Raw genomic sequence first — 72,089 nt, forward strand, 5'->3', positions numbered from 1 at the left:
GTTTTATAAACATATTTTTGAGTAGTACCCCACATTCTTACTTGAAGCAGGAAGAGCTGTATGCTATTTGGTATTCATATTTTATGTTAATTAGCTGTCCAGCTTTTTAGACAGATGTTTCTATTTTTTCAAGGTCCTTTTTTCCTATTTGCAGTATCTGTAGGTTGAGAGGTACACCCCTAAATGCCACTGCATTAGTGGTTCAGTGGTAGAATTCTTGCCTGCCAAATGGGACATCTGGGTTTGGTTCCTGGCCAGTGCTGCATGGAATTTTTCATTAACCCAGGCTGTGCTTGCAAATGGTCTATTGTGATCAGTATACTACTCTGGTAAACAAACTTATTAAATAAATAAATAAATATTTTTAGAAGATAGTAGAGTTAAAAAATGCAGACTTTCCTGTTTTTCTGTTTAGTAATTGTATTTATTTATTCTTATAATGTAAACTTCCTAAATTTACCATTTCATGTATACAATATCATATGGTTTTTAATTTGTAAGATCCTTAGCATACAAACATCTAAACAAAATAATAAATAAATAGATAAAATAATATAAGAAATAGTATAGTTATAGGGAGAAGATGAGACGTAGGACTTAAAATAAGTATTGTGGCTATAATTTGTTTTCAGTTTCTTACATGTCCAGAAATTAGGCTTATGAGGTATAGTTTGTGAGCCACTCATCATTTAATTTACATGCTAGAAAACCAACATAGGATACCACAAGGGGAACTTGGGCTTCATCTGGCACGATTTCCAAGTCTTCTGAGTAAGAAAGTGAAATGTTGTAGAACAGCATTTTACTGGACTTTATTAAAGCTAAATTACATTTAATGTCTCAGCCTTGGGTTATTTGTTTGCCTGGGATGCATTAATTATTTTTGTAGGTATGTATTGCTGTTCAAGTTGTCCAGCTGGGCTGTAGCCCATTTCTAGTGGAGACTCAGGAAGAGCTTTTTCAAAATAAAAAATAAAATATAAATCTGTATAAACATGCATAAACTGGCCAAGGTAATACGACTCAGACATTTGACAACATACTGGGATTAAGTCAAAAGGAGAAAAAAGCAAAACATATAACTATGAGGTAAATGATACTGAGAGAGTGTTTGTAAATTAACCTACAAGACTCAGAAAAGGTTTATGGCCTTGTATTCTGTTATACACATGTAGTGTAATTTATTTAAGAAAATACAAGAGAGTGTTTGATGTCTAACTCTACTATATACAACATAATTTAAGGAATAATCAAAATGTATACAAGAAGAAGAAGACCCATACAAAGACTCATCTACAATAAGTACCAGGTTAAAAGATAATGGTGCAAGAGGCACTGAAGGATTGGGAAATTAAATAAAAATGGCAGTTTGCTATGTAATGTAGGCAGAAAAATATTATAGTGTCATTAAGGGCTGCCTTTTTAAGAAACACACTTAGCAACTGTGATACAGTGTGTCTTTAATTTATTCTTAAATTAAGCTTTGTTCTTACCATCTATGTCACACAGACGCTTATTCTACATACTAACAACACAGTCTCAAAACAGAGCATGTGGTTTCTGGCTTGCTTTATGAGCTGGGTTCTAGTAGAATTTAAATTTCTAAACGGAGACTACTACTCCAAAAAGAAGTCTGGAAAAGATGACTTATGGCAGTGAATACAGCAGTTGGCAAAGTGGAGTAAGACAGAGTCACGTGTATGTGAAAATTACACCCTGATTAATTCCTCATATACTTCAAATGCTGAGCTAGAAGAGGGCAAAAGCAACAAATTGTTGCAAACATGTTCCATTTTAGATGTATAGTGTGGTCACCAAAACCACTATTTTCATAAAATAGTTCTGAGAAAAGTAGAGATAAATTTACTTCTTACTCTACTACAGAGGTACTTCAATATAATATAGGCAGATGAGCAACAGATTGTACTTTTTACAGTAAATTCTATGTGGCTTCATGTGCAAATCAAATGATGGGGTGTAATAAAGAGTCAGTCTGAGGTATTTTACACTAACATATTTTTCTGTAAGAAACCCACTGTTTATGTTAATAACAAGGTCAGGAGATTGTGGAAAAAGTAGCTACTTCAAGACCGGAATGATTTAGTCGTACCAGTATTAAGGAAGATATAACAATTTATGCACCACAGTCTTCAAGCTTAGTGAATCCTTCTTGGAAGAGCTTATTCTGTAGAAAACAAGGGGCTTTTCTCTTTAAAGAAGATCTGTATCATATGTATATTGTAAAATGCGTAATCTTGCACATTTAAACAGTAAGGAGTTAACAGAAAAACAACTAGGGTATCAAAACTGATTTCTGTTGGGGACTTACATGATAGTAATAGATTGAGTAGGTGATAATTATTTTATTTCCAATCTGACATTAGAAAGTAATTATGCAACCATAAGAGAGAATTATTATTTATTTTAAAAAAAAACTTAATTGAATTATCACTTGTGATATAAGCAAACTTACATTTATATAAAAGTAATCAAACAATATTAAGTTCACATTTACAAACATTATACATCACATAGATTATCCTATGCAACACAAGCAATCCAACATTATGGACATTGTTCAATTCCTATATTCTCTTAAACCTCACTCCTTCTCCAAAACATTTTTCTGGATGTATTCTTCCCACAATTTCTATTTTTCTATGTAATTTACTCATACTCTTTACCAAACACCCCACTTTGTGTTCTTTTATCTCTGTTACAATATTCACTACTTCTTTATGGTTGGTTTAAACTTTGAATTTTATTTTCCAGTAATTGTTTTTTTTTTTTTGACAGCCATCAGAGTTAAATTTAACAAGGCTTTACTGCATCTATGTAATTCAGATCCTGTATCTTAGCTCAAAAAAATAATACATTTCTTAATTACAGTCATTTCCTCACCCCAAATTCCTGACAGAGTACTCTGTTGGACATTTTTAAAATCTCTCAACTCATTACACTCTGAAAAGATATCCTCTCAGGTACCTCTCTCTTTACCATTACACCTTCAGTATTTGACATCTACCTGAGGAAAAATTCTTTGGACTCTGCTTGGAGTATAAAAGTACCTATGCAAATGCTTCCAGGCAAAAATCCTAAATCATCTACACTTTATTGCATATTTGGGAGCCAAGCATATTTCTTCCCGTTGTTTCTTTGTGGAATGCTTATCTAATCTCTCTTCCTAATCTTTTCTGACCTCCTCAGATTGATACCTATAGTTATCTTGCAGTATTTTATATGCTGTACTAATTATCCCTTTTAACAGCAGCTTCTGTTCTAGATCCAACTAAACCTCAACCAAAGCAGATCTTCCACTTAGGATTCTCCTATACCTTTCTCTTTGCCTATACTCTGATATCAATCTCTAACAGGGAAAGCAATCTCTAGCCTGCAATCCAGATGTCTTCTTGGCTTCTTTCCATTCTATTAACTTTCCCTCTCTAATTACTTGTTCCCAATTCCTTGGTTCCTTTGCCTGCTTCTTAGAGTAAATTCCAGACACCTCTTGCCTAATCTCTGTACCCTATTTTCAGTCATGCCTATCAGCAGAACCTCCTTTCTCCATTCCTGTGTTGGCTTAGTTCTTAGTATCCTTTCAGCTACTTTATGAATAGAATTTTCAGTATGACTGTTGTTATTCTCTTTAACGATCTGCATCCAAAACCCCACCCATACACCTTCTGTTACTTTAGTATTTTAATTTTCCTTATTTTAATTTTGTTGGGTTTCTAATACCATGACAGGAATGGACCCCATTCCTAAGTCAAAGTATGATTAAAGTTCATGAAATTAGTATTCTTTCAATGTTTGATGTCAGCCAGAAGTGCTCTTCACAGCACCCGCAATGTGCCCAGTAATGACTCCTTCTGCAATTCATACCGGGTTACATGTATTGGTAACATATCTGTATACGACTGTAGATTCTTTTAGTAAGATCCGTTGCTCCTATTTGAACTGTCTATATATCTTTCTTCCACACTGCTCTCATTTCTGCCTGCAAATCCTGATATTTTATGACTTTGTGTCTCTCTGTACACAAGATACTATAGTCACTGGGTGTGGCAATTCCAATGATCAATGCTGCTTTTGTCTTCTTTTCATGGACTACTACATCCGGTTTTCTAGCATCTGTCTTTTGAACTGTAGGTAATGGGTGATCCCATGTGATGTAGGATTCATCATTTTCTATGATGCTTTGTGGTTTATGCCTCCAGTGTTTTTCAGCCACTTTAATACCATAATGATTGCACAATCTCCAGTGCAACAGTCTTGCCACATTATTATGCCTTTCATTATACAGCCCTTCTGTCCTTAGCATGTCACAACCAACAACGAGATGCAACTGTTTCCAATTCTTTACAAAACCTACATTTGTCTGTTTCTCCCACATTCAATGGACTTGGTAAACCAATGTGTATGTAACCCACTATCTTGTACCGCCAATATTAACCTTTCATCTCTTGGTTTGAATTTGCCTGTCCTTAACCATTCCTGCTTTCATTCCTGATCAACATGAAGTTTGTCCAGAAGTTTTCTATGCTTGCAACTATATTTATGCATTTTCCACATTTCTTGCCTTCTCATCTGGTCCTTCACCTCATTTTCTTTATTTGTTTTTTGGCACATTTAGTTGCCTGATTTTTATCTACTTCTGGTTTGATTTCCATTCCTGCTTGACACCGATATGCTTCTGCTAGATTAAGCAGAGAAGTCATCTTAGATTTATTCTCCTCGTGTTTCAAAACTTTCACTACTTTTGGGTCTTATGAGGTCAGCAGATCTGAGTAGGGTCCCATGATTGCAGATCTATACATTTAATCAATTTCAAGGAGGCTCAACCCTCCTTGGGAACGGAGAATATATAATCTTGGTATGCACTGATTTTATAAATCATTTGGTGAGCATGAAGCATGAAGCATGCTTCTAGTTTTCCTATCTAATCTATCCAACACATTTTGGGGGCAGTCAATCACTCCAAAACTGTAAGTTAAGGACAGGAAGAGCAAATTGTTTTATAACTTGAATTTTGTTCCTAGATGTCAATGCTGTTTTCAGGATTAATTTAAGTCTTCTAAAATATTCCTAACTATTATTCACATTTCTTCATGTTGTATTGTTGATCCTTCATAATTTCCCAAATATTTATACAATCCCTCTTGCTCAAGTTCTTTTATATCACATTCTTGTCCTAAACTGACGTTTTCCTGCTTTAAAGGTTGCTTTTGCACATTTATCAAGACCAAATGACATTCTTATATCATCTGAAAAAGTTTTGACAACTTGCATTTGTACTTTCAATTCCTCATATGATGAGCTATAGCGTTTTAAATCATCAACAAAGAGAATATGAGAAGTCTTTACACTTTGTTGTTTCTAGGAGCCAAATTATAGCCATGGCCTAAACTGTTAAGTAGACAGTTTAATGGGTTAATGGCAAGGCAGAATAGCAGCAGTGACAGACAGTCACCCTGGAATATCTCCCTTTGAATTTTTATCCCTGGGATAATAATTTGTCCTTTATCGTGGTTTAATTGCAAAGTGGTCTGCCACTGTTTCATGGTCACTGTAATGTAGTCAGTCAGTGTAGAGTGTATCTAATACATTTTTAAGCACTATTTTATCCATGAATGTGGCATAGTATCAAATGCTTTTTTGTAGTCAGTCCATGCCATACTTTGATTCTTCCCCTTTTTACAGTTCTCCACTGTGACTTTAACAGCAAATGATCCTTTGTTCCATATGACTTTCTTGTATTGCCCTTTTGTTCTACTGCCACAATTGAGTTTTCTTCCTAATTGACAATAAACTCTGTCAGCACGGATTCCCATGTATAGTTTATATATTGTCAGAAGGCAAGTTATTGGTCTACAATTTTAAGGGTAGCTTGCAAGTTCACTCTTAAGTAGGAGCATTATTTTTCGTGTTGTTAGCCAGGTTGATGTCTGTTCAGGGTGTGCATATAAATAGTTCTTACTCATGGTTAAAACTTTGTGCAAAGATATTAATACTTTTAACCAAAAGTTAGGTACTGCATCTGGGCCTGGGGTTTTCCACTTAGAGGCTTTTCTTAACTTTGTTTCAATCTCTCTGGCTGTTACTTCATCCCATTTCATATCCTGTACCTTTGAACTTCTTATTCCTCCTTTTACTTCTTCTATCCATTTAGCATCCTTGATTGGGTCATCAATAAATTGCTTATTTTTGTACTTTTCCTTTATATTTATCTGAGTATCTTCTAAGTTTTTTTGCTTGTGCTGAGATTTTTAGTGTGTTATTTACGATAGTCCATCATATATCCTGGTCTGTTCTAATACTGCGCATTGCTTTTATCATGTCTATCTTTCTTAATATTTTTGTTGATCTGTTCCCGCTTCTATATTCTCCTAACAGTGACACTTGTTGTCTTAATTGGTTTATAGTTTTCTCTAATTCAATACATCCATGGTGGTGTTTGATTTCTCTCCTTCCTTTCCCTCACTACCCTGTGTTCTTGTGGTAAATCTTTATCAGTTGTTAATTTAGTTGCACAGTGATATATCCTGTTTACTTCTATTATATTGCATGGATCTCTATGGACAGTCTTAATTACTGTGTTCATTTGTTTTATCAAACTTCTGACTTTTTGGGTTTTATTGACCTTCTGCAGTCTATTTCTTTCATTGATCTTAATATGGCTATCTATGTTTATTAAGCCAAGCAACTCTTCTCTTAGCCCATTTTCTTCTAAACTGAGGGCGCATTTTTGTTTTCCATTTCCTGCGGGCATTCTATAGGAAGTTTTGTAGCATCTACCTGTGGCACATTCTCTTTAATTTCATCATGTGCCATCCGTTGCTCTATTATATGGGAACTCACTGGCCTATCACTCCTCAACATTTCTGCATCAGTTTCCAGAGTTTCCTTTTCCTTTCCTTGCTGTCCAGCTTCAAATGAACATTTATACTGGTTTCCTGTGGAAGGCTCCAAAATATCTTCATATGGCACCTGACCAGTTGCTTCCTGTTCCACTGGTTTCCCCTTAATTTGGATATCCATTGCTCTAGCCTGTTGTGGTGCTTTCTAAATTAGCTTTTCTACATTGAATCCTTCACTTTGCAGGTACTCCATAACCTCAGTTCCTATTTCTTTAACCTCTCCATTACTAATCTCATTTTCTGCTTCTCCTCTTCGTATTTTTTTTGTATTGTAACGTTTTCCATGTCTGGATTCATTTGCCTGTATTTCTCTTCAAATATCTTTGGTGCTGCTCTTTTTGTATTGGTTAGTTTTGCTTTCTCTTTTGCAGAAATATTACACCATATTAAATCTCTTTTTCTTTCCCATGTCCATATTTTTTCTCCAGATGTTTCCTGATCTTCCTGCTTCTCCTTACTTTGGGAACTCACTCCATCATGCTGTGATGTAACCTGTGTTAGACCTTCTACATCAAAATTTTCACTTCTCAGGCACTCCATAACTTCAACTTCTATTTTTTAACTTCTACTTTACTAATCTTTTTTACATTCCCTCTTTGTGATATTATTTTTTTATTGTGAAATTTTCCATATCTGCATGCCTTTGCCTGTATTTCTCCTATGTATAAATACATATCCTATATGACCTGTGTATAAAACTAAATGGACTAAATCATTTTAATCCTTGTATCTTGCTATCTGCATCCATATGCAACAGCTTCTAGTTTCTCAGTTTTTATGTTATCTTTTGTTTAGTCTCTTCCTAAACACACTTATCTGCCATATCTCCTAAATACATTTTTTATCATGCCCCCATAAACATGAGTATTGGTGAATCACTTCCTTTGTGAATACATAGTTTACAGCTATAGCCTTTGTTTTATCTTCATTCATTTTATATCCCAAAGGAAACAGAACTATCTTAGAATGTTCCCAAACACTGAGATATCCTTTTCTGGTTTCATCAGGAACAAAATAATATCATCTTAAAATAAAGCCAACTTTTCTTGAATACCATACCCCTTATTTCCTTGAATTTCTGAGTCCCTTTTTCTCTTTGACAATGTTTCTAAATATAATACAAATAACAAAATGGAAACAGGACACCCCTGCTGGTTCCTTGGTTTAGACACAACTTATCAAAGAGGAACTATCCCACTTTGATTTTTGCCTCCTATCCCTCATATATCCTGCTAATTAACCTTTTTAATCTATCAGAAAATGCAAATACTTCTATTACCCTACTCATAAAACACCATCTTACTCTGTTAAATGCTTTCTCTGCATCAAGACCCACCAACAGCAGCTGTATTTTCTTACATTCTGCTTCCCTCTAGGTCACCATTTTATGTTACTATCATCAAATATTTGCCTCCTCTCCAAAAACCCACATTGTTCTATCAAATTTTGCAATACCTTACCATTATTTCAGCCATTATAGAGATAAACACTTTATAACCATGGTTTAAAATTGAAATGGGCTTATATGAAGCTGGATCTGATGTGTCTTTGCCATTTTAAGTATTACAGCCACCACAGTTTTTTTCCAAGATGCTGGTGCTTCCCCTCATTTTAAAATATTGTTAAACAAAACCTTCCAGATCATTATAACTTTCTTCTCTCATAGCTTCCAAACTTCCATTGAATACCAACTATTTCTGGAGACTACCCTGCAAAATGATTATATTCACGGTTTTTATCTCATCTATCTCAACTGTTAATTTTTTTTTATAAATGTCTTTATTAAATTATCACATTATCACACGGATAATCTTACATTTATATAAATAAAAAACAAACAGCATTGACACCACTTCAGTAGCAAACAGTATACATCACAGACACTACTGAAACAACTGTAATTGCAAACATGCATCACTTAAAATCAATTAAGTCATTGTCAGTTAAGCATTATATGGCTCATTCAAATCCTGCCTCTTAAACCTTGTTCCTTCTCTGCATATTTTGTTCCCACAGTTCCCTTTTGTTCTATATAGGTTGCTCCATCCGTTTTCTAAAGATCCAAATTTCAGTTGTTTTTATCTCTGTGACTATATTCACTACTTCTAGAAAAGTTGGTCTACAGTTTGATTTCCATTTTCTAGTAATTGCTTTTTTGGCAGCCACCATAATTAGACTCAGCAAGGCTTTACTGTGTCTAGGCAATTCTGATTCTCTATTATAGCTCAAAAAAATCATCACCCCAGTTAATCCAATCCACTCACCCAGCATCTCTGACAGAGCAGTCTGCAGGGAATCCCTAAAGTCTGCCAGCTCATTACACTCCCAATAAATATGTTCCCAGTCACCTCTTTCTTGCCCTTCACACCTCCATTTGCTATCCATCTGAGGAAAAATTTTTTGGAGTCTACTTGGGGTATAAAAATGCCTATGTAAACACTTCCAGTCAAAGATCTGAAATTGTCTAGACTTTGTTGCATATTTGGGAGATATACATATATCCCCCCATTGTCTCTTTGTGAATCATGAAATATGCTTTACTAATTATTCCTTTTTAATGGCAGCTTCTATTCTAGATTCTATTAAAAACTCTACCAGTGCTGGTATTTATTTGCCTATACTCTGATATCAATCCTTGATTGGGAAGGCAATCTTTAACCTGCAGTCCAAATAAATTATTGGCCTCTTCCCATTCTATTACCTTTCCTTTTCTAGTTATTTGCTCCCAGTATCTTGGTTCCATTGCCAGTTTTCTCCAATAAATTCCAGCCCTCTCTTACCTATTATCTGTATCACTAACTACAGTCATCCCTATTGGCAGAATCTCTTTTCTCCATTCTTGTCTGGCTAGTTTAGTTCTTAGAATACTCCCTGCTATTTTATGAATATAACACTCTGTATAATTTCTGTTGTTCTCCTTAAGAGTCTGCATCCAAAATCCCATTATCTCCTTGTTTCTTGAGCTCCCCCCTGTATCATCATCATCATTCTTTTCCACTTTGAATTGTAGTTTTCTGCTTGTGCTATGTATAAGAGCCTTAACTGCGTTGCTCTAAAACAACCCCTCAAATGGGTAATCCTAGTCCGATTTGTTCTGTTGGAAGAATCTGCTTATCCTACTTGACTCTTGCTGTCTTCCCTTCCCAGATAGGATCCTTCAACTCATTTTTAATTGCTATCCACAGCTTCTCCTCTGGTTGATAATAATATGCCTGACCTGTGTGTATAAGACTAAAACATTTTAATTGCTTGTATCTTAGTAGCCATATCCATATAACGAAGCTTCCAGTTTTGCAAATTTTATGTTATTTTCTGTTTAGTCTCTTCTCACATATCCTTAGTTGCCATAATGGAATCATTTCTAATCCATACTCCTAAATACATTTTATCATGTCCCCATAAATATGGATATTGTTGGACCATCTCTTGTGTGGGTACATGATTTACCGTATTGCCTTTGTTTTAGCTTCATTCATTTTATATCCTGAGAAGATTTGAAACAATTTTAAAATGTTCCACAACACGGTGATGTCCCTTTCTGGTTTTGTCATGTATAAAATAATATCATCTGCAAACAGAGCCAACTTTTCCTGACTACCATACCAATTATATCCTTGAATTCTTGAGTCCCTTATTTTCTTTGCCAATGGTTTTAAATATAATGCAAACAACAAAGGAGAGGCAGGAAACCCTGTCTGATTCCTCTACTCAAGCAGAAGTTATCAGCGAGGACCCCACCTACTTTAATTTTCACCTCCGATCCGTCATATATACTTCTAATCAACCTTATAACTGTATCAGGGAAAGCAAATGCTTCCATTGCCCTGCTCATGAAGTCCATGTCTACTCTGTCCAATGCCTTCTCTGCATCGAGACCCACCAAAAACAGTGGTATTTTCTTATATTTTGCTTCCCTTTGGATCATCAATGTTCTGTTAATATTGTCAAATGTTTGCCTCTCCTCCACAAAACCACACTGATCCATATCTATCAATTCTGGTATCATGTTTGCCATGCTTTTAGCCATTATAGACATAAACACTTTATAATCATGGTTTAGTATTCAGATGGGCCTGTATGAAGCTGAATCTGATGGATCTTTACCCTCTTTAGGTATTACCATTAGCACTACCTTCTTCCAGGATGCTGGTACTTCTATTCCTCTTAAAATACTGTTAAACAAAACCTTCCAGATCTTTATCAGCTTTTTCCCTCCTAACTTTCAATTTTTCACAAGAATACCATGTATTCCTGGGGACTTTCCAGTAGACTGGTTATACATAGCCATTTTATCTCATCTCTTTCTATCCTGTTAGTAATTGAGCCTCATCTACCTCTAACCTTGGGATATTTAATTCTTCCATAAACATTTCCATTTGCATCTTTTCTTGATTTCTATAGTTCTCTGCTTTATACAAAAAATTCATAAAAATTTCAAAATATTTCTAATACTTCTACAGGATCTCTTGTTATCTTCCTTGTTATAGGCTCCCTAAGCTTGGTGACAGCCCTTTCCAATTTTTGTTGCCTGAGTCATTGTGCTAACAGTTTTTTGGTCTAGAATTATTATAAAAAAACAGTTGGTTAACAGCAATCTTTCTAAACTCGTGAATATTATCGAGATAATCCCTTATGTTTAGCATTCTGCAATTACTCCTTTTCTTGTTCTGAGAGATTCCACCTATTTTGCAATACTTCAACATTTGTCAGTCCCTCTAAATAATTCTTGCTACTTCTTAGCCATATCTCACTTTCCTTTATCGGATCTATATTATATAAGCGAACGCACAGAATTGCGAACGCTATATAATCAGCCAACAATCCACAAAAACCCAAAATGTTGAACACACGGATCAGCGATTTTTTTTCCAGGAAAAAAAATAAATCGTTGATCAGTACAAAAAATCCCAAATCAAAACATAAAATAAAGTGGGGGGCTTTGCCCCCCACATCCCCCCTACTTAAATAAACCGACTCCAAGATCGCACCACAGTGGAGGCAATGGCAAAGTCTCAAAAACGGCCCAGTGATTTTTTTCCCTCGGAAAAAAATCACTGTTCCATGCTTTTATTTTGCCATATTGCGTAATGACGTTCGACTAAACAGTGTTTGCAATTCATTGCGTTCGCTAAAATAATAGGACCCCCTTTATCTCCACCCTAGTTTTAAACTCCGCTTTAATTTTATCCCACTCCCTATCTACATTTTTAGAAGAAATTTCAATCTTCTCTAGTAGAGCCTGAATTAATTCCAAAACCCATTCATTAAGTTCCTCTCTTTTCAGCTGATAGGTGGGAAAGTGTCAGTGTCTCATTTTATTTCATTTCCTTTCATTTTTATTTTAGCATGATCTGAAATAGGTATTGGATGTGTTTCAAGTCCTTTAATTAAATGCACATGTTCATTTGAGATATAAATTTTATCTACCCTAGACAAGTGTTTGTATCTTGGAGAATAATAATTAAATTCACTGTGAACTCCTAGTACTGAAGTCACATCTTCCATGCCAAACATTTTTCATAAATGTCTTCATAAATCTACCCTCCTTTGTAATGTTTTCCCTTCTGGGCCCTCCAGACACATCTTCACTGTTGCAAACCAAATTCCAGTCCCCACCTATAAATAATATTCCTTGCTGACAGCCGAATATTTCTCCCAAAATTTTCTTAAGCTCTATTATAGCAGTGTTAGGTGGAATGTAAATGCATGCCAGTGTAATCCTCCTCCCTTGCCAGTAGCCCCTTAGTACTATAGTATCTTCCATTAGGGTACGTATCACTTCACCTAAAACTCATTTCACAGAGACCAAATCACCTAAAGTTCATTTCACCTAAAACTCATTTCACCTAAAACTTATTTTACTGACAAGTAGTACAATAAGGCAAGTCAAAGGTATATGTCCTTTTCCCCACTGTAGTGCGATCCTGGTGTTAGTATATATATAAGGGGGGTGTGGGGGCACAGCCCCCCACATATTTTGGTTTTATGTTGCCTAGTTTTGTTTTACATTATTTGGTAAAAGTCAGCTAGGTGGAGGCTACACCCCCCACACCACCCCTTAATATATATACTAACACCAGGATCGCACTACAGTGGGGAAAAGGAGACAAATACCTTTCAATTGCATTAGAGTACTACTTGTCAGTGAAATTAATTTTAGGTAAAATGAGTTTTAGGTGAAATGAACTTTAGGTAATTTGGTTTCAGTGAAATGAGTTTAGGTGAAATGAGTTTTACGTGAAGTGATACGTATCCCTTCTATTATTATCGATTTTTCCTCTTCTATCACTATTGGAGCTCCTCTTGCAATTAAAATAAGTACTTTTCTTTTCCTTTGCCCCAGATATTCTGCTGAATAACCACCCTGAAAATCTTTCTTTATCAAATTCACATTTTCATTTCTTTCCAGGTGTGTCTCCTGTGGCATAGATATTTGCACTTTACATTTTAATATAGTTGACTACTCTTGCTTTTTCATATTTATCTGTAAGACCATTCAGATTGAAAGACATTACAGAAAGCATCATTTTCTTATATAGGTATTAACACCTTTAATGTATAACTGTTTTTTTGTTAAATGTCTAGTTCCAACTTTTGTGTTACATGGATATACTGTTCAGCAGGTTGGTCTTTATACAGTTGTTTCTTGTCATATCCATTTGAGCATATGCCACATCTTACATAACTTTTTTTGAAAGCCCTCAAACAGAACAAACAAACCCCCCAACCCCCTCTTAAAACCTATTAACTTAATAATAACACACAAAACTGTGTACATCTTCAAATATTGAAGATTTTGCTTACTAATAAGAACAAATGTTCTAAGTTGATAGCCACACACACAGGCTAGAGTTAACCAAAAAGAAAGGTTAATCATACTAAGACGCATGATACAACCTGTACTAATAGTAAGTGCTATTTGATTTTTTCTATCTTTATAGTTCTCCCAGCTGAGAAAACACATGAATGCTTTCAGTAAACACTTTCTCCAAGCCATTTCTCTTTATCAAATTGTCTTCTAGTGACATGCAACCTAGACAGAAAAATGTTAAGGTACATTGTTTACCAGAAAAAAAGCTGTATAATATTCAATATTCTTTTTCATTTACATGCTTTGTAATTAGGGTTGCCAGCTGTCCGGTTTTTGACCGGACTGTCTGTTTTTTTGACAAATTGCCAGGTTACCAATTTCATTCAAAACCGGACACGTGAAGTCCAGGTTTTGTGCCACTGCCAAATTTGTTTTTACCGATGCAGTCTAGAAGAATTAATTTTACGTACACATAGAAGTGCATCAGTCTGCACTTCCTGCCCTCCCCCCTAACGGCTAACACTAATCCACTCCTGCATGGCAGTGAATGACTTTCCAGTGCCTGACAGACAGCCCATGAAAAATACACTGACGCTATACATAATAAAGCATAACCAAAATTGTCCCACATGCCTGCCCTCTGGAGCCTCCCCCTTTCTCACTCACAACAGCCAGTCTGCAGACTTAAGAAGAGGGAACTCTAGCTACAAATAGGGACACTTTAAATGTTGCTCTTACAAACTTAGAAAAATGATAGCTGGATCCAGAACAAAAGGACGCTTGCGTTTTTTTTGTGTGATCATCTCATCTGGTAGGTGCAGAAATGTTAATCTGAAAAAAAGAATTGCTTTTTTGAAAATCTATTGTCGCCAGTCTAGAAATATTGTAGAAAAGTGGATACTGTCACTGCTAAGCACTTAAAAGTTAAACTCTGCATGGGGGTGTATAGTTGCTTAACTGCTGGTTACATTAAACGTGTGACGTGACATTAGAGCAAAAGTTTATTTCATGTTTGTTTACTTCCTGTTTAGATATACGAGTTAACAATTGCTTCAGTATGCTTCATCAGATCAGTCATTGCTGGCTGCTGCAGATTTCCCCAAGCACATGTTCTTTGCTTGCTGCCTTTTCAGATGTCCAGATGTGCCTCTTTAATACAAGATTTTGCAGCACCGCCGGCCATAGAGTGCATTTCTGAGCTTCACCTACCCGGGCTACCCCCAAGGCTCATGCACTTGTAAAATCTGAGCTGCTTTATCATTTCCTATAACAGTAAGGTGTTTCAGCTTTAAAATAACAGGTTCATCCATCTTGTAGAGGGAACTTGGGAAATTTTATCTGTCCTAAACTCTCAACATATTTGCCATTTTCCATGTCTTTTCACGGGACACAGATACTTACTTCATATTAATTATTTGAACTACAAGAATGTACTGTAATTGTGGAAATTGTTTAGCATGGAAATTGATTATGTGCAATAGTCTGATTCCTGTTTGTTGAATGGGAGTATATTTAGAATACATTTTTTAACTTGTAAAATAGCAGGAGATACTTACTGTCTTTGGTGTAAATGTCCAAAAATATATATAGGGGAAACTAAAAGAGAGGTAAAGAGAGTTTTTGGATTTGGGTGATATAAGAAGTTGTATGGGTAATAGTCCAGTGGTCCATCACTTTATCTCACAAAAACAGCATGAATTAACTAACAGATGTCAAATTTATGGTATTTATGCAGAGTCCACAAAATTTGAGGGTAGATTTAAAGAGTTGGCTTCCATAAAAAGAGGTATATTTTAGTTTGTAATATCAGGCATGCATACCAAAAGGTTTAAATACTGACATTAATTGGATTTGGTTGCTTTTACATAATTTTTTTGAGATGGTATTATTGAATAATTGATCATTTATTTAAATGTTTTAGAAGATGATTGAATTTGTCCACCTGGAAGGCTTGCAATTGCAAGCCAATGCGCCAATGAGTTTTAATGTTTTATGAATAAATGAAGTAAACCGGTTGAAAGCAGGCATCCGGAACATCAGCTGATGTCACAGTGAGGTCACAAAATGGGCAGAGCATAGATGGGAGAGGGGGTGGAAATGGGTGGAGTTATGGGTGATGCGAGGGGTGTAACCTTAGTCCGGTTTTAGCCACAAAGAAAGATGGCAACCATATTTGTAATATACTTATTACTGGATAATACCTAGGGTCTTAACCCAGTCATTTCCCTATTGAAGCATGAGAAAAAGCACACTGATTTTTCTTTTATCAGAGTCTCCTAACCTGACCTTTCCTCTCTCCCCCACTTCTCCTCTATCCCCCTTTTTTATACTGCATTGTCTACATTTCTTAAAACTGAACAAAGAAAAAAAAGAAGGGAGAAAAAGAAAAAAGCACATGTTTATATTAGTATTCCCATTGCATTTCAAAAAAAATACTGAGAATTTTTTTCTTCAAGTCTAATTGGTTGTGTCTTATCTTTAAAGCCCTCCTAGCTGGTAAAACCCCTGATTGTTGTCAGAGAACTTTAAGTCCTAGCCAATTTCTCTTTTTTTTTCTCTTTTGGCTCAGCCAACCCCCTTCCACCAGACTGTCTCCAGTTTCTCTTTATCAGATTGTCTCCACTCAGACATGAGAACCAGACAGCCACTTTCTCTTTATCAGATTGTTTCCATGGAAACATGAAGACCAGCTGCAGAACTGCTACTAAGTATACATGCATTTGCTAAAAAAAGCCTCATAATATCTAATAATCTTTTTCATTTACTTTGCTCTCTCTTAAAACTAATCAATCTAAAGTCCTTAATACAGTCATTTCTCCATGCAAGAATGAAAAAGAGCACATTAATTTTAACTTTGTCATGCCTTTTTAATCAGGTTTTTTTCTTACATTGCATTGTCTGTATTTCTCAAAACTGTACAAGAAGAAAGTGAGAAGTGGGGTGAAAAAGAAAAACAACAGCACATGTTTACAATCCCATTTACACTTAAAAATAGTGTGCAAAGAAAACCATATTCCACATATACAGTACTATTAATGTTTTCTTTACTTGCTTTCTCCCCTCTCTTCCCTTCCCCAAAGCATTATTCTGAGCATTAATGACATGAAATAGGGCATATATTTTAGAGTCTCCCACAAATCCAAGAAATTTTGAAAAAGTCCAGTAGTTCCAGATTTTCTTGTTTTGTCATATCGCACAAATATCATTATTGTATTGTAATCCCACTGTTCTTCTCCATCGCCCAAATCATGTCTCTGCTTCATTTCCAATGTACTCTTGATTCTTCTAGTCAACTCTTGTGGTCCCTTCCTTCTCACCAACATTTTCCATTGAAGTACTGGAAACAGTTTCACAGCTAGTCTCTCTGTGGTCTTTCTTACCAGAAAAACAAGTAGAATCTCCTTCTGTTTCACAGCTCACTTTTTGTTGGACAAACTTTTGTATTTCCTCCTTAGCATGTACTTCATCAAAAAATTATTTTGTCCCTCCAGGGAAGAATACTTTAAAAACATCTGGATAGAGCAGTTTGAACCTCACACTCTCGTCTTGACATTCCCTAAATAGTGGAATGAATTTACTCCTTTTCTGCCTGGTGCATGGTGAGTAATCATTCTCCACAAACACTCTGCCGTTGCACACTTTTAGATTTTGTACTTCTGAGATAGTTTTGTCAGAATCAACTCCTTCTGCTGGTAGGATTGCATCTTTACTATTAAAGATCTAGGCTGTTTTCTTATAGCTAAGTTTGCAGCATACACACAGCGTGTCCTTTCAACTAACAACTCCTGCTGTGGAATACCAGTCCAGTTGCTTTCATACAATTAATGCAGTCTATTCTTTCTAGCTTCTCTGGTATAGCTGAAAATTTCAGGTTTTCCCTATGTGCTCTGTCCTCTAATTCTTTTTTGAAACATATCTTCCTGAGCAATCTCATATTCAGCCAGCCTTTTCTTCATTCTGACCTCTGATTTTTGCAGCTTCATCATCACATCTGAGTATCTGTTTAAAGCTTCTTCCATTTTTTCCAGCCTTTTGTTGTTTGTGTTGATATACTTCATCAGTATTTTGTTTAGTTTAACCAGCTCTGTATGCAGTTGTCTTGTATCTTCCTGTAGGTTATTGAAACTCATATCTGAAGGTTGCATTGCTTTTTGTTCAACAGCTGTAGGACTTTTCCCAGTCAGTGTTTAGTCCTCACTTTTTTTTGTAGCTGATTTTTCCAAGTCTTTTGTATTTTTTTATTACTGGCATCCAGTCAGTGCACTTACTAGCCATTTACTGAAATTTACCCATAAACACATGTCTACTGGCCTTCTCTTCTGAGTTTCTATTTTCACACTGAGAGAGCTAGAAACAAGCTGTTACTCAGTGTCCAGCCATCTTCGAAGTACCTTAAGTGTTAATTGTTGAGCTTCATCTACATCTAACCTTGGCATATTTAAGTCTACCATACATACGTCCCATTTGTGCTTTTTCTTGATTTCCACACTTCTCTGTTTTATACAAATTTCCATAAAATTTCCAAAATATCTCTAATACCTCTACAGGCTCTTTGGTTGTTTTTTCTTGTTATAGACTCCCTACTTATGGGAATAATCATTTCTACCTTCTTTTGCCAAAGTTATTGTGCTAAAATCTTTTTGTGCTCTGAAGGTATTATCAGAAACAGTTGCTTAATAGCAATCTTTCTAAACTCATGCATATTATTCAGGTGCTCCATTATTTTCTCTTTGGCAGTCTGCAGTTGTGCCTGTTCTTGTGCTATGAGATTCTCATTATTCTGCAATGATTTAACCTTTGTCAGCCCCTCTAAATAATTCCTATTACTTCATAACAATATCCATTTCTCTTTAATTTCTACCCTATTTTTAAACTCCATTTTTATTGTATCCTACTCACTAGCTATCACTTCTGAAGAAATTTCTGTCTTCTGTAATTACTCTGTAATAATTTACACTTCCCATTCCTTCAATTCCTCTCTTTTTAACAGTTAAGTGGGAAAGTGCCACTGTCTCATTTATACTTCATTACCCTGCATTTATATCTTAGGCTTTATTGCTGCATAATCTAAAACATTGATTGGATAGTTGTTGAAACTTACAATCAAATGCACATGTTCCTGTAAAAGATAATTTCTAACTATTCTAGCCCAGTTATTACAGGAATAATAAGCAAATTCTGTCTGAGTTCCTACTACTGAATACATAGCTTCCATACCAAATATTTTCATAAATTTCTTCAGAAATATTCCTTTGTTTGAATTTTCCCTTCTAGGCCCCCTAACACATCCTCACTACTGCAAACCCAAGTTCTAGTTTCCACCTATAAGTGATATTCCCTCCTGAAAGTTAATTATTTTCTCTAATGTTTTGTTAAGCTCCATAATAGCAGTTTTTGGTGAAATATAAATGCATGTCAGTGTAAACCTCCACCCTTGCCAATAGCCCCTTATTACCAAAAATCTACAAGTATTGTTTTCCACCTCTTCTATCACTATTAGAGACACTCTTGCAGTCAGTATTATTACTCCACTTTTCCTTTTTCCCAATATTCTGCTGAATATCCATCCTGAAATCCTTTCTTTTTTCAAATTCACATGCTCATTTATTTCCAAATACATTTTCTGCATCTTTGCTATTTGCACTCTGCATTTCTTAATATAATGCAATAGTATTTTCTTTTTTATATACCAGTAAGGCCATTTACATTCTAAAATAATATGGATAGCAAAGCCATTATGATAAAAAGCTATTGTTCCCACCTAATATACATGACAGTTTTTGATTGCATATTTACAACTTTTGTGATACATGCACACACTAATGTTAAGCAGGCTGACCTTTTATGTAATTGTTTCTTCTTCACATCTCCATTTAAACCTATGCTACATTTTGAAGTCTTTTTGATTTAATGAAAACCCTCAAACTAAAAACTAAATACATTTTCAGAACACCCCTATTCCCTGTTAACTTAGAACAAACACACATAACTATGTGCATCTTCAAAAAATGAAATTTAACAATCCAGATAGGAACAACTGCCCCAAATGAACAGCTATACCTACAGGCATTACATAACCAAAATTAACTTTAGTCATGCTAAAGCGCATGTTACAGCCTATGTTCCCATTTACACTGATCATTATCTGTTCTTTCCTTACCTGTATTCTGCCTCCCACATGTGAAAAACAGTTAGTATGCTTTCAGAAAATATTAACATTTATCCCCAAGAAAAAAAGCACTGGCTATCCTTATATACAATTAAATTAAATTTTATATATTGTACACTGTTTTAGTAAATGAGTTAAAGTGTTCAGGCTGCTAGGGAGGCTACAATCTCTTATTTAATTCCTATAATTTCCAACTTTAGTTTTCACTGTACCTTTAAATTTTGCTCTTCCATCAGCAAAAGGGAAAAAATGCACAAAACTATCAAAATCAATTGCATGCACCTGAAGAAAGCTCGTCTCCATGTAAAAGTATTCAGCAAAGAAAAAAAAAGAACAGCTAAGATCTTTGCAGATCCATGAAGGAAACTTTTAAATTTCACTCGAAACAGAATGCACAACTGCCTTAAGCTGTAAATTTCTTGACTCCCACTGAGAACATTTGCTAATGAAAAAAAAATAATATCTGCAGATGCAAGGAACTTATCATTTATCATGGTTTTCATAATTTTGTCTTATTTTTGCAAGCCTAATTCCTTAAAACACAAACACTTGTTTATAGCTTAAGCCAAGGGCATTAATCTAGGCATATACACTTGTAAAAATAAAAAAATTCTTAATTCTACATATACTATAATCAATACACTTTTATACCCCACCCCTGCAACCAAGCATCACAGCATATTAACTTAATCTTACTTCTGTCCAGTCTTTCTTCTCCTCATACTAAAGCCAACATTGCTTACAACTAAAATGCACTTGTTTACTTTAATATCTTTAACACATATAACAGTCACTAAAAGGACTCCTCCCATTTAAAATACCCTTGAAACTCACTATGCAAAACTGCTTTACTATACACTATGCAGTTTATATCCTGAAATATTTATACAAATACTTAGAAGAAGAAAAATTGTTTTACTTACAGTTTTTTTTTTCCTTCTGGCATTCTTTAAAACATTAATGACATAAAGTGAGGTATATATTTTACACTCTTTCCACAAGTTTAACAAAGTCATCAAAAGCTCAGTCTTTCTTGGCCATGTTTTTTTTTTCTTACAAAGCCATATTTCACAAATGTGACTGATGTTTTATAGTCTTCCATGCATTCACTAATTTCAGTGTTGCTGGTCTTCATCCTGTTGGTCTCTATACTCTGGTTCAAATCAAAGGTACTTCTGATTTGTCTAGTCAACTTCTGTGCTTTTTTTTCTCTCTCTCACGCATTTTGCTTTGGGACATTGGAAAAGGCTTCACTCGCAAAGTCTCTCTATGAACTTTACTGTGAGAAAGAATGGATGACTTTGATTATACTGACCTCAGATTTTATCCCTCTAGATCATTAAGCATTTGTAGAATTTAATCATCCAGGACTAAAAGGGCATCTTTAATCTCTAAAGGATCATTAAGATAAACATCAATAGACATGCCACCAGTTGTGGAAGGCACTATGAAATCTATAACAGCAAACCATCCTAATGTGGTCTGAAGTGATGTAGAGGTATAAATGGCCGTATGTTGAGAGTATGAGTCCTTGGAAGGCATACGTGGTGGTCCTTCACAAATGCACATCATATAGCTCTTTATAATAATTAAATATGCATATAGTTATGAAACATAATTAACTTAAAGGGGTATTACTTTTTCTCAGGTTAGTGTGAGCTCAGAGTGGGAAATGAAAGTAGAAAAAGTGTAGGACTTAACTTGATTTTAATTGTTGATAGATTTTATTTCATAGTTAAACATACACTTAACTCTTACACATAATTAGCATTTGCAGTTATTTATATTAGAAATCAAGGAAACATATGAGCAACTATATCAAACATTCATTGTAAAAAGATGCATAAAACTTGCAATTTTAGTAAGAGTGCAATAAAGATTTAACATATAAAACTGTATTTAACATGCAGTTGTTTTTTTTTCCAGTAAAGATACAGCAAATATGTGAAATGTCAGGCTATGCGGAGCAATTGTATTGTTATGCTCTGTAGAAATGCGGAGTCTTGGAAAATTAAACTACTGCTTTTATGCAAACTCCCAGAGAGCATTTGTCCTGCCAGAAGATTGTATCTTATTTGGTTTTGAAATTGTTGGTTGGTTTAGAAACTTTGTTTTAGGAGAAGCTATTTGGATTATTTTTTATTGTTTAATTTGGATTTAACAATTTGATCAAACACTTGGATTAGGTTAGGAAATCTTTATCCAATGTAGAAAGGGGAATTTGTTTAAACAAAGCTGTGATAACTATTTCTCCAATGTTGCCTTGGTCTAGAAATCCCCCTGGAAATTATTTTTTCCCATTTTATTTATTTTTACCTCCATGAACTTCTTAATTTAAATGTGACTTTTTCTTCTAAGTACAGAGTGCAATAGATCACTTCATTCAGTCAGAATAAATGTATCGTTTCTTCTGGAAGTGTTGTGTAGACTGCAGCTGAGAAGAGAAAGAGAATGACTACTTCAAACATCATTGAGTTCATATCTACTGATTTTGCCTGTGAGCTATTTGCAAGTCCAAGGAATATAGATTACAGTCATCTTTAGTTAGTACAATGCTACAGCTGGCTAGCTAACAGTCATTGTTTTTTAATGCTATCTTTATGTTCATTTTTATTTTAGATTTCTTCACACTAGTGCATACTTCTTTGTGCATTTATTTTTAAACTGCACTGCCTAGTTGATTATAATAAAGAATGTCATTATTAGAATGAAAAAGCTCTTATTTATTGCTTAAGCCAATGGCATTAATCTAGGCATACACCCTTGCAAAAATAAAATAAATTATCTTAATTATACATGTACTTCCCATTAAAGTATAGATAGGTAATTGCACTGAGCTACTGAATCTTAACTGTTGGTATACACTTTTAAAGAAGAAGGGCTGCTTAGCCTATGACGACCATAAGCTAAAAGCAGAGAAGGATAATTTTAAGAGCATATGATGACTGAGACATTGGTGTGTCAGACTGGTTGATGTTGGTGGCTGCATGTTGTTGTAAAAGCAGGAGGGTGAAATGGCACTTAAAAATATTATTAGTTTCATGAAAAACTATACAAAAACATACAGTTGCTTTTAGTAAAGATAAGGCAAAGAAAAAAATTACAACCAGCTTGGTGGTTTAGAGGTGTAAAGCCCTAACAGCAACCCAGGCCACCTGAGTTCTGTTAGCAGCTCAAATATCAGATAGAGTTGATAGAGTATGAGAGTGCCTATTCTGGGAGAAGGGCGTATGTTGGAATGGGCAGATCATTATTCAAGACCTAGTGGGCATGTGGGAGGGCAGATAAGGAGTAATCCTCCTAGGGTCAGTGCAGACAGATGTTGGTCCTCATTGCCCAACTCACCCTGCCAAATGCATTTAGCAAGCTGGTGGGGGGTATGGCCTTTGGGGGAAATAAACACTGGTGCATGTGACAACCTATATGATGCTACCAATTTCTAGTTCTTTTCTAGCTTCTACACATCTTTCTGCACCTCTTTTCCCACCTCCACCTATCAACATATCAACTTGCCACCTTTTGTCTGTCCATTTCCTATACTTCATTTAAGGGCAGTCCCATGTGGGGGATAAAATTTGCATGAAGGACCAGAACAAATGGAGTGGAAGCTGAGAATCTGGTGGTCAATGGGTATATACTAAGAGGGCCAAAAAGAGATAAGAATTTTTCAGTAAAAAATGTGGAAAATATGTTACATTTTAAAGCTGTGTAAACCTATACCTTTTCTTTTTTTCCTTAAGAGGTTCAATGGGACTTTGTAAGTGAAACTGTTACACACACACACACACACACACACACACACACACACACACACACACACACACACACACACACACACAATAGCAGAGCCTATTTCCTGTCCAAACCTGCAGTATCATACTTCACTTAGAACTTTATGATTTGCTTATTAGGCTTAACATTTCTGGTTTGTTCTAGGGAAAGTTATGTGGATTTAACAATTCTATCTCTACAATAAATAGAGTCAAAACTTACCAAATGGGGATACTTGTCTAAAAGACTGTTAGAACTGAATATTTCTTAGGATCTATCATTTCGTGACATTCCTTTACACACTGTTCATGTACTGGGACTTCCTTCTAAGGTCAGTATGCAACTGTTTTGCTCAGTAGTTCAGTTTGGTCAGTTGGAGTTTGTGCTTTTCTATGGAATAATTCCATGAATGGCAACTGAGAAGGGGCACTGTCTGACTGAAGCATAAATTAGTTCATGTCTGTGATTTTTTTTTCCTGTGAATTATTTGAAACTCAGAGGACGACAAATTACATTCTTTGTTTAGTACAATTTCAGAACTAGATAGCTGATACCATTTGTATGAATAAACTTTTTTTATTTTACATTTCTTTGAGAAAGGGGATGCTTCCTAGCATACTTAATTTGTAAACTGTACTTCTGACTTAAGTAAAAACAATGAATTATTAAATTTCAAAATCTTGCGGCCAGTTGCATATTAATGTGCATAAGACCAACTGTACAAACTTGATAAATTTTAAATGTTTCATTCAACCTTTTTGAAGAAGTGACTGTTTAGTTATATCTACTACAGAACATTATAATTTGGCTTATTTTAAGAGTTACAGTGATTGTGGCTTTGTTGTGACAGATTGGTCTGGTAGCAAAATACTGACATAGAAGCAAGAAGAGGTAGTAATGTTAAAAAGGAATTCTTAGACCTCCTGGAAATGTGCATATGTGTGTGTGGGGGTGGGGGTGGGGGTATGTGTAGGTATGTGTGCATACAAAAGGTTTAGGCAAGACTGTCCCAAAAGGGATGGGGTAAGAGGGAGGAGATGGAGAGAGATTAATCCATGGGATGCCAGTGGTTGTAACTCTACTCAACAAAATACTGTCTTTGTTTGCTCCACTGCAATGTGATATGTATGCTCTTCTGAATATTTCCAGAATGTGAAACAGTCTACTGCCATCTGCATCATCTATATCATGTTATATGCTATGTTTCCTGTAACTGCTTCTGTAACATTGCTCACTATTATCTAGTATTCCATTTATTTCTTATTCTATGTATTCAAGTATTACCTTTTGAGCAAGTATTACACAATGTTTTATTATGTCAGTGTATCGAATACATTTATTTTTCAAATAATGACTGTTGATTTTTTGGAGCTTTTCTCCCTGGACCACCACTGAAAAGGGGTTTCTAACCTAGACTTTCTGGGTAAACAAATGCAAACAAATAACTAAAATAATCTTAGCTGTACAGTGCAGAATCTATTTGGGTGTGGCTAGTGTTAGCCATAATCCAAGGCAACAAGGTTCTTTTACGATATGCTTTAAAGATCAATCACCTTTTGATTATTAATATTTATCAATGGCAGTAGCACAGAATTAAAACCCATATCCTCAGAAACTCCTCTGGAAATCACTATGTCTGTTTTTGTGAATAAAATATGTTTTTTAACAAGTTATAGCTATTGTCGATAAAGTATCACTTAAAGGCACCGTGCTAAGAATGAGGTATATAAAATCCTGGGAACCCAAAGGTTTTAGCTTTGGTGTACAGAAATAAAATGCGGAGCATATTTGTGTTTCTAGCTGGTGATAGGCATAGCCCAAGCCAGCAGTGTTTATTTTCCAATTCCTGCAGATGTATATTATTAAGATTATCATCTTCTAATTTGTGATAATGGTGCAAATTGGAAAACTGTAGCTTCTTTCCATATTAAATGGTGGCTGTGGTGTCACTTTAAGGAAAGAAACCTGAAACTCATGTTAATTAAAGGAGAACTCCACCCAAATGTCAATTTTTTTTTGAAAAAATAGATTTTCCTTCCTTATAATTCAACATCACACTTCATATACTGAAAAAAGCATCATTCAGTAATTAATTCCAATTGTTTTATATCTGAACTTATTTCCATTTGTCTTTCTTTCCTGGATTTGTCTCATCTTCTGTTACATCACAAAGTTGACACTGATATATAAACTATATTTATATAGCATATATCATGGACAGAAGTAGGTCAAAAATTTAAAAAGATAGCTGGGTGCACAAGACCCAGGACAAAAAAGTGCCCAATCCTGGTAGGCGCACTAGTGCCAAGACTGGAAAAAATGACAGTGTAGAATCCTCAAAATACGGAAACATTCCTACAATGGAGCCAGGCCAGGCCCAGGGGGAAGATGGCCCCCCTGTTGTAGAAGGAAGTAGCAGTCCACAAAAATCACAAAAACTAATAGGCCAAAGAAGAGCCATAAAGATGATAGTGGATTATTGAGGACAAGAAAGAAATTGTGTATTGTTACTAGTATGCAAAAAGCCCAGAATTTCCAGATGCAAAATGATTAAGAGAGAAATTAGAGGAAAGAAAAATACTTCCACAAGAAAAACTGTCAGATGCTTCAAATAAAAATTTGAGGTCATTAATACAACAGATTTTTGTAAAACAGTATATAGACCAAGAAACTTTGATCTGCTTGGAAAAAGAAGCATCTGAGGAAGTGTGAAAGTATAAACAACAAAACCTAGAGATTTTTGAAAAGTATAAAAAAGAAATATGGACATGGGAAAGAAACATAGATTTGATATGTTGCAATATTTATGCAAAGGAGAAAGACAAATTAATCAATATAAAGAAGGCAGCCCCAAAGATATTTGAAGAGAAATGCAGGCAAAGGCATCTAGACATGGAAAATTTCACAATAAAAAAATAATATCACAAAGAGGGAATGTAGAAAAGCAGATTAGTAAAGTAGAAGTTAAAAAATAGAAGTTGAGGTTATGGAGACCCTTAAAAGTGAAGTATTTGATGTAAAAGGTCTAACATAGGTTGCATCCCAGCATGATGGAATGAGTCCCCAAAGTAAGGAGAAACAGGAAGATCAGAAGACATCTGAAGAAGAAATATGGACATGGGAAAGAAAAAGAGAGTTAATATGGTGTAATATCTATGCAAAGGAGAAAACAAAACTAATCAATACAAAAAGAGCAGCACCAAAGATATATGAAGAGAAATACAGGCAAAGGAATCCAGACATGGAAAACTTTGCAATACAAAAAATAAGAAGACAAGAGGAAAAGCAGAAAAGCAGATCAGTAATGGAGGAGTCAAAGAAATAGAAACTGAGGTTATGGAGTACCTCCAAAGTGAGGATTCAATGTAGAATAGCTATTGCAGAAAGCACCACAAAAGGATAGAGCAGTGGAACTCCAAATTAAGGGGAAACCAGTAGAATGGGAAGCAATTGATCAGGTGCTATATGAAGATATTTTGGAGCCTTCCACAGGAAACGAGTATAAACATTCACTTGAAGCTGGACTGCAAGGGTAGGAAAAGGAAACTGTGGAAACTCTGATAAAGTTAATGTTGAGGAGTGATTGGCCAGTTAGTTCTCGTATGACAGAGCAACGGTTGGCACAGGATGAAATTGAAGAGAATGTGCCACAGGAAAATGCAATAGAACTTTCTATAGAATGTCCACAGGAAATGGAAAACAAAAAAATGTGCCCTCAGTTTAGAAGAAAATGAGCTAAGAGAAGAGTTGTTTGACTTAATAGAGATAGATAGACACATCAATGAAAGAACTAGACTGCAGAAGGTCAATAAAATACAAAAAGTCAGAAGTCTGATAAAACAAATGAACACAATAATTAGGACTGTACATAGAGATCCATGCAATATAACAGAAGTAGACAGGATATATTTCTGTGCAGCTAAATTAATAACTGATAAAGTTGTACCACTAGAACACAGGGTAGTGAGGGAGAGAAAGGGGAGAAATCTAATATTATCATGGAAGTATCAAATAGAGAAAACTATAAAGCAACTATGACAAAAAGTGTTACTGTTAGAAGAATATGGAAGAGGGAACAGATCAATGGATATACTTAGACAGATGTGATAAAAGCAATGTGCAATATTAGAACAGATCAGGATCAATCATGCACTATTGCAAATGACAAACTAAAAATCTCAGCACAGGCAGAAAACTTAGAAGGTATGCAGATAAATATAAAGAAAAAGTACAGCATAAGCAATTTACTGATGACCCAAAATTTTTTATAGAGAATTGGGAAACAAGGTAAAAGGAATTGAAAGACCAACAAAAAATGAAGAAATAGATACATTTTGGGAAAGTATCTATGAAGCTCCCGTGGAACATAACAAGAATGCTAAATGGATAGAAGAAGTAAAAGGAAGAAAGAATAGGAAGTTTAAAGGCACAGGATATGAAATGAGATGATGTAACAGCCAGCAAGACTGAAACAAAGTTAAGAAAAGCCTCAAATTGGAAAACCCCAGGCCCAGATGCAGTACCTAACTTTTGGTTAAAAATATTAACATCTTTGCTTGAAGATTTAGCCAAGAGTAAGACCTATTTATATGTGCATCCTCAATGGACACCAACCTGGCTAACAACAGGAAAAACAATGCTCCTACTTAAGAGTGAACCTGCAAGCTACCCTAAAAATTATAGACCAATAACGTGCCTTCTGATGATGTAAAACTATACACTGGAATTGATGCCGACAGAGCCTATAGTCATTTAGAAGAAAACTCAATTATGGCAATAGAACAAAAGGGCAATAAAAGAAAGTAAAGGATCATTTGCTGTTAAATAAAGTCATAGTGGAGAACTGTATGGCATGGACTGACTACAAAAAAGCATTTGATAGTACCCCACATTCACGGGTAAAAGAGTGCTTAAAAATGTGTAAGATATACCCTACACTGATTGATTACATTACAGTGACCATGAAATAGTGTCAGACCATGTTGCAATTAAGACATGATAAAGGACAAATTATTATTCCAGGGATAAAAATTCAAAGGGGGATATTTCAGGGTGACTGTCACTGCTGCTATGCTGCCTTGCCCTTAACCCATTAAGCTTTCTACTTAACAGCTTAGGTCATGGCTATAATTTGGGTACTAGAAAACAACAAAGTGTAAAGACTTCTCATCTTCTCTTTGTCTATGATTTGAAACTGTATAGCTCATCAGATGAGGAACTGAAAGTACAATTGCAAGTTGTCAAAACTTTTTTCAGATGATATAAGAATGTCATTTGGTCTTGATAAATGTGCAAAAGCAACCTTTGAAGCAGAAAAACTGCATCACCAAGAAAACATCAGTTTGGGACAATAATGTGATATAATAGAACTTGAGCAAGAGGGAGTGTATAATTATATAATATAATTTATAAATATTTTGGAATTGATGAAGGAGGAACAATGAAACATGAACAAATGTGAATAAAACTTAGTAAAGAGTACTTTAGAAGACTTAAATTAATACTGAAAACAGCCTTGACATCTAGGCACAAAATCTAAGCTAAAAAACAATTTGCTCTTCCTGTCCTATCTTACAGCTTTGGAGTGACTGACTGGCCCCAAAATGTGTTGGACAGATTAGATAGGAAAACAAGAAGGATGCTTTATGCTCACCAAATGATTTATAAAAATTAGTGCATACCAAGATTATATATTCCCCATTCTAAAGGAGGGATGGCCCTCCTTGAAACTGATTACATGTACAGATCTGCAATTGTGGGACTCCACACATATCTGCTGACCTTACAAGACCTAAATGTAGTGAAAGTTTTGAAACATGAGGAGAATAAAACTAAGATGACTTCTCTGCTTAATCTAGCAGAAGCATATCGGTGTCAAGCAGGAATGGAAATCAAACCAGAAGTAGATAAAAACCAGGCAGCAACTAAATGTGTCAAAAAACAAAAGAAAGAATATAAGGTGAAAGACCAGATGAGAAGGCAAGAAATGTGGAAAATGCATAAATACAGTTGCAAGTATAGAAAACTTCTGGAAAAACCTCATGTTGATTAAGAATGAATGCAGGAATGGTTAAGGAGAGGTGAATGCAAACCAAGACGTGAAAGGTTAATATTGGCAGCAGAAGATAGTGGGCTATGTACACGTTGGTTTACAAAGTCCATCCTGGGAGAAACAGACCAATGTAGGTTTTGCAACAGAATTGGAAACAGTTGCAAACCTCATTGCTGGTTGTGACATACTAATGGCAGAAGGACAGTATACTGAAAGGCATAATAATGTGGCATGCCTGCTGCACTGGGGATTGTATAAACATGGTACTGAAGTGGCTGAAAAACACTGGAAACATGAGCCACAAAGCATCATAGAAAATTATGAAGTCTACATCACATGGGATCAACTATCACCAACAGTTCAAAAGACAGATGCTAGAAAAGTGGATATAGTGGTCCATGAAAAGAAGACAAAAGTAGCATTGATCATTGAATTTGCCACATCAGGTGACTACAGTGTCCTACGTACAGAGAGACACACAGTCATAAAATATTAGGATTTAGGTTCATAGGTGGGTACTAGGCTATCTGCACGAAGGCATTTATAGGCCTAGCCAGAATGTGTTGGCTTTCGCTGCCCCCTTTGATTAGTTCCCTGTGCCTATGTCCAGCAGAGCCACTGAAGTGATCCCTGAGGTAAACTTTCTGTTTCCCATCCACTCGTCAAGGTTTCTTTTGAAAAGTGTTAGTGAGGAGCTCTGCCTAATGTAGATTGGGATCTTGTTCCAAAGCATGGGAAGTCTCTGGGACAGGAATCTATCCCTCCAGCACGTCCTATTTATTGTTGTGGTGAGGTTTAGATCCCTAGAGAGTGTGGCTCAAGGGGATAAGGTTTTCTTTAGGTGGACCATGTCCATCAATTCTGGGTTGGACATGGCCTTGTATGTCAGGCAGAGATCACCTCTGAGTTGGCGGTATGCAACCGAGTACAACTGGAGTTTCTTCAGTCGAGCTGCACAGGGCATCTGTTTGAGGCCATTGATCCTCTTGGTGAGGTACTTCTGTGGTCTTTCCAGCTGTTGCAGGTGTCTTGTAAGGTACATCCCAAATGGGGCGTTTCTACTCTAAGATGGGTCTGATGAGTGATGAGTAGAGGGGCACAATGACCTCTTTTGAGCTGGATGCGAACCGTTTTGTGATTAGGTGGGCCACGTAGAAGGATTTTCTAACCACTTTGGCAATGTGATTATCAAAGGTGAGATTACTATCTACTTGGGGCCCCAGATCCCTTATTACATCTTCCGTATTTAGGGGACTACCACCTATGTGGTAGTTTGTGGGTACTTTGTTTTTTTCAAAGGGGATGACTATGCACTTTTTGGCATTTAGCTTGAGGCCATGATTTTGACACCAGGTATCCGTGTCAGTGAGACCCTTTTGGAGGATGCCTGTGTCAGCTGGAGAGTCAATTATAGCCCCTAGTTTGCAGTCATCTGCGAACTTGGTCAGCCATAGTCCTCCTGTGCTTGCCTGTACCTCTGAAAAGTATATGCCAAATAGGAGGGGTCCTAGGACTGAGCCCTGGGGAACACCACTTGTAACTGGTATAGAGGCGGACCTAGCTCCCGCAACTCTCATCATGTGGGTTCTGTCCGTGAGCCAGTTGGCAACCCATCTTGTGACGTAGGGGATTATGTTCAGGCTGGTGAGCTTGTCTATAATACCAGAATGGGGAATGGTGTTGAAGGCCTTAGCAAGGTCTAGGTAGGCTGTGTGTACCACCTTTCCCCTCATCTATAGCCTTGGTAACTGTCTCAAAGATGTCCACCAAGTTTAGGAGGCATTATCTGCCCTTAACAAAGCCAAACTGGGTGGGGTCCAGTGTTTGGAGATTCCCAATGTCTCTGTTAATGAGTTCCGTGATGATGCGGTCCAAAGCCTTGCATACCAAGCTAGTCAGGCTTATAGGGCAATAGTTCCCGGGGTCTATTGTGGCTCCACATTTGTGGAGCGGAATAACTGTTGCTGTGCGCCACTCTATGGGTATGTAGCCTGTGGAGAGGCTGAGTTTGAACAGTGTGTTTAGGTGAGGGGTTAGTTCGCCTTTGAGCTTGTGTAGGGCGCAGCCTGGGACACCGTCCGGTCCCATTGATGCTGTGTTTTTGGCTTTGGAGATGGCTGTTTTAACCTGAGTGTCTGTGATTTCAGGGACTCTACATTCTTCTGGTATGGTTATGGGCCCTTTTGAGAGGGGGTGAAGTTTGTGCTGAAAATGTCTGCCAGGATGTTGGCGATATTTGTCGGTTCAGTGTATTTTGTGCCATTCTGCACTAACTCCGAGCAGATCTGAGCATTGCCACTTAGATTCTTGACATAGCTAAAGAATGCCTTGTGGACATAGCTAAAGAGTGCCTTGTGGTTATCTTTGGCGTCCTTGGCAATTTTTCTTTCAAAGCTCGCCTTGGATGATTTTTATGAGGGATCATAGTTTCTTGCTGATACTGATCAGGGATGTTTTCCCTTCTTGGGATTTTACTCTTTTCTGTACTAGTTTCCTTCTTCTATTGTATAGCTTGTTTATGGCAGGAGTCCACCAGACTGGTTTCCTTTTCTTGGAGGAGTGAGTCTTGATTTTGCTTGGGATGGCACAATCCATGCATTCCTGTAGCTGCCTGTAGAATGCATTAGTAAAGGATTTTGCAGCTTGGATAGTGTTATCCTTCAGCATGGGGGCTTTGAAACTTTCCACCTCGGTCTTAAGTAAGGTGAAGTTTGCTTTTGAAAAGTTTTTCATGGTGGCTTTCTTGTCCAGTTGTGGGGGCAGAATATGGATATCCAAAGTGATTTGTTTATGGTCAGATCTAACCAGTGAGGGGTTGACCTCTGGTGTGGAACACCGGTCGCCCATGTTGGTGATGACCAGGTCCAATATGTTGTCACCTCTGGTGGGAGTGTTGACTAGTTGAACCAGGGCATTTGAGATTATAAATTCTAGGAAAAGTTGGGCAAGGGAGTTAGTACTTGAGTAGTTCTCCCAGTTAATGTTTGGGTAATTGAAATCACCCAATATTAGAGTGTTTGATAGGACCTTTATGTTTCCTCAGTGTTTCCAGAAACGCAGAATGGGGGTCCTGGGACATGGTGGGTGATCTGTAGCATGCTACAATTTGAATTGCAGTTTTGCCCATTGTTAGTTGCAAGTGGATAATCTCTGAAGCATCATGCTGTGCCGCTAACCTGGAGGTGTGGGTATCCTTGATGAATATGGATACTCCCCTGCCTTTTGTATTTCAGTTTGGGTTCTGTGGCTGAAATGTATGGTATGAGTTGTAGCCTGGTAGTGCTGGGGTGCTCTCTGGAGCCTTAAACCAGGTTTCTGTTACTGCACATATATTGATTTTCTCCATACTGAGGAGTGCCTCGAGTGCATGCATTTTGAGGTTTAGACTTCTGGCATTGAGTAGCATTACCCTCAGTTTTTTGTTACTTGTGCTATTTACGGCGGTGGGTTTGTCTTTTGAGCCTTGCCTAAAAAAGGCACAATGGAGGGTGGCAAGAGCCTTGGCAAGTATTCGAAAGTCTAAGGGTGACAGGTGCAAGCCGTCTCTAGCGAAGCAGCGTGGCTTGTTGAGCATGTCATCCTAGGTGGACAGATACTGGATCCCCTTTGAATGACACCAGAAACTTAGCCAATTGCTGAAATCGAGAATTTTTTCTTTATACCGTGGTATCACATTCTTGGTGAGGGCAGGATGCTACTCAGGGTCAGGGTCATACTGGCCTGGGCTACATGATCAGAGAGCTCTTCCATGTCTCTTTTCATGTAGTCCAGGGAGGTACGGCTCAGGTCATTCACACCAACATGGACAATGACAGAGTCATATTTGTACTTGTTCTGGAGTGACCTGAGTGCTTGTGTTATGTGGCGGATCCTGGCACCCAACAGGCAGCTAACAGTAAACTTCTCCTTATTCAGCCTAGTGAGTGGGATGTCAGTGTGCCTGACTATAGAGTCACCTATTACTAGTATATTGGGTATATTATTTTGCCTTGAGGGCTGTGATTGCATGGCACACTGGTTTTGTGAAGTATGTGTTTCATGGTTTGTGTTGGGGGGTGGAGGTTGCTTGGATGTTTGCTTTGGAGGTCTCTGTTGGTTTTGCAGATTTTTATTTAGAGCCTCTGAGTATGTTTCCATGTATTTATGTGTGTTTTTGCCGGTGCTGGTTTAATGGGTCTATGTAAGACTGGTGGTGTGATGCAAGTATTTCCCTTTTCCTCTTGACTGTCTGATCCAGTCTTGGGTTGAGAGAGCTGAGCCTCTAGTTTGGCTGTATAACTGCATCTCTTGCATGTATTAGTGTTTGGTGGTAGGAGGAGAGGGTTGTCTGTGTACATGAGGCAGTTGTAACATTGCCTCAAAATGCCCAGATTCACGAGTTGGACTGGAGAGTACACCTGAAACTGCACTTTGGACATGCCTGGATAGGAACAGTGAACTGTTTTACTGGATGGCTGGTAAGGTCGAATAGAGAGCCTTGTCCTTCTGTACAGTACAGGAGGATCTAGTGCTAGGGTTTATAAGTGCTTGCTATAAGTTTTGAGCAAGTGCTGGGCTGAGAAATGAATGGCTTGAGTGCTTAAGTTGAATGTTTGTCTAGTTCCAAGGGAAAAATTGAAGAGGACACTTTATGGAGCCGGGAATAGTTTTACCCTAGCTAACCGGCACTGCTCTGCACGCAAAACCGGCCAAATATGGTATTTATAGCAGGGAAATGAAAGAGATAGAAATTAGCCCAAAATGGCCAATAAACTACTAATTTCTGGGCTGAAACCACACCTCCAGGGACAGATAGGCTGCTCAAAGCTCCCCTCTCTCACAGGTGAACAGAGAAACTTCCTTCTATCCAAGTAAGGTATAGGCAAACACAGAGATTTGTAACAGCCCTGAATTCAGCACTAACCTGAAAACTGGACTATACCAGCTTAGAAAGGAAAGGTGGGAAACAAGTATATATATATATATATATATATATATATATATATATATATATTTCGGAAAATAAAGCAGATACACTCAAAAAACAGTTTAAAAGTACAGAAAAGGATACTTATTGTTATATATCGCAGATCAGATTTGTAGTCAATGCCCCCATTAATAAAGTAGGAAGAAACACAAATACAGTAAAAGCAGATGAATAAAGTGCAAATGTATATATATATATATATATATATATATATATATATATATATATATATAAACAATAGAACACAAACAAACTGATTTAAACAAGTTACCCAATTAACCAGAAAAAAGCTTAAAACTGAGCTCTGTTCCAGCAGTCTTCAATCAGACAAGTTCTAACTGCACACCCCTGCTTACTAGGGTGCAGGGGAACCTTCTCCAAAAAATGATGGCCTGGATCAGTGCTCAAGTTATACAAACAAAGCTAGATTCAGCAGGCCTGAATCTGGTCTATGCTACAGGAACAAGGTGCACCAATTTCTGAAAGAAACAGTTCAAATAAGCAGTCACAATAAGCCTGTGGCCAGAAATTCCCAGCTCAGAAGGGCAGAATCCGGCCTCTCCTCCCACAAGAGTGCAGACAGAAATGAGAGCAATGTGGAAGCAGAAATGAGAGCAATGTGGAAGAAAGATACCCAGATAGTTCCAATAGCAGTAAGAGCAATGGGTCTTAGACTCTACAATCATATTTAGATATGCTACCAATACATGTAACTCCATACGAATTGCAAAAAGAGTCATTACTGGCAACATTGAGTGTACTGCGAAGAGCACTTTTGGCTGGCATCAAAGAGTGAAACAGTACTGATTTCATGAACTTTATTCGTACTTTGACTTAGGAATGCAGTCCATTCCTGTCATGCTATTAAAAACCCAAAAGATTTGGAGAAATTAAAAAGTGGCAAAGTGGAAGTAGTTATATGATACAGTGAGGGGGTTTAGACTCCCTGCTGATTTGCTTATAACCGAGTGGCAGTCTGTTTGTATATGTAAATCATTTTACACTCACTCTAGTTACTAATGAGGTAACATTGAATTACTCACTGGATAAAAACAAGACTGTGTTTAAATTTGGTATTGTAATGCATGACTGACTAACTGAGTGAACAAGAAAGAAGGGACCTAATGAAAGCCTTGTAAATGTATTGTATCTCCTTTCAGGTACTGTCCTTTAATTTCTCCCCACTGGCTACATTCTACAAGTCCTGCTCTTAAGAGGGTCGCTAAACCAGATTAGAACGCACAGACAAGCTCTACTCAGAAGTTCCACTTCAATATTACAAACGGCCAAGGTTAATTTTTTACCAACAGTACAGTGCAAAGAAAGTTATAAATATTCCTGTTAAAGCTAGCGTACTAGGTTCAAAACACGGCAGCAAATCACCTAATCCAACCTAAACATAATAACTCACCTAGATAATCTTAGTAGAAATTAAAGTGCACATCAACAATAGAGAGAGTGAATTGTTTTATGCTTGGTGAGCTATATAGTGGGTTACTTTTAATACTTACTTTATTCACTGGCCCTTGGATTGTTTGTTGCAGAATTAACCCCGCTACGCTCGGGCTCGCTCCGCGCCTCACTCTGCCCCCATATCCCACCCGCCCCCAGTAGTCCTACATTTATACCTAATTAGCCACACCCCCACCCCTTCTCTAGCCATACATAACCACTTCTCATTTACCTCCCTCCCCCTCCCATCACTTACCAATCTAACCATCTACATTCCTTAAAGCAATGTACTATCACCCGAAGATAATGAAGTCCACCCCACCCACCATACTAAATCCAACACTAAAAACTATATCTCTCACCCTACCACTTATAATTATACTATACCTACTAACTAAATATGAAGACCAGCCATACTCAGGATTCCATTACCCCAAATATCAAACTAGTACCCCCCTATCTTCACTTAGTACTAAACACATAACCTACTATCCAACCAATAAAACACCAAAATCTAATTACCAGTACCCTAACAAACCAAACCTAAAACACCCCAAATCCAAATATGGTCAAAAACTATTACTTAAACTCATGAAACTACTAGATTATCTAAGAAAAAACATTACTAAAGATGGAGACATCCACCGTAACCCAGGCAGGCCCCTCGTCAACCACAAACTCTGATAGCCCACCACTATCTCTTAGGTCAACCAACTCCCTCCAAATTTGCCACTTAAATATAAGAAGCCTAAACAATAAAGTACACAACCTACATGCTCTTTTAGCAACATACCTCCCTGACATAATGTGTCTAACAGAAACCTGGCTAAAACCAGGGACCAAAGATAATGAGATCTTACCACCTGGCTACAATATATGTAGGGCCGATCGTACAAAGAAAAAGGGAGGTGGTATTGCCGTGCTTTACAAAAGCACACTTAACATCAATTTTAACCCCATTCAACCACCCCAGATCTCTAATGTTGAAATATTAGCTCTAAAACTACAACTAAATAAGAAAAAAAGTATAAATCTAATTCTGATCTACATCCCCCCTGGGAAAATCTCTGACACACTGGAGAACATTCTTAACTGGCTAGCTAACAACTACCCTCAAGAAACCATTATTCTGGGCGATGTTAACATTGACTGGAAGCTATATTCCTCAGAGTCCAACCCCACCCATATAAATCTCCATGGATTCTCACAGACCATATCTTCCCCCACCAGAATAGGGAATTCTAATCAAAAAGAGAGTATCCTGGATTGGATACTTATAAACAGTCACCCCCATATGTACATGTCTGGGACCCTTCCAAATGACCTTAGTGATCACCTTATCACATACATAAGGAAAAATAAAGCAGTAAGCTTCAAACTGCCCATGTATAGGTCAGTTAGAAGCAAGAAACATTTTGACCTCACAAAATTTCAAATGGAACTCAAATCCTGTAATTGGTCAACTCTTAAATATCTCCCTCTAGAGGAGGCAGTAACAAATTTTAATACCACATTTCTAACCATACTTGATTCTCATGCCCCAAAAAGACTAATCAAAACTAAAACACAAATAGCACCTTGGCTAACAAATGACTCCAAATCCAAAATCAAACTTAGAAACAAAACTTGGGACAAATGGCGCACAACCAAGTCACCCCTAGACCGTATTAAATTCCAGCAGCAAAGAAATGAGACAAAAAAAGCCATATCACTTGACAAAAAAAACTATTACTGCCAACTACAATATAAACACCAAAACAACCCTCAAAAGTTCTGGGTGGGTTTAAATAATCTTCTCCACCCAGGTAAATCCTCCACTCCTACCCCAGGAATGCTATGTGATAAAAACCCAGAAGAAGTAGCTAATACCTTTAATACTTTCTTCACTAATACTATCCAATCCTTAGCTAACCAACCATCCGCTACCAGCTCCCCAATAACAGATTCCATCCCTAAGACTATACCCTCCTTCAACCTCCAACCTGTCTCCACTTCCTTTATACGGTCCTTACTGAAGAAGCTAAAGCCAACTACCCTCTCTGCAGACCTTCTCCCAGCTGAATATTTGCAAAAAGCTGCAGATGTCATAGCTTACCCCATCTCAATCCTAATTAACAGAACCATAACTGAATCCACAATCCCCTCAATATGGAAAATATCCTATGTAATTCCACTCCACAAAGGTAGCTCATCCACAGAACTATCAAATTATAGGCCAATAGCCATATTGTCACCACTGGCCAAAATCATGGAAAAGTGTGTACACAAACAACTTTTATACTATCTTATCCAGAACAATCTACTAACCAGTTCACAACATAGTTTCAGACCCAACCACAGTACAACTACTGCCCTCCTCCCTTTTACTGACACAATAAACCATAACCGGAATAACAAAAAAATATCCTCAGCTCTCTTTCTGGACCTATCAAAGGCCTTTGATATGGTTAACCACCGACTACTTCATCACACTCTGAAAACTCTCTACCTAGACAACCAAACACTGGATTGGTTTCATGCCTATCTCTCTGATAGGCAACAAGCTGTACTCTGGCAAAATAAGCTCTCCAGCCTCTTACCAAATACCATAGGGGTTCCTCAAGGTTCCATATTGGGACCTTTTCTCTTTTCAGTCTTTATTAATGACCTCTACACAGCCATCCCTGAGGCCACCTGTATTCAATATGCAGATGACTCGACATTAGTTTGTTCCGATACATCTCCAGTTAACCTTATATCCACAACCCAATGCATTTTTACTGCAGTAGAGAACTGGCTATTAGGACGTCAACTGATCCTGAATCCAAACAAAACCAAACTATTACTCTTCCATCCAACCCAAAAACCCACTCCCATATCCTTTACTATACAATCCAACAATGGGACTATTATCTCCCCAGACTCCTATACTAAACTATTAGGAGTTACCATTGACAATAAACTTAGATTCGACATGCACATTAACCAAACTATTAAAACCGTTAACAAGAAACTTGGGTCACTATATAGAATAAAATCCTTCCTAACTCCAATTGCAAAAGTGGCCATTGCCCGCTCACATCTTCTCTCTACCCTTCTATATGCCTCCCCCATGCTTACTAACCTTAACAAATCTGACCTAAATAAACTCTCATGTTGTTATAATCATATTGCCAGATTTGCAACTGGCATGCCCTATAGAACACATCACTGTATTAACCTACAAAACCTCGGTTGGATAGAATTACCAAACCTTCTCCAGCAGAACCAACTCATAGAAGCATTTAAAATTCTCAAGCAACCTGACAACACTCCTGCACTGAAAAATGTAATAATACCTTATACCAATCTCAACAGTCTACGCTCATCAAACAGGCTACTTGTACAAACAGTCAAATCCTGTAACTCAGGGGGTGATAAACTGTTTGCCAACGCCATTGGAAAAATATGGAACTCCCTTCCTTTCAACCTCACTCTTACTACCTCCCTAACCCAATTCAAAAAGGGTCTAAAATACCATTTTAAGTCACATTGGCTTTGCCAATGCTCAAACCCAGATTAATCTCCTCTTCAGTAAGGCAAGTTCATTTTTTTCTACAGGACTATCCAAATATAAAAACTTTAGACCTTTTTCTCAATTGACCTGACCCCATATTTCCTTGTGAATTTTTCTGTTCATATATGGAAGCCCTTAAATCTTTGCTAAAAGGACAACCCAGGATAGAAAATGTTATGTTGTAGTCTGTGTTTGTTATTCCTAAGACATTTTTTTATAATACATATATTTCATGTCTTTTCCACTTTTGTATTAATTACTAAATGAAACAATATGTATCTATGTAACATGTATGTAACTTACTGTCAATGTGGAGCTTTTCTCCCCGGGCCTCTGCTGAAAATGCACATGTATCCAGTCGGACCATCCCAGTCAACAAATGTAAAATAAAATAAAAATAAATAAAATAATTAGGTTAGATTACTTATTCCAACTACAGAGCCATTAATAAAACAATGGCATTTAAATGTGCCTGGTCAGTCACAGATTGCCAGCATCACACCTCAGATAAAGTGTAGCCTGAAGTCTGAACAAAAGCAAGGCTTTCAAGCTTAGTTTTCAGGTGGAAAAAAAAACTCACACTTAGTGTGTTTATCTATTTACAAATTAGTTGTCTTTCCCTTTAATGAAATTCTGAGTGCCATAAAGAAAGACAACATTTTCATCTTACTCTTATTTTCTCTTAGTAATTGATTTTGATTTTTTCTAAACTGTATTTTATGTAGAAGTGCATGTTTCTTCTGGTGTTTTGTTACAGCATTTTTGCATTGCATGCAGCGTTTTGGGGAGACAAGTTATTGAGTTGAGGAAAGAAGATTATTATCAAAATTTCTGAGAAAGGAAGATTAACATCAAAGTTTCTAATTCCAAATACAATATTAAAATCTGTGAATGTGATGCAAACTGTCTCAGCCCAAGTAACACCTGTTAATCACATGGGTCAGATTTCTCACACTTCTACAGTGAACTACAGTTATTACTCTGAAAAGGACAATTAACTTGGCTACATTTTCAAGCTTGACATTCAAACATTCTGTAAATTGCTGTAGCAGAGATTGTCACTAATGAAAATCAAAGAAAGCAAAGTAATTAAAAATACAGATTGATTCTGACAGTCAAAAGTAGGCAGTCATAGTACTGTTGTAAGTTATAGGTTCATAGGTTCATACTAGGCTATCTGCCCTGGGGCATTTACAAGCCTAGCCCGAGTGTGTTTGGCTTTTGCCACCCTTTGATTTGAGTTTGCTGTGCCCTTTTTGAGGTTAGTTTACTGTGCCCCTGTCTAGTAGTGACACAGAAGTAATCCCCGGGGTAAACCTATGATCTCCCATCCACTCATCAAGATTCCTCTTGAAGACAGCCAGTGAGGTGCTCTGCCTAACATGGACTGGGATTTTATTCCAGAGCGAAGGGAGCCTCTGGGTTATGAATCTGTCCCTCCATCATGTTCTATTTATTTCTGTGCTGAGGTTCAAGTCCCTCGTGCATGTGGTTCTAAGGGATTTAGATTTTCTGAGGTGGAGCATGTCCATTAATTCTGGGTTGGACATAGCTTTGTATGTCAGGCATAGATCGCCTCGAAGTAGGCGGTATGCAACTGAGTAGAGCTGGAGTTTTTTTAACCGGGCAGCATATGGGATCTGTTTGAGTCCCTTGATCCTCTTTGTGAGGTACTTTTGGGGTCTTTCTAGTTGCTGCAGGTGTCGGGTAAGGTATATCCCAAAAGGGGCATTGTATTCTATGATGGGCCTGATGAGGGATGAATAAAGGGGCACTATTACCTCACTTGATCTGGATGTGAATCCTTTTGTAATAAGGTGGGCTATGTAGAAGGTCTTTCTAACCACTTTGGTAATGTGGTTGTCAAAGGAGAGATTGCTATAAACTTGGGTCCCTTGGGTATCTATGTCCCTCATGGACAGGGGTAGTCGGTGCTGATCATAAAATTGCTCTGCCAGCAACAACCATCTAACTATGTTCAGTTAGGGTGCATGGGTTTTTACATGGGTAGGCTTGTAAAGGCCCAAGGGCCATTAGCCCAGTAATCCCCTGTGAACCTATGAGAGAGAAAAACACAGTAAATGATCCTCACATGTATGTTACTCTAAAATGACATCAAGAAAGTGAAGGCATTGACTGGAAAACAAAATAATGCTAACCATGGCATCCCCCTTTCAGGGCATTTTGGAGCATAACAAATTAGAAAACAGCAATAAGCACAGACATAACAGAGATATTAATTAGTAAGGCGGAATCATTCAAGATATTTGTTTATTTATTTATATTTGTTGACCGGGAGTTTTCGACTGGATGTAGGTCCATTTTCAGCGGAGGCCCGGTGAGAAAAGCTCCACAGTTAAAATAAACAGACAGTAGTTACATTGGATTACATAGCGATTAACAATTTACATAGCAATTACTTACAACGTATTTACAGATGAAGAACATAGTACATCAGTAGACAACTATAATCTTTATCTGTGAAGTACATAACAGACATTAACAAATGTTAAAATAAGAAGTTCCTGCTGTATAAGTACTAGGCTTATGAGCATCTGAGCTTGCTATAATCAAGGTAGTTAGTGGAGTGGAAAGAAAGGTAGTGGTTGGATGGGGTGGGTGATATTAGAGTGGGAGTTGCAAGGGCATAGCCAACATGTTTTTAGGTGCCCTTTTAGTAAAGTTTTGAAGTGGGTGCATGATGGTACGGAGGTAATTGTGGGTGGGAGGGAGTTCCATAATTTAGCTATGGTGCAAGAGAATAGTGCTTCACCAGCAGAGTTATTGGCTTTAGTGATCTGCAAGTAATTTTTGTTGCTAGATCTTTGTTGCTGGATATATATTTTTCAGTTTATGTGTGTGTTTCTCTTTTAAGAAACCTATGTAGGTGAAAACCAAGGGATAAAGGTCAAACAACAATACTGCAGAGCAGACAGGTTCCAGTTAAGTGGGCACACCACAGCCAACTGGAATTTATTGGAATATTAGATTAAGACTGGGAAAAAATTATTTTATTTTATTTATTTGACATTTGTTTACCAGGTACTGTCCAACTGGGCCAGGGGCCAGTTTTCAGTGGAGACCCTGGGAGAAAAGCTCCAAAACAAGTAGTTAAAACAAAATAATGTAGCAAGATAAAAGATACACAAGTTTCAAATGAGAACAAAGGTACTTATTATTTATTTTATTTATTTTACATTTGTTAACCGGTCTAGTCTAGCTGGATATATGTCCATTTTCAGTAGAGGCCCGGGGAGAAAAGCTCCAAACATGAACAGTGACAAAGTTAACAATGCATAGAAACATAAAGAATCCCAGTACAGGGTAGTATTAGTCTAAAAGCAGTTATAATAATAAATTTATAAACTATAACAATTTTAGTAAAAATTATACTAAATAATTATACAAAACACAGTAGAAGGTCTGAGCAAGTCTCAGGTAGGGGAAGAGAACATAAATGTTATTCTCATAAATCAAAGAAAGAGTAGTAACTAGTTTTGGAGACATAGGTTACAGGAGTAGGGATAGGGGTAAGAGTAAAAGTGAAGAAAATATCTGTCTGGGTTAGCGCATGGACAAAGCCAATGAGTTTTCAGATGTTCTTTAAGATGTTTTTTAAAAAGAGAAGTAGAAGCAAGGGTAGATAATTCTGAAGGAAGCTGATTCCAGATTTTTCCTACAGTGTTTGAGAAGAGTGAATCCCCAGCTTTGTTGTTAGCTTTATTTGAGGAAACTAGAAGCTTATTAGCAGAGCATAGTGTGGCTAGATTTGTATATGGTGTAATTAGATTAGTGAGGATAGGGGTGTTGTTAGGGTGGTATAGGATCTTTTGAGTAATAAGTAATTGTTGACAGAGTATATGGTTTTGCAATTCTAGCCATCCTAGTTGTTTGAGGTTAAGGCAGTGGTGAGTTTTAAAGGGGGAGCATGTGATGAATCTAGCTATGCTATTATAACAGGTGGAGAGTTTAGAGAGGTTGTTTTTGGATAGGTTAGTATATATAACAGAGGTGTAGAAAAGAGTGGAAATGAGGTGGGTTTGGGCAATAGTTTTCCTTGCAGAAGGGGTAAGGAAGGGTTTGATTCTGTAGAGGGTGCCAAGTTTTTTGTTAACAGACTTTATAGTGGAGTTAATGTGTTCATCATAGCTGAGACGATTATCAATTGTTACACCTAGTAGGTGGGTTGTAGTATCTGGGGTAATGTTGGTACCATTGTTACAGGTTATAGAGAAGAAAGGAGTAGGTGATTTGTGAGTAGGGGTAAAAAGCAGTAGTTTTGTTTTTTTGGGGGGATTTAGGAGGAGGCAGTGTTGCATAAACCAGTTTTCAACATTTTGAAAAACAGTTTGGGTAATGGAATGGAAGGAGGCTATATTCTTGGCTGTACAGATTAAGGTGGAGTCGTCAGCATATTGAATGCAGGTGGCTTGAGGTATGTTCATGTGTAAATTGTTAATAAATAAAGAAAAGAGTAGGGGACCTAGGATAGAGCCCTGGAGTACTCCAATATTAACTGGCAATGGAGCAGCTAGAGGAGAAACAATCAGTCAGCAGAGCTGAATACTGAAGGTAAGTTAAGTAAGCCTAAAGTGGGAAGGAGCAGAGATAAGTATGGAGTCGATGAGAAAACAGGGGGAGTGTAGCAAGTTAGAATAAAGGGTACAGTGTGAAGTTTCAGAGTAGTTCAAGGTCATAGAAGTATAGAGTAAAACAATCAGAATAACAAAGGGGTAAGCAGGAGAAATATTAGAAGGGATAGGGGTGCTACCTACTGGGCAAAGCTAGAATTACAAGCAAATACAGTAAGGGGGTAGGTTTATTGCCAGATTAGGGAAGGGGGAAAAGCTAGTAAGAGGGGTATTAGGAGGTGGTGTAGGAGTTTTATGTACAAGGTAGCTAGTAGGGGGGTAAGAGGCTGCTGGCTGACCGGGCTCAGAGCGTGCTTTAGAACCCCTGAAGCAACAGCGGACGATAGTATGTTTTACAGGCAGGACATAGATAACATACTTTTTTATTTCCTTTCAAGTATTTCTGCTTCTTGAACTGTTTTAAACTGTTTAAAGTTGTTTTTGCACCTGCACTTTTAAAGTTTTTCCTGTTTGTTGCATATACCTGTTGAGGCTACACACTCAAGTGCGCTAGCCTGTGTTACATATTTATTGCATTTTCCTGCTGTTTGTTGCAAAAAAGAAAAAAACAAAAAAATTATGCTTGTTTCCCGTCTTTCCTGACCTAGAGTAGTCCAAATAAAGGCTTTGCTGTATTCTGGACTTTTGGAAAGTTCCTGTGTTGCCCATTTCCTTTCTTGGATAAAGGGAGGCTTCTTTGTTCACCAGTGGCAGTGGGGAGCTTAGAGCAGCCTATCTATCCCTGGAGGAGTGTTCCCAGCACAAGAATCTGGTAGTCTATTGGCTGTTTTGGGCCAATTTCTAGCTCTTTCAAGTCCCCCTGTATAAAACCCGCTTTGGCACGGTTTTTGCGCTTGTTACTACTCAGCCAAGCTCCTCGTGGTCCTGCAGAGTGGTGCTAGCAGCAGAGAGGCTAAAAGAGCGACTGCTAACCTAATAAAAGTGTTTTTTTCCTGCTACTACCTGGGTGACTGTCCGATCTAGCTAAACTGCAAGTATTTCTGCTTCTTGAACTGTTTTAAACTGTTTAAAGTTGTTTTTGCACCTGCACTTTTAAAGTTTGTCCTGTTTGTTGCATTTACCTGTTGAGGCTACATGCTCAAGTGCGCTAGTCTGTGTTACATATTTATTGCATTTTCCTGCTGTTTGTTGCAAAAAGAAAAAAAAAAAATTATCCTTGTTTCCCGTCTTTCCTGACCTAGAGTAGTCCAAATACAGGCTTTGCTGTATTTTGGACTTTTGGAAAGTTCCTGTGTTGCCCATTTCCTTTCTTGGATAAAGGGAGGCTTCTTTGTTCACCAGTGGCAGTGGGTAGCTTAGAGCAGCCTATCTATCCCTGGAGGAGTGTTCCCAGCACAAGAATCTGGTAGTCTATTGGCCGTTTTGGGCCAATTTCTAGCTCTTTTAAGTCCCCCTGTATAAAACCCGCTTTGGCGCGGCTTTGCGCATAGTGCAGCATCGGGCAGCTCCGCTTAATTGGGTTTAAACCATTCTCAGCTCCACAAAGTCTGCTCTTCACTTTTTCCCTTAGAACTGATCTAGTTCTCATAATAAACACCCTATTCCTACTCTAAAGCCTGGCACTTGCTCACTAAAGCAATTATATAAGTCAACACTAAAAAATTAAAAGCACTACACCCTCACAAACTCCCCTTGAGTACCTTGTTCCCCATTGGCCCTTTTTTCAATTATAAAGGAATTCCCAATACTATTCTAGCATGTCCAAAGGTCAGTTGTCAATCTCCTCTCCGGTCCAGCTGGTGAATCTGGGAATCCTGAGGCAATGTTACAACTGCCTCATGTACACAGACAACCCCCTCCTCCTCCCAACAAATTCTAACACATGTGAGAGATGCAACCATATAGCCAAACTGGAGGCTAAGTTCTCTCAACTCAGTACTGGTGTAACCAGTCAGGAGGAGAAGGAAACCACACTCACTACAATTCCAGTCTCACATAGACCTACCACGACAGCAAACCAAACACATAAACACACAAAAACATACTCGGAGGCTCTAAATAAAAATATGCTTAAGCAGCAGAGACCTCCAGAGCAGACACCCAAGCAACCGCTACCCCAAAACAAAACTCGTGCAACACATAGCTCACAAAGCCAGTGTGCCAAACAGTCACAGCCCTCAAGGCTAAACAACACACCTGATACACTTGTAATAGGTGACTCTATAGTCAGGCACACTGACGTCCCGCTCACCAGTCTGAACAAGGAGAAGGTCATGGTGAGCTGCCTGCCAGGTGTTAGGATCCGCCACATAACACAAGCACTCAGGTCACTCCAAGGCAAGTACAAATATGACTCAGCCATTGTCCATGCTGGTGTGAATGACCTGAGACGTACCTCCCTGGACTACATGAAAAGAGACATAAAGGAGCTCTCTGAGTATGTAGCCCAGGCCGGTATGACCCTGACCTTGAGTAGCATCTTACCCTCACCAAGAATGATGCCACAATATGAAGACAAGATGATCAATTTCAACAATTGGCATAAGTGTTGGTGTCATTCAAAGGGGGTCCAATGCCTGTCAGCCTGGGATGACATGCTCGACAAGCCACGATGCTTCACTAGGGAGGGCTTGCACCTGTCACCCCTGGGCTTTCGGATATTGGCAAAGGCTCTTGCCACCCCCATAGTGCCTTTTTTAGGCAAGGCTCAAAAGACAAACCCACTTCCATAGGTATCACAAGGGATAAGAAACTAAGAGTAATGCTACTCAATGCCAGAAGTCTAAACATCAAGATGCACGCACTCAAAACTCTCCTTAGCATGGAGAACATTGATATCTGTGCAGTAACAGAAACCTGGTTCAAGGCTCCCGAGAGCACCCCAGCATTACCAGGTTATACCTCATACCATGCTTTTCGGCCCCAAAACTTGGTCCGAACCACAAAATGAGGGGGAGTATCAATATTCGTCAAAGATACCCACACCTCCAGGTTGGTGGCATAGCATGAAGCATCAGAGACTATCCATGTGCAACTAACAGTGGGTAAAACTGCCTTCCAGTTTATAGCCTGCTACAGACCACCCTCCCAAACCCAGGAAGCCCACTTGGCCTTCCTGAGAACACTGGAAAATATGAAGGTCTATCCAAACACCATTATATTGGGCGACTTCAACTACCCAAACATAGACTGGAAGCATTACTCTAGCTCCAACACCCTAGCCCAAAGGTTCTTAGAATTTATAAACTCAAATGCTATGGAAAAACTTGTTACCACTCCCAGAAGAGGGGAAAACATACTGGACCTGATCATCACCAACATGGGGGCTCTATGCTCCAGACCAGAAGTGTATCCCTCACTGGTAAGATCAGACCATAAACTAGTCTCACTGGATATTCACATCCCAACCCCACCCCCTGCCCAGAAAACCACAGTGAAAAACTTCTCTAAAGCAAATTTCACACTCCTCAAAACCGAGGTGGAATCCTTCAAAGCCCCCGGGCCTGTGGAAAATACGGCCCAGACCGCAGAATCCTTTATAAACGCATTCTATGAACACCTTCAGGAATGCATGGATCATGCAATCCCAAATAAAACTAAGACCCAATCCTCCAAAGGCAGGTGTCCTGTCTGGTGGACCCCAGCCATAAACAAACTATACAATAGAAGGAAGAAGCTACTACATGATAGAGCAAAATCCCAAAAAGGGAAGGCATCTCTGATCAGTATTAGCAAAAAACTATGGGCACTCATAAAATTGTCTAAGGCCAGCTTTGAGAGAAAAATTGCACAGGACACTAAGGATAATCACAAGGCTTTCTTTAGTTATGTTAGGAACCTGTGTGGGAATTCCCAGATATGCTCAGAATTAGTCCAAAATGACAAAAAATACACTGAACCCACAGACATTGCCAACATCCTAGCTGACAGGTTCAGCGCAACCCCCCCCCTCCCCACCAAAAGGGCAAATATCTATCCCAGCAGAGTGCTGCCCTCCTGACATCTCAGATGCTCAGGTAAGAGCCGCCCTCTCCAAAGCAAAAAACACAGCATCAATGGGACCAGACGGTGTCCCAGGCTGCGTCCTACATGAACTCCAAGAAGAGCTAAACCCAAACATAAAACTACTGTTCAATCTCAGCCTTACTACAGGATATGTACCCAAAGAGTGGTGTACAGCAACAGTGGTCCCTCTCCACAAAGGTGGTGCCTCAATGAATACTGCAAACTATCGCCCCATAAGCCTGACTAGCATGGTCTGCAAAGCTATGGAAGGATCATTATGGACCTCATAAATAAATATATTGGGGACCTATAGACACTGGATCCTACACAGTTCGGCTTTTTAAGGGCAGATCCTGCCTCTTAAACCTGGTTGATTTCTTTGAAACAGTCACCAAGGCCATTGACGAGGGGAAGGTGGTCCACACAGCCTACCTGGACCTTGCAAAAGCCTTCGATACAATACCCCACTCAGGCATTATAGATAAGCTCACCAGCTTAAATATAAACCCCTATGTCACTAGATGGGTTGCAAACTGGCTCAAGGACAGAACCCACATGGTTAGAATTTCTGGAGCCATGTCAGACTCCAAACCAGTTACAAGTGGCATCCCACAAGGCTCAGTTCTGGGACCTCTCTTGTTCGGTATATATTTCTCGGAGGTACAGGCCAACACGGAAGGACTGTGGCTGGCCAAGTTCGCAGATGACTGCAAACTAGGCACCATAATCGACTCTCCAGCCGACACAAGCATCCTTCAAAAGGGCCTCATAGAAACAGACAACTGGTGCCAGAGCCATGGCCTCAAGCTAAACACCAAAAAGTGTATAGTCATCCCCTTTGGCAAAAACAAAGTGTCCACAAATTACCACATAGGTTGTAATCCATTAAGTACGGAAGAAGTAATTAGGGACCTGGGGACCCAAGTTGATAGCAATTTGAAAATTATGTGGCCAAAGTGGTTAGAAAAACATTTTATATAGCCCACACCTAATCATGAAGAGATTCACATCTAGATCAGGGGAGGTCATTGTGCCTCTTTACTCATCCCTCATCAGGCCCATAATTGAGTACAGTGCCCCTTTTGGGATGTACCTTACCAGACACCTGCAGCAACTGGAAAGACCCCAAAAGTACCTCACCAAGAGGATCAAGGGGCTCAAACAGATGCCATATGCTGCCCGGTTAAAGAAACTCCAGCTCTACTCAGTGGCATACCGCCTGCTCAGAGGCGATCTGTGCCTGACGGATAAAGCCATGTCCAACCCGGAATTAATGGACATGCTGCACCTCAGAAAATCCAAATTCCATTGAGCTACGTGCTCGTGAGACTTGAACCTCAGCACTGAAATAAATAGGACATGCTGGAGGGACAGATTCATAACCCAGAGGCTCCCTTCACTCTGGAATAAAATCCCAGTCCAGGTTAGGCAGAGTCCCTCATTGACTATCTTCAAGAGGAATCTTGATGAGTGGATGGGAGATCGTAGGTTTACCCCGGGTATCACTTCTGTGTCACTGTTAGACAGAGGCACAGTATACTAACCTCAAAAAAGGGCATAGCAAAATTCATTTAAAATGGGTGGCGAAAGCCAAACGCACTCTGGCTAGGCTAATAAATGCCCTACGGCAGATAGCCTAGTATGAACCTATGAACCTATGAACCTATGAGAGAGAGAGCAGGGAGTAGAGGCTGAGAGATGAAACCACGGTTATTTGTTGGATGGGTCCTTTGTCACCCGGTAGGTAGGTTCTCGGAAAATTATAGACTGGAACACTTCTAAACACTTATAAAAGTACTTATAAATATTAAATGCATTGAAAACAGGTAGGTGATTTATATTATACAGGATACTAACATTTCAAACAAGATTATAATAGGATTAATGAGTACTGTTTATTCTCCATGATATATATATATATATATATATATATATATATATATATATATGTGTGTGTGTGTGTGTGTGTGTGTGTGTGTGTGTGTGTGTACATATATATATATATATATATATATATATTGTAAGGGTAAGAGGAAAGAAAAAACAGCCTTCACCTTTGAGCTTGTGTAGGGCGCAGCCTGGGACACCGTCCGTTCCCATTGATGCTGTGTTTTTGGCTTTGGAGATGGCTGTTTTAACCTGAGTGTCTGTGATTTCAGGGACTCTACATTCTTCTGGTATGGTTATGGGCCCTTTTGAGAGGGGGTGAAGTTTGTGCTGAACCTGTCTGCCAGGATGTTGGCGATATTGGTCGGTTCAGTGTATTTTGTGCCATTCTGCACTAACTCCGAGCAGATCTGAGCATTGCCACTTAGATTCTTGACATAGCTAAAGAATGCCTTGTGGACATAGCTAAAGAATGCTTTGTGGTTATCTTTGACGTCCTTGGCAATTTTTCTTTCAAAGCTCGCCTTGGATGATTTTTATGAGGGATCATAGTTTCTTGCTGATACTGATCAGGGATGTTTTCCCTTCTTGGGATTTTACTCTTTTCTGTACTAGTTTCCTTCTTCTATTGTATAGCTTGTTTATGGCAGGAGTCCACCAGACTGGTTTCCTTTTCTTGGAGGAGTGAGTCTTGATTTTGCTTGGGATGGCACAATCCATGCATTCCTGTAGCTGCCTGTAGAATGCATTAGTAAAGGATTTTGCAACTTGGATAGTGTTATCCTTCAGAATGGGGGCTTTGAAACTTTCCACCTCGGTCTTAAGTAAGGTGAAGTTTGCTTTTGAAAAGTTTTTCATGGTGGCTTTCTTGTCCAGGTGTGGGGGCGGAATATGGATATCCAAAGTGATTTGTTTATGGTCAGATCTAACCAGTGAGGGGTTGACCTCTGGTGTGGAACACCGGTCGCCCATGTTGGTGATGACCAGGTCCAATATGTTGTCACCTCTGGTGGGAGTGTTGACTAGTTGAACCAGGGCGTTTGAGTTTATAAATTCTAGGAAAAGTTGGGCAAGGGAGTTAGTACTTGAGTAGTTCTCCCAGTTAATGTTTGGGTAATTGAAATCACCCAATATTAGAGTGTTTGATAGGACCTTTATGTTTCCTCAGTGTTTCCAGAAACGCAGAATGGGGGTCCTGGGACATGGTGGGTGATCTGTAGCATGCTACAATTTGAATTGCAGTTTTGCCCATTGTTAGTTGCACGTGGATAATCTCTGAAGCATCATGCTGTGCTGCTAACCTGGAGGTGTGGGTATCCTTGATGAATATGGATACTCCCCTGCCTTTTGTATTTCAGTTTGGGTTATGTGGCTGAAATGTATGGTATGAGTTGTAGCCTGGTAGTGCTGGGGTGCTCTCTGGAGCCTTAAACCAGGTTTCTGTTACTGCACATATATTGATTTTCTCCATACTGAGGAGTGCCTCGAGTGCATGCATTTTGAGGTTTAGACTTCTGGCATTGAGTAGCATTACCCTCAGTTTTTTGTTACTTGTGCTATTTACGGTGGGTTTGTCTTTTGAGCCTTGCCTAAAAAAGGCACAATGGAGGGTGGCAAGAGCCTTGGCAAGTATTCGAAAGTCTAAGGGTGACAGGTGCAAGCCGTCTCTAGCGAAGCAGCGTGGCTTGTTGAGCATGTCATCCTAGGTGGACAGATACTGGATCCCCTTTGAATGACACCAGAAACTTAGCCAATTGCTGAAATCGAGAATTTATTCTTTATACCGTGGTATCACATTCTTGGTGAGGGCAGGATGCTACTCAGGGTCAGGGTCATACTGGCCTGGGCTACATGATCAGAGAGCTCTTCCATGTCTCTTTTCATGTAGTCCAGGGAGGTACGGCTCAGGTCATTCACACCAACATGGACAATGACAGAGTCATATTTGTACTTGTTCTGGAGTGACCTGAGTGCTTGTGTTATGTGGCAGATCCTGGCACCCAACAGACAGCTAACAGTAAACCTCTCCTTATTCAGCCTAGTGAGTGGGACGTCAGTGTGCCTGACTATAGAGTCACCTATTACTAGTATATTGGGTATATTATTTTGCCTTGAGGGCTGTGATTGCATGGCACACTGGTTTTGTGAAGTATGTGTTTCATGGTTTGTGTTGGGGGGTGGAGGTTGCTTGGATGTTTGCTTTGGAGGTCTCTGTTGGTTTTGCAGATTTTTATTTAGATCCTCTGAGTATGTTTCCATGTATTTATGTGTGTTTTTGCCGGTGCTGGTTTAATGGGTCTATGTAAGACTGGTGGTGTGATGCAAGTATTTCCCTTCTCCTCTTGACTGTCTGATCCAGTCTTGGGTTGAGAGAGCTGAGCCTCTAGTTTGGCTGTATAACTGCATCTCTCGCATGTATTAGTGTTTGGTGGTAGGAGGAGAGGGTTGTCTGTGTACATGAGGCAGTTGTAACATTGCCTCAAAATGCCCAGATTCACAAGGTGGACTGGAGAGTACACCTGAAACTGCACTTTGGACATGCCTGGATAGGAACAGTGAACTGTTTTACTGGATGGCTGGTAAGGTTGAATAGAGAGCCTTGTCCTTCTGTACAGTACAGGAGGATCTAGTGCTAGGGTTTATAAGTGCTTGCTATAAGTTTTGAGCAAGTGCTGGGCTGAGAAATGAATGGCTTGAGTGTTAAGTTGAATGTTTGTCTAGTTCCAAGGGAAAAATTGAAGAGGAGACTTTGTGGAGCCAGGAATAGTTTTACCCTAGCTAACCGGCACTGCTCTGCGCGCAAAACCGGCCAAATATGGTATTTATAGCAGGGAAATGAAAGAGATAGAAATTAGCCCAAAATGGCCAATAAACTACTAATTTCTGGGCTGAAACCACACCTCCAGGGACAGATAGGCTGCTCAAAGCTCCCCTCTCTCACAGGTGAACAGAGAAACTTCCTTCTATCCAAGTAAGGTATGGGCAAACACAGAGATTTGTAACAGCCCTGAATTCAGCACTAACCTGAAAACTGGACTATACCAGCTTAGAAAGGAAAGGTGGGAAACAAGTATATATATATATATATATATATATATATATATATATATTTTTTTTTTTTTTTTTTTCGGAAAATAAAGCAGATACACTCAAAAACAGTTTAAAAGCACAGAAAAGGATACTTATTGTTATATATCGCAGATCAGATTTGTAGTCAATGCCCCCATTAATAAAGTAGGAAGAAACACAAATATAGTAAAAGCAGATGAATAAAGTGCAAATGTATATATATATATATATATATATATATATATATATATATATATATATATATAAACAATAGAACACAAACAAACTGATTTAAACAAGTTACCCAATTAACCAGAAAAAAGCTTAAAACTGAGCTCTGTTCCAGCAGTCTTCAATCAGACAAGTTCTAACTGCACACCCCTGCTTACTAGGGTGCAGGGGAACCTTCTCCAAAAAAAGATGGCCTGGATCAGTGCTCAAGTTATACAAACAAAGCTAGATTCAGCAGGCCTGAATCTGGTCTATGCTACAGGAACAAGGCGCACCAATTTCAGAAAGAAACAGTTCAAATAAGCAGTCACAATAAGCCTGTGGCCAGAAATTCCCAGCTCAGAAGGGCAGAATCCAGCCTCTCCTCCCACAAGAGTGCAGACAGAAATGAGAGCAATGTGGAAGCAGAAATGAGAGCAATGTGGAAGAAAGATACCCAGATAGTTCCAATAGCAGTAAGAGCAATGGGTCTTAGACTCTACAATCATATTTAGATATGCTACCAATACATGTAACTCCATACGAATTGCAAAAGGAGTCATTACTGGCAACATTGAGTGTGCTGCGAAGAGCACTTTTGGCTGGCATCAAAGAGTGAAACAGTACTGATTTCATGAACTTTAATCGTACTTTGACTTAGGAATGGAGTCCATTCCTGTCATGCTATTAAAAACCCAAAAGATTTGGAGAAATTAAAAAGTGGCAAAGTAATTAGGTTAGATTACTTATTCCAACTACAGAGCCATTAATAAAACAATGGCATTTAAATGTGCCTGGTCAGTCACAGATTGCCAGCATCACACCTCAGATAAAGTGTAGCCTGAAGTCTGAACAAAAGCAAGGCTTTCAAGCTTAGTTTTCAGGTGGAAAAAAAACTCACACTTAGTGTGTTTATCTATTTACAAATTAGTTGTCTTTCCCTTTAATGAAATTCTGAGTGCCATAAAGAAAGACAGCATTTTCATCTTACTCTTATTTTCTTTTAGTAATTGATTTTGACTTTTTCTAAACTGTATTTTATGTAGAAGTGCATGTTTCTTCTGATGTTTTGTTACAGCATTTTTGCATTGCATGCAGCGTTTTGGGGAGACAAGTTATTGAGTTGAGGAAAGAAGATTATTATCAAAATTTCTGAGAAAGGAAGATTAACATCAAAGTTTCTAATTCCAAGTACAATATTAAAATCTGTGAATGTGATGCAAACTGTCTCAGCCCAAGTAACACCTGTTAATCACATGGGTCAGATTTCTCACACTTCTACAGTGAACTACAGTTATTACTCTGAAAAGGACAATTAACTTGGCTACATTTTCAAGCTTAACATTCAAACATTCTGTAAATTGCTGTAGCAGAGATTGTCACTAATGAAAATCAAAGAAAGCAAAGTAATTAAAAATACAGATTGATTCTGACAGTCAAAAGTAGGCAGTCATAGTACTGTTGTAAGTTATAGGTTCATAGGTTCATACTAGGCTATCTGCCCTGGGGCATTTACAAGCCTAGCCCGAGTGTGTTTGGCTTTTGCCACCCTTTGATTTGAGTTTGCTGTGCCCTTTTTGAGGTTAGTTTACTGTGCCTCTGTCTAGTAGTGACACAGAAGTAATCCCCGGGGTAAACCAATGATCTCCCATCCACTCATCAAGATTCCTCTTGAAGACAGCCAGTGAGGTGCTCTGCCTAACATGGACTGGGATTTTATTCCAGAGCGAAGGGAGCCTCTGGGTTATGAATCTGTCCCTCCAGCATGTTCTATTTATTTCTGTGCTGAGGTTCAAGTCCCTCGTGCATGTGGTTCTAAGGGATTTAGATTTTCTGAGGTGGAGCATGTCCATTAATTCTGGGTTGGACATAGCTTTGTATGTCAGGCATAGATCGCCTCAAGTAGGCGGTATGCAACTGAGTAGAGCTGGAGTTTTTTTAACCGGGCAGCATATGGGATCTGTTTGAGTCCCTTGATCCTCTTTGTGAAGTACTTTTGGGGTCTTTCTAGTTGCTGCAGGTGTCGGGTAAGGTACATCCCAAAAGGGGCATTGTATTCTATGATGGGCCTGATGAGGGATGAATAAAGGGGCACTATTACCTCACTTGATCTGGATGTGAATCCTTTCGTAATAAGGTGGGCTATGTAGAAGGTCTTTCTAACCACTTTGGCAATGTGGTTGTCAAAGGAGAGATTGCTATAAACTTGGGTCCCTTGGGTATCTATGTCCCTCATGGACAGGGGTAGTCGGTGCTGATCATAAAATTGCTCTGCCAGCAACAACCATCTAACTATGGTCAGTTAGGGTGCATGGGTTTTTACATGGCTAGGCTTGTAAAGGCCCAAGGGCCATTAGCTCAGTAATCCCCTGTGAACCTATGAGAGAGAAAAACACAGTAAATGATCCTCAAATGTATGTTACTCTAAAATGACATCAAGAAAGTGAAGGCATTGACTGGAAAACAAAATAATGCTAACCATGGCATCCCCCTTTCAGGGCATTTTGGAGCATAACAAATTAGAAAACAGCAATAAGCACAGACATAACAGAGATATTAATTAGTAAGGCGAAATCATTCAAGATATTTGTTTATTTATTTATATTTGTTGACCGGGAGTTTTCGACTGGACGTAGGTCCATTTTCAGCGGAGGCCCGGTGAGAAAAGCTCCACAGTTAAAATAAACAGACAGTAGTTACATTGGATTACATAGCGATTAACAATTTACATAGCAATTACTTACAACGTATTTACAGATGAAGAACATAGTACATCAGTAGACAACTATAATCTTTATCTGTGAAGTACATAACAGACATTAACAAATGTTAAAATAAGAAGTTCCTGCTGTATAAGTACTAGGCTTATGAGCATCTGAGCTTGCTATAATCAAGGTAGTTAGTGGAGTGGAAAGAAAGGTAGTGGTTGGATGGGGTGGGTGATATTAGAGTGGGAGTTGCAAGGGCATAGCCAGCATGTTTTTAGGTGCCCTTTTAGTAAAGTTTTGAAGTGGGTGCATGATGGTACGGAGGTAATTGTGGGTGGGAGGGAGTTCCATAATTTGGCTATGGTGCAAGAGAATAGTGCTTCACCAGCAGAGTTATTGGCTTTAGTGATCTGCAAGTAATTTTTGTTGCTGGATCTTTGTTGCTGGATATAAATTTTTCAGTTTATGTGTGTGTTTCTCTTTTAAGAAACCTATGTAGGTGAAAACCAAGGGATAAAGGTCAAACAACAATACTGCAGAGCAGACAGGTTCCAGTTAAGTGGGCACACCTCAGCCAACTGGAATTTATTGGAATATTAGATTAAGACTGGGAAAAAATTATTTTATTTTATTTATTTGACATTTGTTTACCAGGTACTGTCCAACTGGGCCAGGGGCCAGTTTTTAGTGGGGACCCTGGGAGAAAAGCTCCAAAACAAGTAGTTAAAACAAAATAATGTAGCAAGATAAAAGATACACAAGTTTCAAATGAGAACAAAGGTACTTATTATTTATTTTATTTATTTTACATTTGTTAACCGGGCTAGTCTAGCTGGATATATGTCCATTTTCAGTAGAGGCCCGGGGAGAAAAGCTCCAAACATGAACAGTGACAAAGTTAACAATGCATAGAAACATAAAGAATCCCAGTTCAGGGTAGTATTAGTCTAAAAGCAGTTATAATAATAAATTTATAAACTATAGCAATTTTAGTAAAAATTATACTAAATAATTATACAAAACACAGTAGAAGGTCTGAGCAAGTCTCAGGTAGGGGAAGAGAACATAAATGTTATTCTCATAAATCAAAGAAAGAGTAGTAACTAGTTTTGGAGACATAGGTTACAGGAGTAGGGATAGGGGTAAGAGTAAAAGTGAAGAAAATATCTGTCTGGGTTAGTGCATGGACAAAGCCAATGAGTTTTCAGATGTTCTTTAAGATGTTTTTTAAAAAGAGAAGTAGAAGCAGGGGTAGATAATTCTGAAGGAAGCTGATTCCAGATTTTTCCTACAGTGTTTGAGAAGAGTGAATTCCCCAGCTTTGTTGTTAGCTTTATTTGAGGAAACTAGAAGCTTATTAGCAGAGCGTAGTGTGGCTAGATTTGTATATGGTGTAATTAGATTAGTGAGGATAGGGGTGTTGTTAGGGTGGTATAGGATCTTTTGAGTAATAAGTAATTGTTGACAGAGTATATGGTTTTGCAATTCTAGCCATCCTAGTTGTTTGAGGTTAAGACAGTGGTGAGTTTTAAAGGGGGAGCATGTGATGAATCTAGCTATGCTATTATAACAGGTGGAGAGTTTAGAGAGGTTGTTTTTGGATAGGTTAGTATATATAACAGAGGTGTAGAAAAGAGTGGAAATGAGGTGGGTTTGGGCAATAGTTTTCCTTGCAGAAGGGGTAAGGAAGGGTTTGATTCTGTAGAGGGTGCCAAGTTTTTTGTTAACAGACTTTATAGTGGAGTTAATGTGTTCATCATAGCTGAGACGATTATCAATTGTTACACCTAGTAGGCGGGTTGTAGTATCTGGGGTAATGTTGGTACCATTGTTAGAGGTTATAGAGAAGAAAGGGGTAGGTGATTTGTGAGTAGGGGTAAAAAGCAGTAGTTTTGTTGTTTGGGGGGGATTTAGGAGGAGGCAGTGTTGCATAAACCAGTTTTCAACATTTTGAAAAACAGTTTGGGTAATGGAATGGAAGGAGGCTATATTCTTGGCTGTACAGATTAAGGTGGAGTCGTCAGCATATTGAATGCAGGTGGCTTGAGGTATGTTCATGTGTAAATTGTTAATAAATAAAGAAAGGAGTAGGGGACCTAGGATAGAGCCCTGGAGTACTCCAATATTAACTGGCAATGGAGCAGCTAGAAGAGAAACAATCAGTCAGCAGAGCTGAATACTGAAGGTAAGTTAAGTAAGCCTAAAGTGGGAAGGAGCAGAGATAAGTATGGAGTCAATGAGAAAACAGGGGGAGTGTTGCAAGTTAGAATAAAGGGTACAGTGTGAAGTTTCAGAGTAGTTCAAGGTCATAGAAGTATAGAGTAAAACAATCAGAATAACAAAGGGGTAAGCAGGAGAAATATTAGAAGGGATAGGGGTGCTACCTACTGGGCAAAGCTAGAATTACAAGCAAATACAGTAAGGGGGTAGGTTTATTGCCAGATTAGGGAAGGGGGAAAAGCTAGTAAGAGGGGTATTAAGAGGTGGTGTAGGAGTTTTGTGTACAAGGTAGCTAGTAGGGGGGTAAGAGGCTTCTGGCTGACCGGGCTCAGAGCGTGCTTTAGAACCCCTGAAGCAACAGTGGACGGTAGTATGTTTTAAAGGCAGGACATAGATAACATACTTTTTTATTTCCTTGCAAGTATTTCTGCTTCTTGAACTGTTTTAAACTGTTTAAAGTTGTTTTTGCACCTGCACTTTTAAAGTTTGTCCTGTTTGTTGCATATACCTGTTGAGGCTACACACTCAAGTGCGCTAGCCTGTGTTACATATTTATTGCATTTTCCTGCTGTTTGTTGCAAAAAAGAAAAAAACAAAAAAATTATGCTTGTTTCCCGTCTTTCCTGACCTAGAGTAGTCCAAATAAAGGCTTTGCTGTATTCTGGACTTTTGGAAAGTTCCTGTGTTGCCCATTTCCTTTCTTGGATAAAGGGAGGCTTCTTTGTTCACCAGTGGCAGTGGGGAGCTTAGAGCAGCCTATCTATCCCTGGAGGAGTGTTCCCAGCACACGAATCTGGTAGTCTATTGGCTGTTTTGGGCCAATTTCTAGCTCTTTCAAGTCCCCCTGTATAAAACCCGCTTTGGCACTGTTTTTGTGCTTGTTACTACTCAGCCAAGCTCCTCGTGGTCCTGCAGAGTGGTGCTAGCAGCAGAGAGGCTAAAAGAGCGACTGCTAACCTAATAAAAGTGTTTTTTTTTCCTGCTACTACCTGGGTGACTGTCCGATCTAGCTAAACTGCAAGTATTTCTGCTTCTTGAACTGTTTTAAACTGTTTAAAGTTGTTTTTGCACCTGCACTTTTAAAGTTTGTCCTGTTTGTTGCATTTACCTGTTGAGGCTACATGCTCAAGTGCGCTAGTCTGTGTTACATATTTATTGCATTTTCCTGCTGTTTGTTGCAAAAAAGAAAAAAAAAAAAATTATCCCTGTTTCCCGTCTTTCCTGACCTAGAGTAGTCCAAATACAGGCTTTGCTGTATTTTGGACTTTTGGAAAGTTCCTGTGTTGCCCATTTCCTTTCTTGGATAAAGGGAGGCTTCTTTGTTCACCAGTGGCAGTGGGTAGCTTAGAGCAGCCTATCTATCCCTGGAGGAGTGTTCCCAGCACAAGAATCTGGTAGTCTATTGGCTGTTTTGGGCCAATTTCTAGCTCTTTCAAGTCCCCCTGTATAAAACCCGCTTTGGCACAGTTTTTGCGCTTGTTACTACTCAGCCAAGCTCCTCGTGGTCCTGCAGAGTGGTGCTAGCAGCAGAGAGGCTAAAAGAGTGACTGCTAACCTGATAAAAGTGTTTTTTTTTCCTGCTACTACCTGGGCGGCTGTCCGATCTAGCTAAACTGCAAGTATTTCTGCTTCTTGAACTGTTTTAAACTGTTTAAAGTTGTTTTTGCACCTGCACTTTTAAAGTTTGTCCTGTTTGTTGCATTTACCTGTTGAGGCTACATGCACAAGTGCGCTAGTCTGTGTTACATATTTATTGCATTTTCCTGCTGTTTGTTGCAAAAAAGAAAAAAAACAAAACAATTATCCTTGTTTCCCCGTCTTTCCTGACCTAGAGTAGTCCAAATACAGGCTTTGCTGTATTTTGGACTTTTGGAAAGTTCCTGTGTTGCCCATTTCCTTTCTTGGATAAAGGGAGGCTTCTTTGTTCACCAGTGGCAGTGGGTAGCTTACAGCAGCCTAGCTATCCCTGGAGGAGTGTTCCCAGCACAAGAATCTGGTAGTCTATTGTCCGTTTTGGGCCAATTTCTAGCTCTTTTAAGTCCCCCTGTATAAAACCTGCTTTGGCGCGATTTTGCGCATAGTGCAGCATCGGCAGCTCCGCTTAATTGGGTTTAAACCATTCTCAGCTCCACAAAGTCTGCTCTTCACTTTTTCCCTTAGAACTGATCTAGTTCTCATAATAAACACCCTATTCCTACTCTAAAGCCTGGCACTTGCTCACTAAGGCAATTATATAAGTCAGCACTAAAAAATTAAAAGCTCTACACCCTCACAAACTCCCCTTGAGTACCTTGTTCCCCATTGGCCCTTTTTTCAATTATAAAGGAATTCCCAATACTATTCTAGCATGTCCAAAGGTCAGTTGTCAATCTCCTCTCCGGTCCAGCTGGTGAATCTGGGAATCCTGAGGCAATGTTACAACTGCCTCATGTACACAGACAACCCTCTCCTCCTCCCAACAAATTCCAACACATGTGAGAGATGCAACCATATAGCCAAACTGGAGGCTAAGTTCTCTCAACTCAGTACTGGTGTAACCAGTCAGGAGGAGAAGGAAACCACACTCACTACAATTCCAGTCTCACATAGACCTACCACGACAGCAAACCAAACACATAAACACAAAAACATACTCGGAGGCTCTAAATAAAAATATGCCTAAGCAGCAGAGACCTCCAAAGCAGACACCCAAGCAACCGCAAACCCAAAACAAAACTCGTGCAACACATAGCTCACAAAGCCAGTGTGCCGAACAGTCACAGCCCTTAAGGCTAAACAACACACCTGATACACTTGTAATAGGTGACTCTATAGTCAGGCACACTGACGTCCCGCTCACCAGTCTGAACAAGGAGAAGGTCATGGTGAGCTGCCTGCTGGGCGCTAGGATCCGCCACATAACACAAGCACTCAGGTCACTCCAAGGCAAGTACAAATATGACTCAGTCATTGTCCATGCTGGTGTGAATGACCTGAGATGTACCTCCCTGGACTACATGAAAAGAGACATAAAGGAGCTCTCTGAGCATGTAGCCCAGGCCGGTATGACCCTGACCTTGAGTAGCATCTTACCCTCACCAAGAATGATGCCACAATATGAAGACAAGATGATCAATTTCAACAATTGGCATAAGTGTTGGTGTCATTCAAAGGGGATCCAATGCCTGTCAGCCTGGGATGACATGCTCGACAAGCCACGATGCTTCACTAGGGACGGCTTGCACCTGTCACCCCTGGGCTTTCGGATATTGGCAAAGGCTCTTGCCACCCCCATAGTGCCTTTTTTAGGCAAGGCTCAAAAGGCAAACCCACCTCCATAGGTATCACAAGGGATAAGAAACTAAGAGTAATGCTACTCAACGCCAGAAGTCTAAACATCAAGATGCATGCACTCAAAACTCTCCTTAGCATGGAGAACATTGATATCTGTGCAGTAACAGAAACCTGGTTCAAGGCTCCCGAGAGCACCCCAGCACTACCAGGTTATACCTCATACCATGCTTTTCGGCCTCAAAACTTGGACTGAACCACAAAAGGAGGGGGAGTATCAATATTCGTCAAAGATACCCACACCTCCAGGTTGGTGGCACAGCACGAAGCATCAGAGACTATCCATGTGCAACTAACAGTGGGTAAAACTGCCTTCCAGTTTATAGCCTGCTACAGACCACCCTCCCAAACCCAGGAAGCCCACTTGGCCTTCCTGAGAACACTGGAAAATATGAAGGTCTCTCCAAACACCATTATATTGGGCGACTTCAGCTACCCAAACATAGACTGGGAGCATTACTCTAGCTCCAACACCCTAGCTCAAAGGTTCCTAGAATTTATAAACTCAAATGCTATGGAACAGTTTGTTACCACTCCCAGAAGAGGGGAAAACATACTGGACCTGATCATCACCAACATGGGGGCTCTATGCTCCAGACCAGAAGTGTATCCCTCACTGGTAAGATCAGACCATAAACTAATCTCACTGGATATTCACATCCCAACCCCACCCCCTGCCCAGAAAACCACAGTGAAAAACTTCTCTAAAGCAAATTTCACACTCCTCAAAACCGAGGTGGAATCCTTCAAAGCCCCCGGGCCTGTGGAAAATACGGCCCAGACCGCAGAATCCTTTATAAACGCATTCTATGAACACCTTCAAGAATGCATGGATCATGCAATCCCAAATAAAACCAAGACCCAATCCTCCAAAGGCAGGTGTCCTGTCTGGTGGACCCCAGCCATAAACAAACTATACAATAGAAGGAAGAAGCTACTACATGATAGAGCAAAATCCCAAAAAGGGAAGGCATCTCTGATCAGTATTAGCAAAAAACTACGGGCACTCATAAAATTGTCTAAGGCCAGCTTTGAGAGAAAACTTGCACAGGACACTAAGGATAATCACAAGGCTTTCTTTAGTTATGTTAGGAACCTGTGTGGGAATTCCCAGATATGCTCAGAATTAGTCCAAAATGACAAAAAATACACTGAACCCACAGACATTGCCAACATCCTAGCTGACAGGTTCAGCGCAACCTCCCCCTCCCCACCAAAAGGGCAAATATCTATCCCAGCAGAGTGCTGCCCCCCTGACATCTCAGATGCTCAGGTAAGAGCCGCCCTCTCCAAAGCAAAAAACACAGCATCAATGGGACCAGACGGTGTCCCGGGCTGCGTCCTACATGAACTCCAAGAAGAGCTAAACCCAAACATAAAACTACTGTTCAATCTCAGCCTTAATACAGGATATGTACCCAAAGAGTGGTGTACAGCAACAGTGGTCCCTCTCCACAAAGGTGGTGCCTCAATGGATACTGCAAACTATCGCCCCATAAGCCTGACTAGCTTGGTCTGCAAAGCTATGGAAAGGATCATTATGGACCTCATAAATAAAGATATTGGGGACCTATAGACACTGGATCCTACACAGTTCGGCTTTTTTAAGGGCAGATCCTGCCTCTTAAACCTGGTTTATTTCTTTGAAACAGTCACCAAGGCCATTGACGAGGGGAAGGTGGTCCACACAGCCTACCTGGACCTTGCAAAAGCCTTTGATACAATACCCCACTCGGGCATTATAGATAAGCTCACCAGCTTAAATATAAACCCCTATGTCACTAGATGGGTTGCAAACTGGCTCAAGGACAGAACCCACATGGTTAGAATTTCTGGAGCCATGTCAGACTCCAAACCAGTTACAAGTGGCATCCCACAAGGCTCAGTGGTGGGACCTCTCTTGTTTGGTATATATTTCTCGGAGGTACAGGCCGACACGGAAGGACTGTGGCTGACCAAGTTCGCAGATGACTGCAAACTAGGCACCATAATCGACTCTCCAGCCGACACAAGCATCCTTCAAAAAAGCCTCATAGAAACAGACAACTGGTGCCAGAGCCATGGCCTCAAGCTAAATGCCAAAAAGCATATAGTCATCCCCTTTGGCAAAAACAAAGTGCCCACAAATTACCACATAGGTGGTAATCCATTAAGTACGGAAGAAGTAGTTAGGGACCTGGGGACCCAAGTTGATAGCAATTTGAAAACCACGTGGCCAAAGTGGTTAGAAAAACATTTTATATAACCCACCTAATCATGAAGGGATTCACATCTAGATCAGGGGAGGTCATTGTGCCTCTTTACTCATCCCTCATCAGGCCCATAATTGAGTACAGTGCCCCTTTTGGGATGTACCTTACCAGACACCTGCAGCAACTGGAAAGACCCCAAAAGTACCTCACCAAGAGGATCAAGGGGCTCAAACAGATGCCATATGCTGCCCGGTTAAAGAAACTCCAGCTCTACTCAGTGGCATACCGCCTGCTCAGAGGCGATCTGTGCCTGACGGATAAAGCCATGTCCAACCCAGAATTAATGGACATGCTGCACCTCAGAAAATCCAAATTCCATCGAGCTACGTGCTCGTGAGACTTGAACCTCAGCACTGAAGTAAATAGGACATGCTGGAGGGACAGATTCATAACCCAGAGGCTCCCTTCACTCTGGAATAAAATCCCAGTCCAGGTTAGGCAGAGTCCCTCATTGACTATCTTCAAGAGGAATCTTGATGAGTGGATGGGAGATCGTAGGTTTACCCCGGGTATCACTTCTGTGTCACTGTTAGACAGAGGCACAGTATACTAACCTCGAAAAAGGGCATAGCAAAATTCATTTAAAATGGGTGGCGAAAGCCAAACGCACTCTGGCTAGGCTAATAAATACCCTAGGGCAGATAGCCTAGTATGAACCTATGAGAGAGAGAGCAGGGAGTAGAGGCTGAGAGATGAAACCACGGTTATTTGTTGGATGGGTCCTTTGTCACCCGGTAGGTAGGTTCTCGGAAAATTATAGACTGGAACACTTATAAACACTTATAAAAGTACTTATAAATATTAAATGCATTGAAAACAGGTAGGTGATTTATATTATACAGGATACTAACATTTCAAACAAGATTATAATAGGATTAATGAGTACTGTTTATTCTCCATGATATATATATATATATATATATATATATATATATATGTGTGTGTGTGTGTGTGTGTGTACATATATATATATATATATATATATATATATATATATATATATATATATATATATTGTAAGGGTAAGAGGAAAGAAAAAACAGCAGTCTGAGGTATAATGGGTTGGAGGAAAAGTGAAAGACAGATAAGTATGAAGCAGCTTTGAAATACATGCGACAATAGAGTGGAACACTCAGATTAGTGGAGTCAACCTGGGTGGGTGCAGGAGCATAGCCAGTGGTTAGTAAGATGTTCTTTTAAAAGTAGTTTAAATTTGCAGCTGCCAGGATTATTAAGTATTTCCTGGGGCAGTAAGTTCCAGGGTTTAGATATTTTATTAGAGTAAAGAGAGTCTCCATAATAGTTGTGGGATTTTTTTTTTTTTTTTTTTTTTTTTTTTTTTACTTTTAGGAATAGTTTGTCTGATGATCTCAGGGACCTGGGGTTTGTGTTTGCCTCAACTAGGTTGAGGAGAGCTTGACAGTAATTAGGCTTGTGGATAATACTATGTGCAATGGTGAGTTGGTTGAGAGACCGTAGGTTGTGTAATTCGAGCCAGTTTAGTTGTCGGAGTGTGGTACAGTGGTGGGATCTATGGGGTTGATTCACAGCAAACCTGGCTATTTTGTTATAACAGGTCTCATGGTTATCTAGGTCAGACTTGAGCATGTTGGTAAAGATTTGTGAGCAATAAAGAAGGGTAGAGAATAGGTGGGATCTGGCTATGGAGAGTCTGGCATAGTTTGTTAGGAAAGGTTTGGCTATATAGAGTGAATCAAGTTATAACTTTACTAGAAAGGCTCACCTAGACTCTGCTACACTTTGCTGTGAAGGAAAGGTTAGTTTGCTTTTTATTTGTTGTATTTTTTATTACTTTATTGCCTTTTTATATTTTGAATACTGTGATTTGTTTTCTTTACCTTGTGTTTTACTTGTATTCTGCTTTTAACTGCATATTAAAACTTCAAAAGAGACCACATTGTCTCTTGTGAGTCAGGAAGAAATGTTTTCCCCACCCTCCCACCTGCTTAAATACCACTGTCTTTCTAGTTGCCTGCCTCTTATGTTAATTTGACCATATATCTCATTTCCTCTCTGCTTTCACTGGCTTGTGTAAGTAAGCACAAAATTATCATTTTGTGAAATCACTCCCCTTTAACTATTTAAATTTATTGGCCATCCTACTGTATTCCATAGTACCAGAATACAAAAGTGACCACCTCCTTTCAATCCATCTTGCTGTTTTAAATATAGTGAATCTCCACTAAAGCTTAACTTTTTAGACAGGTAAAACTTAAGTTACCTACTTTCACATCTAACTTATCTAGTGCACATTGCAATGTTTAGGATAAGTTATTTTTTTTTTCATCTTACCTGTAAGCATCCATGTGAATAGCACTTGCTCTAATATCTGCTGGAAAGCACTAGGAAGCCTTAAACTGATGCAAGCACTCAACTCTTCTTGTTAATAAGGAGAAATTAATCGTAGGCACTAAACAGCCTATAATTGCAAAGTACCTTGCTAAGGCAAGGGAAAACAGCTCCTGTACTTTACAAAAAAAGCACCAAACCAGGCATGTCCAAGGGTCAGCTTCCGGTAATTTCTCCTGTCCACCTGGTGAATCTGGGCATACTGGAGCAATGCAGCAATTGCCTTATGTGCACAGACAACCCTCTCCTCCTACCACCCAACACTGTAACCTGTGAGAGATGCACTTACATAGCCAAAATGGAAGCAAAGCTCTCTCCACCCAAGATTGTGCTAGACAGTCAAGAGGAGAAGGTTAACACCCACACTACACCTCAAGCAACACATAGTCCTTCTAAACCCACACCACCAACACCCACACATAGCAACATTAAATCCACATATGTGGAGGCCCTTAACTGTAACCTGCCCAAGCAACAAGGATCTCCGAAGCTGAAACGCAAACAAACACCAATCACAACCAAAGTGCCACATAGCTCACAACACCTGTGTGCCACCCAGTAACAACCCCTAAGGCAAGACAACGTACCTAACACTTTAGTCATAGGTGACTGTATAGTCAGGTGTACTGATGTCCCACTCACCAGGCTGAACAAGGAGAAAATTACAGTCAGATGTCTGTCAGGTGCCAGGATCTGCTACATAACGCATGCACTCAAGTCACTCGACAACAAGTACAAATATGACTCTGTCATTGTTCATGCTGGAGTGAATGACTTGAGATGTGCCTCCCTGGACTACATGAAAAGAGACATGGAAGAGCTCTCAGATCATGTGGCCCAGGCAGGTATGACCCTAGCCCTGAGTAGCATCCTGCCTTCACCCAGAATGATACCACAATATAAGGAAAAAATGATTGACTTCAACAATTGGCTAAGCTTCTGGTGTCATTCAAAGGGGATCCGGTATCTGTCTGCCTGGGATGACATGATCGACAGACCACAATGCTTTGCCAGAGATGGTCTGCACCTGTCGCCCCTGGGATTCAGGTTACTGGCTAAGGCTATTGCCACCCCTATAGTGCCTTTTTTAGGCAAAGTTCAAAGGACAAAACCACCACTGTAACAGGTACAAGCATGCAAATTCTGAAGGTAATACTGCTCAATGCTAGAAGTCTAAACCTCAAAATGCACACTCTCAAGGCACTCCTAAAAATGAAAAACATCGATATCTGTGCAGTAACTGAGACCTGGTTCAAGGCTCCAGAGAGCACCCCTACAATACCAGGCTACAACTCTTACCACACTTTTCGGCCACCAAACCAGGACCGAAACATTAAAGGTGGAGGAGTGTCCATATTCACCAAGGATATTCACACCACCAGGCTAGTTGCCCAACACAATGCATCTGAAATTCTCCAGGTTCAACTAACACTAGGTAAGACTGCAATCTAAATTGTAGCTTGCTACAGATCCCCCACCATGCCCCAAGATTCTCACTACACATTTCTAAACATACTGGAAAATATTAAGATACAACCAATCACCCTAATACTGGGTGATTTCAACTACCCTTCCATTAACTGGGAAAACTACTCGTGTACCATCACCTTTGCCCAATGGTTCTTGGAATTCATAAATTCCAACGCCCTGGATCAACTAATCCATAGTCCCACCAGGGGCTCCAATATTCTAGACCTGGTCATTACCAACATGGGAAATCGATGCTCCACACCTATGGTCACCCCCTCGTTGGTCAGGTCTGACCATAAGCTAATCACCCTTAACATCCACATCCCACCCCCACCCCCAGTAAGGAAACCTCCATAAAAAACTTCTCCAAAGCCAACTTCATGCTACTTAAATCAGAAGTGACAAACTTCATGACACCCATGCAGACCGGAACTGAAAGTTCGACTGCTGAATCCTACACTAAGGCACTGTGTGAGCACATCCACTCATGCATGAATCGTTCCATCAAAAATAGAACCAAGATGCTCTCCTCCAAAAAAAGGAAGCCAATCTGGTGGTCCCCTGCCATAAACAAACTTTACAACAAAAGGAAGAAACTGTTGCAGAAAAGAGGAAAATCCCAGGATGCAAAAAACTCCCTTACCCACCTCAGTAAGAAGCTGAGATCCCTCATAAAATCCTCCAAAGCTAGTTATGAAAATAAAATTGCCAAAGATTCCAAAGACAACCACAAGGCATTCTATAACTATGTCAAGAATCTAAATGGCAATACTCAGATCTGCTCGGAGCTACAACAGAATGGCATTAAATATACTGATCCCAAGGATATTGTCAATATCCTGGCAGATCAATTCAGTGCCAACTTCACCCCCCCTCTCACCTCCTAAGTGGCCCATCTCAATACTGGAAGATTGCCAAATTCTGGTAACAATGGCCACACAGAAAAAAAAATGCATTCTCCAAAAGCTAAGAATACAGCATCTATGGGACCAGATGACATCCCGGGCTGTGTACCACATGAACTACAAAATGAACTGGCGCCTCACCTAAGTGTCATGTTTAATCATAGCTTCACCTCAGGCTTCTTGCCCACTGAGTGGCGCACAGCTACATTTATCCCACTCCACAAGGGGGGATCCACCTTGGATCCCAGGAACTACCACCCCATCAGTCTGATGAGCCTGATCTGCAAGGCCATGGAATGTATTATCATGGAATTTATAAACAAAGGCATTGGCAACCTTCAAACACTGGACCCCACCCAGTTTGGGTTTGTGAAGGGCCGATCTTGACTCCTGAACCTGATTGACTTCTTCGAATCAGTCTCCAGGGCCGTGGATGAGGGTAAGGCAGTCCACACAGCCTATCTGGACCTTGCCAAGGTCTTTGACACTATACCCCACTCTGGATCCATAGATAGACTTACTAAGCTGAGCATTAATCCCTATGTCACTTGATGGGTTGCCAACTGGCTTACTGACAGAGCCCACACTGTAAAAGTAGCTGACTCCAAATCCAGCTCCAGACAAGTGACAAGTGGATTACCTCAGGGTTCAGTCCTGGGACCACTCTTGTTTGGCATCAACTTCTCTGATGTACAGGCCAACACTAAGGGACTCTGGCTAACTAAGTTCACAAATGACTGCAAACTGGGAGCCATTATTGAATCCCCAAATGATGTGGATACCTCAGGGTTCAGTCCTGGGGCAGCTCTTGTTTGGCATCTACTTCTCTGAAGTACAGGCCAACACTAAGGGACTCTGGCTAACAAAGTTCAAAGATGACTGCAAACTGGGAGCCATTATTGAATCCACAAATTATATGGATACTCTACAAAATGGCCTTACAGAAACAGATGCTTGGTGCCAGAGCCATGGGCTCAAGCTCAATGACAAGAAATGTATAGTTATCCCTTTTTGGGTGAAAACATGTACCTGTGAGTTACCACATAGGTGGCAGTACACTAAACACCGAAAGTGTGATAAGAGACTTAGGGACACAGGTGGACAGTGGTCTCACCTTCGATAACCACATTGCCACAACAGTCAGGAAATACTTCTATGTGGCACACCTCATCATTAAGGGCTTTTCATCCAGAAAAAAGAAGGTCATTGTCCCATTGTACTCATCCCTCATTAGATCCATTATAGAATACAACGGCCTGTTTGGTATGTACCTCTCAAGACATATGGAACAACTGGAAAGGCCGCAGAAATACCTCACTAAAAGAATCACAGGCCTAAAGCAGATGCCGTATGCTGACCGCCTTAAAAATCTCCAGCTATACTCTGTCGCATATTGTCTACTTAGAGGCGATCTCTTTTTAGGTTGGGAGGGTGGCCTAATGGGTAAGGTGTTTGCCTTACAAACACAAGGTGCAGGGTTTGAGTCTCACAAGGGATAATTGGCTAGGCTTAAAATGGTTCGCAAGGGCAGTTAGCTTAGTACTAACCTATGAACATACAAGGCCATGTCAAACCCAGAGCTGTTGGACATGCTACACTTAAATAAATCCCAATCCCTCAGAGCCACACGCTCCAGGGATCTAAATCTTGTCATCACAATAAACAAAACATGCTGGAGGGATAGGTTCCTGACCCAGAGACTCCCCAGACTCTGGAATAGACTGCCCATACATGTTAAGCAAAGCGCCTCTTTGGCCATCTTCAAAAGGAACCTTGACGATTGGATGGGAGAAAGGAAATTCACCCCGGGGATCACTTCAGTCGCCCTGCTAGACAGGAGTCCAGGGAAGTAAATAGTGTGGGAAGAAATAGCCAGGAAATTGTTATGGCTAGGCTTGTATAGGCCCTAGGGCCGATAGCCTAGTACCAACCTATGAACCTAAGTTTGATGTGGACTTTTTTAATTGTTAGTGATATATGTTTGTCAAATTTTAGATGGTCATCTAATATTGCTCCTAGGAGTTTAGTTTGTTCCACTGGTTTGATTTTAGTACCATTGGAGGAGTGGATGGTGATAGGGGTTTGGTTATTTTTTGTTCTATTATTGCAGAAGACCATGAGGTTAGTTTTATTAGGGTTAAGAATGAGTCGATGGTTGGTGAGGTAGTTTTCTACATCTTGGAGAGATTTTTGTGTTTTTTCTTGTAGTTCTTGGTGTGACGGGGAAGAGCAGATAAGACGGGTGTATTGTATGATAGTGGTTAGTTGGGTGAAGGAACTGAGTTCATTGATGAATATGGTAATGAGGAGGGGCCGGAGGCTGGAGCCTTGGGGTACTCCTACAGAGATGGGTAAAAGGGGGCACAGTTTGTTCTCCCATTTGGTAGATTGCTGCCTGTTGGAGAGGTAGCTGTAAAACCAAGTTAGGGATGTTACACTAAGGTTGTAGGTTGCTAGATCTTTGAGCAGTATTTGGTGGGATATGGTATTGAAAACATTGGACATATTGAGAAAGACAGATGAGACAAGTAGACCATTGTTTCTGAGGAGGTTTACAGTGTTAGTGAAACTGAGTGCTGTGTTAGTACTATGTTTAGTTCTGAAGTCATGTTGGAAGTTGGATAAGAAATTGTTGTTAAGAAGATGGCTAAGGAGTTGCTGATTAATGCATTTTTCTAAGATTTTGGAAAGGGGGAGAGAATAACAATTGGTTGGTAGTCTGTGAGGTCTGTGGAGGGGCCACCTTTGTGTAGGGGATGACATGTGAGATCTTCCAAAGGAGAGGAACATATTGTTTGGATATGGAACAATTGATGATATGGAGCGATTGATTAAGATAGATATGGGTATGAGATGGATGGAGCAAATAGTCTTAAAAATTCACTGGGGAGCTGGTCTGCTACAAGACTACAGGGTTTTAATTTGTTTAGGAGATTTTTTATGTTGTTAGTTTGAATGGGTTTGAATGAGAATGAAGTTAGGTTATGTTTTGTTGAGGTGGGACATGAAAGGGGTAGGTTAGTGTTATTATTTATGAGGGAGATTATAGAATTTATAAAGTGAGTATTGACTTGAGATGCTATGGAGTCAGATGTGTTATTGGTGGATGGAGCAGGGGTAGTGGGTTTATCTGGTTTTAGGAGGCAATTGATACTATGTACTACATATTATGGCATATAGTATGGGGGGTTGTTGATGCTGTTGTTGACATGTTTGGAAGTAAGTTTTCTTGTCATACTTGATGTGTTTTTTTTTGGGGGGGGGGGCGGGCAGATTTCTCAGCTGTTGATATTGGGTGAGGTAGTCTTTGTTTTTGAATTTGTGATATTGTGACCAGCTCTATCCCTTTGTTTAAGTATCTGTTTAGTGTCCTTAGATAACCAGGGGAGTTATTTGGT

Source organism: Protopterus annectens, chromosome 8.part1, assembly GCF_019279795.1.
Source record: "Protopterus annectens isolate FY-2018-M chromosome 8.part1, PAN1.0, whole genome shotgun sequence".
In the NCBI taxonomy this organism is placed as follows: Eukaryota; Metazoa; Chordata; order Ceratodontiformes; family Protopteridae; genus Protopterus; species Protopterus annectens.